This window comes from Melospiza georgiana, chromosome 1 (assembly GCF_028018845.1).
Source record: "Melospiza georgiana isolate bMelGeo1 chromosome 1, bMelGeo1.pri, whole genome shotgun sequence".
NCBI classification, from domain to species: domain Eukaryota; kingdom Metazoa; phylum Chordata; class Aves; order Passeriformes; family Passerellidae; genus Melospiza; species Melospiza georgiana.
In genome coordinates this window covers 115,184,920-115,257,008 of record NC_080430.1, presented here as the reverse complement: position 1 = coordinate 115,257,008, position 72,089 = coordinate 115,184,920, and the positions used below count along the sequence as shown (strand labels likewise).

At 39.3% G+C, this 72,089-nt stretch overlaps 1 protein-coding gene across 1 annotated transcript; it reads left to right on the top strand.

The window, feature by feature from the left end:
- The first annotated feature begins 47,951 nt into the window (after positions 1 to 47,951).
- Positions 47,952 to 68,613, top strand: OPRK1 (opioid receptor kappa 1). Its single transcript, XM_058037706.1, has 4 exons — positions 47,952 to 48,160; positions 48,647 to 48,957; positions 62,000 to 62,352; positions 66,790 to 68,613. Exons 2-4 carry the CDS (start codon positions 48,698 to 48,700, stop codon positions 67,320 to 67,322), a joined length of 1,146 nt encoding a protein of 381 aa, XP_057893689.1. The 5' UTR covers positions 47,952 to 48,160; positions 48,647 to 48,697; the 3' UTR covers positions 67,323 to 68,613.
- Positions 68,614 to 72,089: the final 3,476 nt, after the last annotated feature.

Sequence of the window (72,089 nt, the reverse complement as noted above, 5' to 3'; positions counted from 1 at the left end):
GATTGCTTAAGGCACTTTTCCTGCCTGAGGGGTTTGTCTTCCCCTGTGACCATGGCTTTCCTGGGTAGGCAAGCCCTCATTCCCTGCCACAGATATGGCTGGGCTGAGCATCTTTAGGAGGTCTGGGCTCATCTCACTGATGAGACCTGGGAATGGAAATAAAAAGGAGCTGCTTCTGCATGGGTGTTAAATTTTTAAAGTATTTCAGCTGTTTCTGAAAAATGTTTTCTGTACTGGGTACCTCAGTCTGTGCCTGCAAACTGTACTCCTTCCCACTCTTCTCTTCTTCCCAAGACTCTAACATAACACTGAAAATACCCAGAAATTCCTCTCTCCTGGGCCTGCTGTGGGAACTCTTCTATCCTTTCATCTTATTGGATTTTTAAATTATCTTTTGAGGGTGAGAAATGCCCATGTTTAACTCCAAGTAGGTGAGACTTTGAACTTTCTGTCTGTTGGTTGTCAGAAGTAGGACTGCCTTACCTTGTGACTGCTGTATCTTATCCAAATGGATATCGTGGTGCTGTGTATTGCCTGAAGCTCTTCTATCTTGGCCATCATTAGCATCCTTACAGTCCCTTTCTTTTGCAGCTGTTTTATTGCTGCTGAAAAACAGAGATGTGGGACAGTGCCTGAAAAGCCAGTTGCACTCAGATCTCCTGATGAGCGTCTGACTTCAATTTTGTGTCTTCAAAAGAAAGTCATTGCAATCTTGTAGCAAACTGAGCTTCCCTGAACTGCACTGTGATCATCTTAACATAAAAGCATAGTCCAGGTTTTTGGTACAGCCACAAACTCCTTTACAAGAGCCAAAAAGCAGAAGGCAGCTTCTTTTTAAAGTCTGAGCCATGCAGGACAACAAGGCGACTGATTGATGAAGTTCTGTTTTTTCCCTCTCACATCCTCTGTCCTTATGACAGCAACAAAACCCCCAACTCATTCCTCTAAAATGAATCTGGAATAAAAGATGGAAATGATCTTTCATCTCAAAATTGTGAAGGGGCTTTGAAAGCTTGCATTAAAATCCCTGTTGTGTCTCTGCCTTGACAGGCTGTAAAGGCAGCTCTCCAGTCTTCTATAACAAAGTCTAAAAAAGTAATTCATAAAGCATTTCTTCCTTGCTCCAAAAAAGTGTTCAAGCACACTGAGACAGTCAGTCCTAAAGTTTCATCAGTACACCATTGATCCTGACATGACTGGCTGTTTAATGTTAACAAAGGGTTACTAAGGTTTTAATTTTTAGAGGAAACAACTTCTCAAGGTCTTTTGAACTTTTTTTTTTTCAGTTTTGTCAGAAAATGTATTTCAAAGGGCTTGTGTCCATATCTCTGTAGAACAGAAAAGAATTTATTACACTTACCTCTAAATACCTCTCAAGTTCAACCTCGAGATCACAGTCAGATTCAGAAGAAAATTTACTTACCCCAGAATAACAAAACAGTGAGTTGGAGCATTTGCTGTATTGTCAGCCAGTGTCTTGGGCTTTTGGGGCAGAAGAGAGGGCTGGGTGTGGATACTATTCTGACCTGGATATTTTGTTCTCAACTCACTGTGCTGATGGAGGCCATGCTGATTAGATCCTGCTTCAGAGCTGTCCACTTGGGCTGATGATGCCTGTTTGCTCTCAAAGGCAGTACATGGACCCAACCTGCTCTGGTCTGGGGTGATGTTTTTAGCACTTCCTAATACAGGTAAGTGACTCTGAGTCACTTTTGATTTCCTACCTGGATGTCTGCTGTGGGTCTGTTCTCATACAGCAGTGTGGTGTTTCCCCTTCTCACCTGTTCCTTTAGTCACACTCTAAACAAAATCTCATTTTAACAATATTCTCCTAAGTCATACTGAGTTTCAGTTGAGAGTTTCTGTAGACTTTAGCTATATTAATATCCTGGTTTCAGCTGGGATAGAATTAATTTTCTTCCTAGCAGCTGATACAGTGCTGTGTTTTGGATTTTGTAAGAGAATATGCTGATAACACTGATGGTTTAATTGTTGCTAAGCAGGGCTTACCCCAAGTCAAGAACTTTCCAGTTTCCCACACTCTGCTGGTGAGCAGGTGCACAGGAATCCAGGAGAGAGAAAGGTTTGGACAGATAACCGGAACTGGCCAGATGGATATTCCATACCAGAGGTCATGCTCAGTGTATAAACTGGGGGGAGTTGACCAGGAGAGGACAATCCCTGGTCAGGGTGCTGAGTGATTGTATTTTGGATCACTTGTCTGTCTTAGGTTTTAACCTTCTCTCTCTCTTTATAGCCCTCCTTTTCATTATCCTCTTCCTTCTCCTCTTCCTTCTCCATCTACATCTCTGTCCTCTCCTTCACTAAACCGCTCCTATATTGGCCCATGGTTTCTGTCTCTTTCCAGTTCTCCTCCCCATCCTACCAGGGCTGGGGTGGAGAGTGAACGAGCGGCTGCACGGTATTTAGCTGCCAGCTGGGGATAAATCATGATAATTACATTTAGAGAGATAATTCTGGCTCCATGACAACACCAGCTTTCACAGCCTCAGAGGAACTGAGTGCATCAACCTGAGAAGGCAGCTGTGGCACTGCAGGAGCAGAATAGCCCCCGGCAGGTGGCCTGTCCATCCCTGCAGTCTCAAAGTGACACGTGCCAGCAGCCTGCGCACTTTGCAGAGCTCAGGGCTTGCTGCAGGTGCATTTATGCTGGTTTTGTGCCAGTTGCAAGCTCAGAAATAAGACTCCTAGATCCCACAGAGCTGCCCCAAATCATTCAGTTACTTGGAATGAAGCTGTCTCCATTTTGGCAAAATTCTCTTTACTTATTTCCTCAGCCAACAGTTTCACATTCAAGTGTCTCAGATGTTTTTTGCCTAATCTATTTTCTTCTCTCCCCAGTGGTAAACAATTGTCAGGCTGGTGCTGGGGAGATGCTGGTTACTTGCACACACTGAGGGGCAGTGGCAGGGGAGAAGCTTTTCCCACTGGGGACAAATCATGCCTGTGACTGCACTCACATGGAAGAAAGGCTGGAGAGTAGTGCAGCAGGAATGCGGCTCAGATAGGAAGCACTGAAGCCTCCCCTAATACTGAGCAGTCACTGTGTACTGTGGGGCTTTTCTCTGAACTGAGAGCAGCCAGTGTATGCCTCAAAGTGTTGAAACATCTTTCTGGATGGTGCAAAAGTCATCTTTTATTTCTGCTTCCTTTTTCCTTTCAGTTTGTCTTGAATGCCATGGCTGTAAAGCCTGCTAGTTAGGACTTTCATGTGCAATTTTTTAAAACTGGTTTATTATTTTTCTTTATTTGAAGGAAGGTGACAGAAAACCCATGTAAAGAATGAGATTTTCATGAAGCCAGAATTGAACACCATTACACTTTTGGAAGCTTGGGATAGACAGAATGGCATACTTGAAATAAAAGGGAGAATGGCTGCTTACAGAAAGAGGGTGGGTTTGGATAAGATATGAAACACTATGAGTGTGGTAAGACACTGAAACAGATTGCCCAGTGAAAGTGGGCATTTCCCCATTCCTGCAAATGTTCAAGGCCAGGTTGGATGGGGCTTTGAGCAATTGGGTCTAGTGGAAGATGTCCCAGCCCATGGCAAGTGGGGTGGAACTAGAGGATTATTAAGTCTCCTTCCAACACAGACAATTCTGTGGTTCTTTGAAAAGCTGCAAGCTTTTTTAGTGCTGAGACTCTACCTCTCTCTTATGACATACAGGCAAAACTTCATAGAACACATATCACTAAAACTGTGTCCTTAGAAAACTTTGCTGTTTACATAAGCACATTTTAAAAGATATGCCTCAGACAGTAATGAGAGGTTGCAGTGTGTCTCAGAACACAGAATAATTGTTTTAATTATCCAAGGCAGTTCTTAATTACTGAGTGCTCAAAGAGAAGGGTAAAAGAAATATCATGCAATTATAATTAAAGGGAATATAAAATACACCTACATAATCAGAAGTTTGATTTAATAGCAAGGGAAATATATTGTTTATTAAAAAATTGAAGAACTGAAGTATCAAAAATGAGACAATGGCATTCTGTAAAGAACCTTCGTGCAAGGAGGCAATATGAATGGATATCCCTGTGTTTTTGGTGTTCCTGTTAATCACGCTTTTCCCTTTCCTTTTGCTTTTCATTTCACTATATTACCTGCACTTTGTGGTCAAAAGGGTCTTGGGTTGAATTAATGCAACAGCCAAGTCATAAGTTACACTTAAGCTCCTGTGCAGCAGGGGACAACTCACAGAAATTCTGTCAAGTTTCTGTTCATTGCCTTTAGAATGTGACAGGAGCAGTTTATGCAAATAGTGCTTTTAGCTAGTTGAAAAATTGCTTTTACTAATGTGTTTTCCTGTTTCTGCAGATAAAGCATTGGCTGTTGATGTGCAAAGTGCACCACTCTGTCTGAATGTCCAACTTTTTTATAAAAGAATACCAGTCCTTCAGATTTCAAAATACAAATTGCTCTTAAAATATTTCTTAAACTGGATTGTTTTTTACTGTTTTGATTAGGTCTTATTCTTCATATTCTAGTAAAAGTTTTCCTATCACTTTTAAGAATAACAGTGACCTAGATATTGTTCTGAACTTTGATTGGTATCATTGCATGCAGGTGTACAGGGATATTGAAGGACCAATTTTCTTTAAACTTAAATCAAGTGAGCAGAACTTCTGGCAAGAAAAATGATAGTGCTGTCTTCCAAGTTGTTATTGCTATTCCTTTTTCTAGAAACATTTATAGGAACTTACAAACAACTGCAGAGTTGTGGGTTTGGTTTGTCTGGTCTTCAATAGATTGTTTCAGAAGAAATTTATCTCTCTGTCTGAAAGTTAAATTAGACTGTTTAGTTAGAGCACTTGTGTCTGAATTTGTTTATTTTAAAGATGAATAAAATCTTTCCTACACAAACTTTGCACAACAGGCATTGCGGTAAAAATATTACCTGTGTGAAAATACATCTGCAGCTCAGTTTCAGTCAGCCAAACTCCTGTAGCACATTTCCTGCACTCAAAATGATTTTGTCATCCTGTTCACCAAATAAAGCAGGCATCCTCAGGAGAACTCTATCATTTTACTCAAACATATAATTATGGTACCCAGAAGACCTGTCTGGAGACTATGTAGATCATCTCAGTTTTGGCATTTTTGATGTCGAATTATTAGATCTGGAAACCAGAATATTTTTGTCTGAATTACTTTGTGTGGAGTTATTCTTACTGTTGCTTTTATTATCTTTAATTTTCATTCAAACTCCCCCAAGGTTAGCTTGGGGAGTTTGAATGAAAATTAAAGATATCTCCCCCTCTGTTCTATCAAATAATTCTGGCCCTCAGGTAAGTGTCAAAATGTGATGGGGATGACACAGGGACTACTCTGACATTTTCCAGGGCTTTCAAGTAGGGGCAGGCTGACAAAATTTCTTCTTCATCTGATATCCTCAGCTGAGAAAAACTGGATACTGAAGTGTATCCACTGAAGGATTTGGTTTCCATTCCTCTTCTCCATCAGGATGAGAATCACATGCACAGAAAATGATTCCTGGCTTGGGTATCCCACAGCTGTAGCTGTGCAGGTGCTTGGCATTCTGGAAAACCTTGTTTATATTTCAAGTTGTCTGAAAACAAGAAAGATGTGCATTTTCTCCTACTGTTCCTTACATGACAATGGAAATAAAATGGACAAAAATCCTCTTTTCCTAGCACTTATTTTGTGGGGAAAAGCTTTTTTTCAAAACTCCAGGGAAACCTGGGGCACTTTAACTAAAGACAAATCAACCCAAAGCAAAAGAAAATGTTAATTTAATTTTGTGTTCTCCATACAACTGATGGAGAACACACATCCCTGTTGAGGAATTCAGACTGGCTCAATTATACTTTCTTTCTGAATTGGCCTTTTCTTGCTGGTAGAAAAAAAACAAGGAACGTGAATGAATCCAGGCCAAAATCAGTGTTTAAATTCCTCCAGGATAACTGTTTTAATTCAAAAGGTTGAAACAAGTTTTGAAAAAAGGTATCAGACTTGATGTGTTTGTGTGACAAATGTAGCCTAGTTGACCAAGATTCCATATTAGAATCACAGAATAATTTGAGTTGGCAGGGACCTTAATGATAATTTGTTCCCAAACACCCTGACATGGGCAAGAGCACCTCTCACCACACCAGTCCTGTTGCTCAGAGGTCCATCCAGCCTGGCCTTGAACACCTCCAGGGATGGGAGGCAGAATAATCTTTGACCTTCTTCCAGAAAGATTTTGGAAGTTAGGATGACATGAGAGTTTTCCCCTTCCTCCAATTACGAGTAGCAGAGAAAATCAATCTGTTGGCAACACACTGTCAAGTTCATCTGTTTTGTTGCATTAACCTAAAAGGCTACCTTAAATGAGCTGCCTGATGTTGCAGGCAGGTATCCAAAAACACCTAGGTACTTTTTGGGTACCAAAGGAGGAGACCTGCAGGCTGTGAAGGACTGCAGGCTCTGTCCCTGGCCCCTGTGCTGAGTGGATGTTGTTGCTTTCAGTAGCTCTAGAGCATCCAAGGTAAAGCTTGCCTGAGAGCAGGGCTGTTTGCACCAGGGAACCATCAATGTGGTCCAGGGGTAAGTAGTTTGTCATTGGTAAGTGGTTTTATAATGGAATAAATCTCTGCTCTTTGGGTGATACGAAGCTTATTCCAAGAAAATGTCCTTGAATTTAGACAAACAGCAAAGGATTTACCTGTGTATGCCTTCCCTCCCTCTTACACTGCTATAGTGTGGTACAGGGCCACATTCTCTGGTGGCTTGGGCCCTCTTCAAACAAAATGTGTGTAAAATCATCAGGCTGGATTAGAGCATCTTGAATTTTGTGAATTTGTTCTATCAGCTGAACTTAGCTTGATTTTTAGATCAAAAAAATCTGAAATTAAAGATGGGTTATTGATTTCCTCTTGTTTTATCAGCCAGGTTAATTCTGTTATGCACCAGAATTCTTTCCCAGTGCTAATTTTAAATTGGGTCAAAATACCTACAACTGCAGGATAACATTGTGGTGTCTGTGCAATAGACAGGGATAATGTCTCAGTACACCCCAAGCTGCTGGCTTGGTACAGAAGCGGGGTACAAAATTAGATTTGTACCACACAGGGAATTTTTCTAGGACTTAGTTTTCCTGTATTATAATGTCATTTTAATGTAAAAAAACCAATATAAACTAATTTAGCACGGAGCTGGATCTGACAAACCCTGTCTTGCACAATGCAACAAGCAATGAAGAATCAGAGCAGGGTTTTCATCTCCACTCTTTAATGTCCCTATCCCATCTTTTATATCTGGTTTTCCATAAATAATGGCATTGATATATGTTAATCTGTGTTTTAGGTACTGAACTCCCTTTGAATACCCTGAAGGTGGTTGATAGGATTTGATCTAGACTTGTTTTTTGGATCCTAAACTTTGGCATGGCCTTGAATCTCAACAGTAGAATCTGTCTTCCTTTACATATATTTCTATAGCAAGAGATTTCATGCATTGCACTGGTTTTTATTTTTTTCTTGATAATTTTACTGGCTTATGAGTTACTGGAATTTGGCAATGATTTGCAATGATGAGATGGACAGCAGTCAGAAGATGGCTCTGACATGTGCAATAATTTTGGCTAGTAGGCAGGGTAGGGCTCTGATTAAAGGCTTAAGATAAACGGATGTGATTTACCAAGAATCTAATGAACCTTATTCTAAATATGGTGTTATTAACATTTTTCATTTTTATTTCAAAGACATAAAAATAATTGAATCTTGATGAAGAGTTAACTTATTCATGCTTTCTGCTATCTTTCTGTCAAATTTTCTGTATTGTCTTTGTACAAACACAGGGTGATTTTTCCTGTACAAATAATACCCTTGTAAATTTTAATAAGGATCAAATGAATAAAGAAGTTACTTTACTGTTAGCTTGAAGAAAAAATGATGAGGCCTTCATCTTAAGATTACAAGAGAGTTAAGTGAAGTTAATGAAGGAAAATTACATTATACCACACTAATAAAGGAAGTTCTTAAAAGCCCAGAATTGTCTGGTACTGAGCAGGAATCCAGTTGAGAGAAGGAATTGTACATGGACAGGAACTGCAAAGCTTGTAACCAGCAACTAACTAGTGGCTTTTGGGTGGAGACAGGTATTTCAAATCCTGCTTCTCTCTACAACCTCAATCTGGAAGACATCCTGCTTTATGTTTTCCAGTGGAAAGGTTACCACCAGCAGACCATTCCCACCATTTCTCTGCTGAGCATTCAAGCAGGAGGAACTCAGCCTGGGAATTGTTGGCAGCCTGTCATAGTGCTTTGAAGGCTGTATTAGAGCATGTCTCACATTTTGGTGCTGTCCTGCTCAAAATCCTGACTGCTGGCAAAGAAGAATGATATCTATGTAAAAGTAACCCAAGAACTAATTTATTTTACACACACAGAGTTTTGGTTTTTATCCCTTTTCTTGGGGTTATGTTCAACCTTCATGGACAAAAGATTGGTGGCTTCACCTAGGGGTTTGGTGTGTGAAGGGCTCCTACAGCAGATTGTATTTTTCTGAAGGAATTTGGAGTTTGTCGTCCTGGATACTTCTCCTACAACCAAACTCCACCCTGGGGAACAGCCTCCTTGTCCTCCTGGAAGCAATCAAAGCAAGCAGAAATTTCACTAAGGTACTCAAAATTATTGCTTATTTTGCATCTTTGTTTCAAACTTCTAATCTCCCAGCAAGGTTGCTACCCCAGTTTGTCGGCTCTGTGAGAGATTATTGTGCCTCCCAGACCCATAAATAGGTGTGGGAGAGGGGTGGGTCTTGTACCACTCAGGTTTTGCCATGTTCCACACCTGGGTTATTAACACCAGCTTGAATTTGACAGACAGGGAACCATCCTGCAGCTGTCACTCTGCTCCCTGTGCTGCAGCTCCACAGGATTGAAGAGGATCTAATTAAGGAGCTGAGCTCACAGATTGCTGGGGTTTATCTGGCCATATCTCCATTCCCAATCCCTCTCATCTTAAACAAAGGAGGGCTGAGAGAACTTTCTTGGAGTTTCAGTTTTTTATTTAGATGTTATTTTCCTTATTGCCAGAGTGACTCCCAATTATAGATATATAAATTTGAGTGTACACATACACACACATATGTATCTCTAAAATCTCTCTTATTAGATGTTATTTTCCTTATTGCCAGAGTGACTCCCAATTATAGATATATAAATTTGAGTGTACACATATGCACATATGTATCTCTAAAATCTCTCTTATTTTCTTTATGTTAAACAGCCATCAAGCTTGAAAAGAGACTTTCCCCAAAAATTATACTGGAGATGAGTAAATTCTCAAAGACATTCAAAGTGCCTAAGACTAATACTGGAAAGTATCCAAACATGGTTATTGCTTTCATCCTACAGACATTGGTAGGGGTTGAATATCTTTTCTATGAACGTACCTGTTATGGAATATGACCAATAAATGTGAGTTGCTGAATCTGCATTGTAATTGGATCATTCCCACTGGCCACTATGGGTTATGCAACATTTGACTTTGCTTTCCTGCTTTTTGTCTTTATGGACAGTGGTTGCATCCTGAGGGATTTTATCATTGACGCGATTCAAATTAATTTTCTCTTGTATATGATAAGGATAACAGCTGCATTGGGAGATCTTGGTGTGATCTAAAATCCCAAGCAAGTTATTTCTAAGGGTTGCAGCACACGCTATGAGCAAACTGCTTGGTAGTGGCTCTAAAAGTGCTATTAGAAACAGTTAAAATGCAAAATTCTTCATACAGTTTTTATTGAGTGATATTTCAAAGGGTTTATAATTGCAGTTCTGACAGCTGTTTCTAAGATTAGCAGTAATCTTTTCTCCCTCTTTTGTGCATGACATACCAGTACAATCCTCATAAAGTCTATAATGCATCTGTTAAATTTCTGGGTGAGGTGGCACAGTATAAATAATTAATCCAGGGAGAAACAAATGTTTAACAATATTTCCTCCCCTATTTAGAAAACCACATTTTCTCTGTATAATAGAGATTCATTGGCAAGAGGCACACCAGATACTGAATCCACTTGTGAATACACTTCCTGTCCTCCAGATTCAGCTGAGGTGATGTTGAAGCAGGAGTAATTAATTTTGACCAGCTACTGAAGTCTTTGTATTCAGAATCTTTAGCTTGCTCCTATCATCTATGTATCAAGAATTGTTCTAAAAATTCTTTTGCCATCAATATGTCTTTGTTGTCATATATTTAAAAACATTTCTGCGAGGCCTTAAATTTCAGGATACATTTCTCAAATGTGTCTTCAGTCCTAGGTAAAAAATAATTGAAGTATATTTTTAAAATCTATGATGATACCCCTCCATCAGTGTTATGTCAAGGCAGAAACTCTTCACAACCAGGCATGTTTTTTTCTCACAGCTCTTGTTTACTGGAGAAAGATATTTTGCAGTTAGCAAGGGTGCAATAATTTATAGTGAGTTGGTTGCTCTGATCTAATTTCTCTGATAATCACTAATGATGCACAAGGCAGTTTTCCCCATTTTCAAAAGAGACCAAAGTCCCTCAAACTGTGAATTCTCTCAGAGTTCAGGTGCACACTCACATAATTTGTTGTATAATTTGTTGTAACACACTTTTTCATCATTGAAATTGAGGCCTAATGAAAGCTACATGCTCAGCCTCTCTTGGTCTCTAAGTGGAAATTCTGTTGTTTTAGGGGGGCATAATTATTGAACGCTTGAAACTTAGATACTATTTTGACATTGTAAGGTACTCAATACACCTCTGTCTGTTATTTTAGGAGGTCATAATTGCTGAATCACTAAAGCTTAAGGAAATAATGTGATATTTTTGGGGAAAAGTTATAGTTGTCCTCTTGAAAAAATGCAAAGACATGAAATACGTCCATACATGTGTGACTATGAAAGCAATATCTAATTTAATTTCAGATACCCACAGCAAAAACATCTTGCTTCTTATAACAGCTTTTCTGTGTTAAGACCTTAGGGTAGCATTTGCTACTTAAACACTTTTTAAATACAGAGTAGTCTGTTGGGAAAGCCTCTATCTTTGGGATTTGTAATGTGTTCCAGCCATACAAGAACACACAGTCCTTGGAATGACCAGATGAAATTGTTATTATTATAATAATCATTATTATAATAATTATAATTTTCATAATCAGCACTATCACACAGTGATTGTACGAGGACTCCTGTTCCAAACAAGCGTAAGAGAAGTGAATTCTGGAAGGCCACTAGGATGGTAATTAAAATGAGAATTCCTACCAGCAATTGCTGCATCATGTGGCTGCCTTGAGTCCTGTTCTGATGCCCAGAGCTGTTCAGGGTGGTGCTGAATGGCTGTGAAGAGGAGCTGCCAGCCTGGATCTGGGTAGTGCTGTGCCACACCCTATTGTCTCTTCTGCCAAGGACCTCATCTAACTGGCAGGTGTGGAATTGCAGAAATAGGTTTGAAAAGACATATTTTCTGATGTTTATCAGAAAATTAGAAAGGACCATCCTGAGAGATGTTTTGCTGGTTGCTCTTCCTCTGGTCTGTCTTTACTGATCTGCCTGCTCAGGCTCTCCTTAAACAGATAGGACCCTATTAGTTCAAGAGTTACTCACCACAGAAACAATGAATGAGGTCTATGAGAGCATAACAATGAATTTTCCTTTCATCATAAAAAAAACCCCAAATCTTTCTAATGGGATTCAAGGTTCTGCAGGATGGAGTCTGTCTTTCCATTTTTTCTTTGTTTTGTTGTCATTGTTTTTACAAAATATATAAGTTTATGTTTTCTTATGGGACAGAAAAGGAATAGATGATCAATTTCTTCAAATTAAAATGTAAAATTCCTACCGTAATGTAGGATTTGTAGCAGGCTTCCATGAACATTCATGCTTACACGGATCTAGACTGTTACCCCAGTAAAGGTGATACAGCTTGGTGGAAATAGATGATATTCAGCACTGGAGGGGATGGTTTCTCCTTCAGTTCCTCCTTTCACACCAGTAACCTGGTCATTTAAATGGTACCAAAGAGTCCATACTTTTTAATTGATGAAATGTGTGACATAGGGGGTGTAGCTGTGAAATTGTTGGACTAAAACAGTCAGTTTATCTGTTCATAGCATCAGAGAAGCAGCTGTAAAGAATAGTGTTGGGAACCCTGGATGCTGAGAATTTTAAACTTTCTATGTTTAAAGGTACAGACCCACAAGAAAACACTGCATTTGACTTCAGGCTGTCAAGAAGGCTTCCAAAATTGATTGATAGTACTGGGATTATGGGTGTGTAGTTGGTTAGAAGTGTGTAATATCACAGGGTAGAAAACTTAGAGTTTGGGATTCTAGAATATAGAAATAAATAAGATGCAAGATGGAGGTTTTAGGGTAGAGGCAGGTTGTTCTTCTTTACCTTTTTCTTCTTTCTTCTTCATGGGTTTGTGTGATGTTTTATAATTGGGCAGAAAAGTCTGCATTGGGCAGAAAAGATCCAGAGGCTTCCAGGGATCAGTTATTGGATTAAAAGGGAAAACAATCTAGGTGTCAGATCTTAATTGGATAGTTTAGTCTTAAAAGACCTTGTAACAAAGATTGTGAGCCATTTTGTGCCTTCTAATGAAAAGCTGCCAGACTCACAGTAGTGAGACTGTTTTACTGCTAAGAAATAATAAGCATCTGAGTCTAAACATGAACTACTGTCTCAAGTGCCTTCAATCCAGACCCAGAGAGACCAATAACTGGTTTTACATTCTGTCTTTTTATCTATTTATTGGAAAGAAATATTCCATATACTGGAAAAATAAATAAGATGCATTTAAAAAGTATTTGATTGATTATGTTTAATATGTCATTAATATGCTTTCTGGGCCAAGGGTTTAGCTAAGTCTTCTGTATGTCTCTATTTCAGTCATTAAAAGCTGCATCCATCAATAATTACTTCTCCCAGCATTTGCATTCGAAGCACAGTCTGGAAAAAACTGATGCATGCAACCAGAAGAGTTCACAGGAGGTCACTTGTCTGCCATTAGTATTCAAATATTAGCATTTTCAAGATGAGAAACTTTGACTGCACAGTGGTAACAGACACATAATGTAGTCTTCATACTTCATCTTGTATATTTATGACTGTTTTTATTATTGACCCAAGTTTACAAGCAAAAGCTGTACAAAGGGAAAATGTCTTAATGCCCAGTGCAGTGCTTTTTCTACAAAAAGCAGTGACCAGGTGACAGGAAGGGAACATGCTATTTTTGAAACAAAGAAGCAGCAGAATTGTCCATTATCTTTTTTTGATATTGAATAGGTAGGTCATCAAATCCCTCTTAATAAGCATAGAATCCTTCCTGGTAAGAGGAGGCTTCAGGAAGATCTAAGTGCAAACAGTCTCACTGAGGCTTAATCTTTCAACAGGTCAAAGGAGAGTAAAGCAGATGCTGAATATAAAAAGGAAAATAATCTCCCTTCCTCAGTGCAACATCTGCTCCTCTTTATTTGCCAGAGGCTGCCACACTGCTGCTTCCCACAGTTAATAAAATGAACTAAACAGATTGAAAAAGTTCACTGTTATTTTTTCAAATATATGTATTTCATAGCATTAAAACTGTATGTGAGTGACGTGCTGAGAATAAATTTCAGAGGGCCTATTTACAGAGAGGCTGAAATTAAAAAATTCCTGTGTAAAAAACCCTGTTTGCAAAGATGAATGTGAGTGGTCAGCAAAGAGCAGGTGGATAAGGGGGAGAAGAACAGATAACACGCAACAGTTTAAAAGAAAACTACCTGATGAAATAAACTCTTTGAATTAACTGTTTGTAGTGAGGAGTCCCTAAAATGGCAGTTTCTAAGGAATTTGTTCTTTCTCTGGCCAGGAGATCTTCACCAGTTCCATGTAACAAAACCTAGAGGGGACGTGTATACTCATAATATTAAAGAATGAGCACTTGAACTGTGTTACTATACTGGAGACCTCTGGAAAAAATTTACATGGGAAGTTGCTGTAGTTTTACTTACTCATAGTACTGGAAGTGAAGGGAGATGAAAGAGTGAGGTGAACTGGGAAAACAGGGAATTCAGTAAAAAGTCACTGGATTACAGTGAAACTGTGAGATATGCAACAACTTTAAATGCTGATTCCATGCATCTTTCTACAGAAAAAAAAGTTCGTAGTAGTACATATATATTTATCTCTAAACCTCCTAAATATATAATAAACTATTAACTATTAATATATTTTTTACACATATTACTTATATCAAAATTATCTCACACTCTGTGTCTCTGTATACCTATGTTTTTCTATTTAAATGCATGAAAATGTAATTGAGGAATAACTTCCCCAGTTCCTACAGCTTTAATTAATTTGGAAGGTAAAGCAGGAAAACTAATGATATTTTTTCTGGCAAGGAAACACGAGACTCAATAAAAGCAAGAACACAACCTAGTAACAAACATAATTTTGTTTACTGCTCACTAGCCTCCTGGGTTTATTGTACACACAGATACAATATTTCTAGGGAAGAAGCAGCATTTTCCAGCCCCACATGGTCTGTGCTGTAATGTGTCAGGACAGAAAACATTTCTTTCCCCTTCCTCTTCTCCTTCTTCTTCCCCTTCCCCACCTCCCAAACCAAATGGTAACAAAATTAAAATTAAATTAAACAGAGCTATAGTTCTCTTTAGCTATAGTATCTAGAACTATCAGTTGTATTTATAGGAAATGTGAACCTTCCTCCAGAAAGGTTTCTCTGGAAACCATGAACCCCATCTGGGCTGAAGTATTGATTCACTATATTTGATCCTATTAGAGAAAAACTCTGTTTGGGGAAAATGACAGTCCCTGTTCACAAAATCATGCTACACAATTCCTTCTTTTATGAATTGCAATTTCTCTCTCAGAAGTTTCCAGTTCTTACTGAGATAGAATAATAGAACGACCAGACCCTGGGCACTGATTCTTTACACATTTTTTTCTCCCAGTTGCATCTGATCATGGAATGTCTTATTGTTTTCTGTTATTATTCTGAAGTCAGAAAGGTGCATGGGCAGCTGGTCAGACTGGGAATTAATCCATGGTTGTGATGCTGGTTTGGGTTTTGCTATTTTTTTTCATTTATAAGTTCTCTGTATTTTTCGGACGTGTATTTGTACCTTTGTAGCCTATTGTATTAGTGACTCCATTTCCTAGTACTTTTCCATGGCCTTTCCCTAGGCAGAAAGGCAAACCAAATTCCAGAGCTCCAAGCCCTGGGGGGTACAAGGCTCTGTGCTATCTTGGTTCTTCCTGGGAACCAAGGCTGGGAACAGCTCTTGGGGATACATTCTCGTGGACAAAGCACAGCTAGTGCTGAATGGGGGGCTCCAGAGAAGGGGCTGACCTGGGGGGAAATTGCAGCACCACTTGTCCTCCTAATTGGTGCCTTTTAGCAATTATATTAATTTTCTAAAATCTATAAATTGCTCATCCCTGGGTGGGGGGGGGGGGGGGGTGGCGAGCAGGGGAAGGCCTTCAAATAAAGATTCTCTTCAATCTCTCTCAGTGCCACTTTCAGTTTTTTGTGGCTTTTGTGTAGTCTTGTCCAAGGAACAGATGGGAAGGAAGGAAGGAGGTGGGAAGGAACAGATTTATGCTAAAATATGGAAGAAAATGCAAATATTGAGCTTCTTCCACAAGAGGATTGCTGTTTAAGAAGCTGGTCTGTGTGGAGAAGACCACTCAGCCTTCCCTTGAAACCCAGGGCCTGCCAGACAGCTACAAGGCACCTGGGGAGCTGTAAGGAACCAGTACAACTAAAAAGGGAGCTGTTGACCTTAAATTACCCTTTTTCAAACTAACACTAGATGGATATGAGGTCTGCTGGAGACCAGTGATAACTAGATAAAATCATGACAAGAGGGTTGAGGAAATAGCCAACCAAGTGCCAGATCAGTGATCATCCAGAGAAGCCCAAGTCATGGTGGATCAAGGCTGGGAAGGTTCCTTCATGCGCAAGGGAGAGAAGAAGCAGACACTGACCCTGGAAAGTGAAGTTGTCCTGAGTAAGTCATCCACCATCACTGGCATGGATACATTCTGCAGCCACCACCCAAGCAGGATTTCCCAGGTGCTGCCCCATGGAGCTGATGGTGGCAGGAAAGGTGGTGGCTGTGCTCCTACAGGCAGGTTGGTGACTGCACTTGATGTTTGGATGGCTGCATGTGCCATTTTCACATCAGGTCACAGAACTTTTGTGTGGAAAAAGACCTCCCCATTGTCACCTCTGAACTCTTCTGTGCAGTCTGTCCCTTCATAAGCAGAAGACTGAAAATCATGCATGTGGGATGAATAATGCAATTACAAAAGGAAATTTGGGTGGCATTTTGTGCTTTCCCACAGCTTAAAAGGGAGTGTTCTTTATTAACAGTAAAAGAGGACAAGTTCACTGGTATCTCTAGTGGCACACCAGACTTTTGTGTTTGACCAGGGCAGCTGATGCCCAGCAGGGCCAAGAGCTGGGCCCCACCACGCGGCAAATGTGATCCTTGTACTTCTTCAGTGCTGCCCCAGTGCTCCTTAGAGAAAGCCACTGCAATGCAGAATGGCTTGGAGCTGGGCAAGGACAGGAGGACACTTCCACTCCAAGTGGAGGCTGAGCAACAAGTCCATTGTATGGGGAGAAGACTGCAGTAAACTCTGTGGATCATCTGATATTGAGAATTTGATGCTTTTCTCAGTGCAGAAGAGGTATTTCTTATTTATGTAAAAAGCACTTGGAAAACTGTTTGTCCTAAAGCAAAGGCATTTTATTTATTGAGCAGGTTCTATACAAACTGATGTTTTTACAGTAACATTGATTTGCCCAGATTTCAGCTTAGATTCTCAGAAAGAATAAATCACTGTCATTTCTAAGGAGCTACCTATGCTAAAGCTTCAATTTCCTTCAAATTAGGAACTTCAATTCACACTGGCTCTCAAACTGTCCTAAAAAGTTACAAGTTAATATCTCAGTGATATTAATATAAATTTGGTTGAATGGTGTGCATGGTCTTACGAGTGAGGAGAATGATCTTAATTACATTATTTCCTCCCTTTCAGCGCTCTTCTTACTAGAGAGAAGCAGAAATAGTTCTGCAGAAATGATAGACCTATGTCTCAAATTGAATGTGGTGTTCGCTAATAAATAAAGGTGAAAGCAATGGATTATAATTAAATCTGTTCTGTGTGAGTGGATGTGGAATTTTAGAAGGAAACCCTTAAAAACAGATAAAATCCATTTTAGCAAGAGGAACCTTTCTCCTGGGAATTTGCAGACCAATATATTTTATGTTTGGAAGACTATCCATTTTAACTTCTGCTTTATTCACTCAAGTGCTGGGTTAAAAAAGAAAAGTCCTTCAGCTGAAACTGCTGTGTGATAAGGGAAACTTCATCTTGGTATTTATGTTTGTAGCCCTACTCCAGTTTATGGATATTGAGTTCTCTCAAGGACTATTAAAGTCAGAACATAGTTTTTGGCTTTTCAGACAGAATCTTTTTTTGTTGAACCTTTCCACTGCACTTTTGGCTTAGAGGCTCTTCACCTATTAGTTAAAGGCACCTCTGAACTTCTCCAGAAATGCGGGTTTTACAAAAAAGGTGGGTGAAAAATTTTGAAACATTTTGTTTTCAAGAACCCCGTCTGTGTGTCCTCCTTATTACTCAAGGAACTTTACTGTTACTTAAATTTGGCTCTGTGGCCTAAGAACATGGGCTGAACATAACTGTGTATTTATACACAGATATGTGTGAGTATATCTTGGTTACATAACTGCTTGAAGTTGTATCTGTGGGTGAGAAATACACAATCAACTTGCCATAAATAAACTGCACGTTATCAAATATTCATAATGAATTCTAAGTGACACACTGTGCCTATCAGAATGGGAACGTTTAATTTACATTGACAGAGCTACAATAATGGAGACATGTATGAATGAATTAACCCAACTTTCTTTCTCTTCCAGAAGCCCATTTGAATAGTCCCAGCCCAAAAAGGTACCCCAATACCCTGTGATCAGCCTGTTCAGGGGGGTGTTGTTTGAGAACTAGAGCTCCTGAAGGTGTCGAGGGCTGATGCTGCACAAAGCTCTGCTTGGCCCAGAGCAGATGGACTCACTGTGGATTCAGGAGCCTGGATTGGCACTGTCATTGCCTGCAGCCTGTCTTACCGCCTGTGAACGTGTTGGACCCTGCTACAAGCCCCTGTGCAGGACATGGGGAAAATCTGGTTTTGTGGTCAATTAAAAGCATTAACTTTATCTAGTTTCTGAGGAGAAGGCAGAAAGACGCAGCAGAAAGCAAAAATAAACTCACATTGACACAAGGTCTTAGCACCTGCTTTATGTAACTGAGCTGAGGTGACACAGCTGCAGTGGCACCTGTAGTTTATTTGACAGTTCCATAGGCTCTAAACACAGCTGGTTAATTTAAAACCCCTTTGCTATCTGAACTGATGCATTAGATGTGTTATGGGGTGTACTTTACATTCAAGGTTTGTGGAAGATGACAGAATGACAGTCCTAGACTGTGGAGTCTGCTAACTTTAAAAAGGTGCAGGAACAAGCCAGCCAAGCTTCCTTTTTAATTTTTATTTTTTATTTTTATCTATATTTATATATCTATATGAACTTAAGTCAGAGCTGGAACATACAGATCTTTGGGAAATATTTTGCTACTCTGGTAGCAAAATAATGTCCACAGGAATGACAATATGCAAAAAACATTTAAATTGGAAGAATAATTCAGTGCTACCTAGACAGATTAGAACTGGAGACAAAACACTCTAAATGGCATTTAAATTGAAAAAATGCAAATGGGAGTGGAAGGGAGGTTGGAAAGTTCCACATGAAACACAAATCTTGAAAAACATAATGTCAAAAAATCTCAGTGTGACATTGGGCAGCAGTTTAACTATGGATGGTGATATTATTAACCCTTTGTAATCCTGTGATATTTGATTATGACAAATCATACAAATGCAGAGAAAAACTAGACAGATTTCTGCTGGTCTAAAGGAACAGTAAAACACTCTCAGGTGTTTTTTCTACTTAACAGATCTGCAAATGTGGTACATTTGACAGTTTAAAAAGAATGCTTTTAGGAAACAGGAAGGAAGAAAGGACTAACTTGCAAGTACAAACCATCTGCATTATTACATGTTCAGCTAGACCAGAAGGTGGGCTCCATGATCCTGAGGGGTCCCTTCCAACTCTGCAAATTCTATAATTTCATTATTCTAAAACTTTATGATATTAGGTTTATTTCAGTTAAAATTGGATTGATTCTTCTGAAGGTAAAAATGCAAATGCCATCTGTAGTTTGGCTGCTTATGCACTGCATTATCTGGAACAGTGTTTGATGATTATTTTAATTTAAGCTACAGCATGTTTTTAGCTTTTCCTGAGTCTCAGATGCTTGTAATGGCAGCACAGATGTACAACTGGAGATATGAAATGCCTGCTTCAGAAAGAATGTTTCCTCTCTTTACAGACATTTTCTCCTGAGTCTTAGCAGCATGGGGTGCCTGGGCAAACAGCAGTTAATTGATATTTTGGCTCCAGGGAAGCAACATTTCCAGTGAACAGGAATTAGGCCAGAGATGCTGTGCTCATAAATTTGGCCCTTGGGATGTCTCGAGTCTGTGGAAGGAAATTTCTCTAAGCACCAAGGAAAGCCACAGACCAGCTCCAGACTCAAACCCCTTGGTTTCACTATTATATGTGGGTGTAAAGAATCGTGGTAGACTGTTTACCACTAAAAGAAAAATAAGTATGTTTAATTTCAAAAGATCTGCATATGGTGGAAATTGCGTTGTTGAGGCTTCTTAAATCAGAGTGGTGAAATATTACAGAGAATTAACCTGCCTGAGGAACTTTGTTGGGTGCATGGAGTACTGCTTGATCAATTTTGCAACTAAAAGGGCATTTGTTCAGATTAAATCCAATTTCTACACTAAAAAGGATAAAACTTGAGGGGTACTGGAATAAACCAAATCTGGTCCAAATCAGGAACTGCAGAGTTTTATTATAAGAGAAGGTCATTTGAGATGTTTGGATATATAAATTACATAGAGTTATGCTGAGTGAGAGATGCCACTCTATACCAAGGAAGTCAGCATGCTTATAGCACCATCATACCAATTTGCTCTTTCAGCTGAGAGAAGAAAAGCAAATGAGCATTTGGAATGAGAACTCTGCTTGACATGAAATTTTGACATGTACAGCCAGAGCTACTGATTTATGAAGCCCTGGATGTGGCACACATATTTTAAGAGGAATTGAAGCTATGTGTGGGCATAGATGTCCCTTTCTCTGCTTTAGTCCAGGATTGATATTCAGGTACCAGTTTTGTCAGGTTTCTTCTCCCCAGGCTGACAGGGACCTTTAAAGGGGCTGTTGGTGCGGTCCATTCTCTTCTGAAGCTTGGGGACTGATAAGGTCGTGGAGCTAAGGGGTTTTTTTTTGAAGGAAAGGTCTGGACATGAGCAGCACTATTCTCTAGAGCTGTGCTAGGTGTGTTAGCTTGGAGGGCTGCAACACCTAATGATGCCTAATCACCAGTGATACAGAGAAACATTAGCCAAGTTTACAAAATTTGCACAGATTACAGAATATATAAACTACATGTATGCGCTGTTGTGGGAGCAGGCCTATCATCACTGTATAGCCCTTTCAAAACTTATTTAAAAGCAGAAGGTAGGTACTGCTCTGCTGTGAAATCAGGAGGTAGCCATGTGTTTCAACAGCAATTGACTGTCATTGACCTCTTTAACCAGTGATCTGATGTTTCCTGTGATGAATTCTTTTTGGCCAAACATTTCTGATACTCTTGTAGTGCTGTTGTTTATTCGGCTGTCGTTCTTCACAGACAGCTGCAGATGCAACCAAAACTATTTTCTTTTTCCTTTAATTTGCTGTAGAAAAACGGTAATTTAAAGACTAAAACTCCAGCAGTAGAAACAGCCCAACTACTCCATAGGGTTCAGACTGATATTTCTTTCTATTCTGTTTCTCAGTAGTCTTTCATGATTGCTGATTCGTAATACTGGTCCTCCATGGATTATTGGTCACTTGTCTCTCTTTTTTCTCTGAATGTGTATTTTATCGTTTTAGAGCCATGAGGACTTATGTGGCCTGGCACAATTTAAATAGTCTCATGTGAAAAACAAGCCTGTTTAGTTTGATTTTTCTCTTTTTGTGACATCTGGAAAGTGCAGCTACTCAGACAAGCAAACTCGGTTAGGAAAAATCTCTCCACCAGGAAAAGCCTAGCATGGACAACAGCCCTGCGCTGATTTCCTGTTTATCAGACAGTTTCTCTGGCACTGCCAAACCCTAGAGACTGGTGGGATGGTTGGGTTCAGAGGTTGGTGGTTAATGGGATGCATTCCACCTGGAGGCTGGTGAGAAGCAGAGCATCTGAGGGGCCTGTCCTGGGACCTTTACATCTTTATCAATCACCTGGAAGATGTAATATTGCACTCATCAGATGAGCAGATGGCACCTCTTATCTGAAAGATGTCAGTGAGAATAACAAGTCACACTTACTTTCTTGGGAGTTTGCTGCTTTCAGAGACCAAGAGAAAAACCCAGCACAGAATATTTGTATATATTTCAGTTCACCTTTTCCTTATTTTATTTTATTTTATTTTATTTTATTTTATTTTATTTTATTTTATTTTATTTTATTGTATTGTATTTTATTGTATTTTATTGTATTTTATTGTATTTTACTTTATTTTCTTGAAGATCAAACTATATTCCTTAGCATAATTATTAGAAATTTGCATTACTCTCTACATCTGAATATTTTTTCCAATGTCTGGGTTTTTTGGTCTAATGGACTCTGATTTGTGCGCTATGTTCAGAATTATGCTTCCTAGATTAGCAAAGACTGCATGCAACCTACAAAGTGAATCTGACTCTTGCAAACTGTTTAAAGGATGGTTTAAAAATAATAAAAAATTTTGTATTTATGGTATTCACATACATAAAAGTTTGACCATCTCTTTAGTCAGAAATTATTTTTCTTTTATTTAGGAGGATTAACATTTATGCTCTTTTTATTACAACTCTCAGTCAACGTTTCCTTTTAAAATGGGAAAAATTTTGCATTCTTATTGCCTCATTCCTTGTCATCTGCCTCTTTCCAAACATATTTTGCACTTCCTCAAGCAGCAAGTGCAAAAAATGTGCCCAAATTTGTTAACAGGAAATGTGAGTCTCTTTTGCCTTTGTGAAATGCATTTGATGTCATAAAGATCAACTGATATGTTTAATTCATACTGCAAGGTTTTAATCTGCTCATTTGACCTTTTTGATATACTCTTAATAGCACTGGTGTTGAATAATGAATTTCATGTGTTCTAAGCACTAAACTGATTTACAGACTTCACAGTGGGTTTAAAAAAAGCGTCTTGTCATTCAAGTGGTGCTGAAAGGGAACGACGAAGTGTTATGGAGGAAAATGATAAATATTGCCTTTAGTAAATGTCAAAGATACTGAGGCAAATACTTTTCAAGAAGATTGATGAAACATTTCCCTCTTTTCTATAAAATATAAAAAGAATTCTTCAGTACGTTTTTATGAATCTTCATCTTATTTTCTTGTATTTCTCGTGTGCGTGCTGGAGACTGATGTGTCCCAAAGTTTGGGCCTAATGTGAACTGATATTCAGAGCAGGAAAGATGCAATAAAGCCTGTGGGACTGTGTCTATGTGGCAGGATTTTAGTGTTGGGGGAAGCAGCAGGGATAGCCTCTCTGAGAAGAGCTTAGGAGCTGCTCCTGAGTCAGTAAAAGCCAGTTCCAGTGAGATCCATTGCTGCCTAGAGCTGCACCCATCAGCTGCTGCTGTTTCTGAAAAAGATATTGACACAAGGGTAAAAAATGATGTGCAGCAGCTCTGAGTGAGAAGTGAAAATATGTGAGAGATACAGCTCTGCATGCAGACACTGAAGTCAGTGTAGGGGGGAATAGGAGCTGCTGCAGGTGCTGGAGCAGAGATTCCCCTGCAGCCTGTGGTGAAGATCACGGTGAGGCAGGATGTCCCCCTGCAGCCCGTGGAGGAGCACAGCAGAGCAGATGTCCTCGCTGCAGTCTGTGGAGGATCCTGAACTGCAGCAGGTGGATGTGTCCCCTGCACACCATGGAGAGCCATGCAGGAGCAGGCTCCTTATAGAAACTGCAGTCCATGGAGAGGAGCCCACAGAGGAGCAGGTTTTCTGGCAGTAACTGCAGTTGGGACCACTTCACAAATGATCTCCTTGTTCTTACCTCAAGCCACAAGATTTTCCATGCTATTTTCTCCCCCTGTGCTCTTGAGGCTGGGGAGTGAGAGAGCAGTTGGGCGAGGACCTGGCATTCAGCAAAGATCAACCCGCCACAGAGATACATGACCTAAAGGTGCTGTTTAAGAATCAGCTGGGGTAAAGAATAGGCAAAACCTTTAGAAAATAAACCTAATTTCAACAGGGTTCTGAAATGAGGAATTCCTGATCTGAGCAAGGTTAGAAGTGAGTGGATGTTGAATAGATGATGATCCTAATTATGATTTGTACACCTTTCTTCCTAACTGTGGAGATAGGTAGTTGTGATAGTTGGTGAATTAAAGAGCCTGCAATGAGAGGCCACAGGCTTTGTAGATTTATAAGTACCTCAAGATCAGAGTAAAAAGAGGTGTTGAAACACAGCCCATGCAACTTCTTTTCACTCAGCATTGAATCAAAACCTGAATTTATTTTACAGTTGTCCAGTTGTGAGCAAATGCATGTTTGCAGCAACATGCTATTTAATTCAACCTTACCCTGTCATTGTGAGGTTGAAGAATATTGCTGCCTTTCCCTTAGCAAATGTGATGCCCAGCAGGACTTGATTAACATTACAAAGAAATTTGTCTCCAAGATTAAACTGGAGCAGGATTAAACTCCTGCAGGATCCCACAGGTGCAATGATGATGCTGGGCTGCTCTTTGCACCAGCTCACATCAGTCATAATGAATAAAGCTATACTGATATTTTCACTACATCTCTCTACTCAATGTGTTCCCTGCACGAAGCAGAAATCCTGAAGGTAGTAACAAAACAGTTAATCTCATTCAAAATCTCCTTGGTAATGCATATGCACAGGAGGGAGACCTGCACAGATAAAGCCAAGTCAAAACCAAGCAATCTTTCTCTTTTTTGGCTCTTCTGTGCCCAGTCTGGGGATCTTCCCAAATGGAAAATGTTGCATTTAAATAAGTAAATTTCAACCATGATAATTAAAGATAAATAATAGCTCCGCGGTAATTTGAAAAACGCTGCTGGAATTAAACACAGAACAAAATAGCTTTTCAGAATTGTTTAAAAAATGTTAATCAACATTGTTGATGTTTTTCAACATCAACATAGGTTTACATTTGCCTATTTCTGTTTATGTTTACATATACATAGTCACAGATGTGCACGTGTATATATATATGTACAATATTATGTGTTTTTAGAAGTTATGTGAGAATATTTCAGATCAAAAATACTTTATCAAATGTTTGGTTTTCAATAAATATGTTCTAAAAGTAGTGTCTGTTTACTGATAACATTTAAAATAGCATTTTGATACCAGAATCAAAATTAAAAATGCTATAAGAATTTCATAGTAATTCAATGAGAATTAAGGATCTCTGAAATGAAACCCTTTTTTTCTTTGGTTTTCACTACAAATATGGATGGACTTTACAAGATGTATGATGTCCTTCATGATCTGTGATTTTTTTTCTGCTGTTTGGATTAAATGAGTCCTGTGGCAAGGTTCTGTGACAAATGGGACATCAGGCATTTGTTCAAACTGAAATTGATTTGTATAATATACAAACACTATACAAACTGGAAAAATTTACATTTTAAAGTGAAAGTTCATCTTCAATCTGGGCTTGATTTTTGAAATTTCAAGAATAAACAAAATATTTGAAAACACTTGGCTAGCTTTGGAAACATCTATATAATGTTAATAACACTGACATAAATTGGACTAGCACTGGACCAGTGTCTTACTTGTTTTATGTGGAGAAGTTGTGGTTGATGGAGTTCTGGTTTTTAATGTAAACCAGAAGATCATAACTGGCATCATTGATGGTAAGGTGTAAAAGCATTGAAAAAGTATCTAACCCTCTTAAAAGCCTTGTTCTCATTCTATGGATTTTCTTTTTTGATATCTGTCAAGCTTTGAAACACTGTTGGTTTCTGTAGCTTGGTCTTTTTGACATATGAATGTAAAAGTCACACTTGTGTTCCCTGAACTAGCACAGGGCTGAGGCAGTGCCTAATCCTGGCCTGTGCTTCCAGGGGTCTTGCTGACCACAGCAAGGGAAAACATGCTCCAGCACATGAATATTTCAGCGCACTAACTGCAGGGGAATGAAAGGTCCTGCTGGCATTGCACAGTAAAGTGCTCAAGATTTTACAGCCCTTATGGGTCTGAATGCATCTATCCATAATTTTTTCAATGCAAGGAAAAGAAAAAAAAAAGAAAAAAAGAAGAGAAATAACATGACCTTCACTGCAACACACTCACCACTCTGGTGGGTCAGAAAAAACCTCCTATGGTGAGTTCTGCTCATGCAACTGGTCCTCAACATCCTGGATGATCCAGAGGGTTGTTGGTCACTGCCCTCAGGTGTTTCCCCGTAAAACTGGGGTTTTCTCACCAAACTGGGGTTTCCCCTCAGGTAATGGAACACCTGAATGTGACAAATCCACTGGCCAGTGGAGATGCTTTCAAAGGAGGCGACAAAGGGCCTCAACATTCAGGTGCCATTTGTAGCAGCGTGGCAGGGCGGTAGAAATGCTGCAACCTTCTTTGACACATCTCCTTCAGAAGCTGCTCAGAGTAAGGCCACAAGAGCAGCCATTTCAAGTCCATGCACAGGCCACAGATAGCTCAGCAGAGGAAAGACAGGAAGGATCTTTGCATGATATATTCCAGGAAGGATTTGTTGCAGTCACCACACCAAAGGGACCAGGGACAAAAGACGGAACCATGTGGTCAGCACGACTTCAGTGTGGGGTCAGTGACCAATGACCTGAGGGCACAGGGCAAAGGGCAGGGCAAAGGGCAGCAAACTGCAGGGGGGATGAGGGATGAATAATTGGGGTGGGCAGTGTCAGCTGGCCAATGGGGGAGGCAGTCTAATGTAGATTGGCAGTAGTGCTGCAGAGCATCTGGGGTTAAGTCTTCTTTATCAGCCTACGTGAAGAAAACTTTGGTGTAGTCTTTCCTGAGCGGGAGGAGTCAGAGGATTCTGCAACAGCAAACTAAGAGTGTCTCCATTCATGCACTTCAGCTTGAGGATGGCCTTCAGAGATTAATTCAGTCCAAGCTCTAGACTCCAAGTCCAAGCTCCAAGTCCAGTCTCTGAAGAAAAGCACCAATCACACTCATGGCTATAATCAGGGTAAGTGACCTTAACTTATCTAAAAGAACATATTATTGATAAATCCAAATGTCCAGTAAAGTGCTCTCTGAAGAATGTTTGAATTACCCACACTTCAATGGCTAGGAAGTCAATAAAACTCTTCATAACTTTTGGGATTGCTATTAGGGTTTGATAAATATATTAGTCTATAGTCATTTAAGCAGGCTTTATTCCTTGCTTCCTTTAAAATGTTAATAGCCAATTTTAATAACCACATGGTTCGAGTTCGAGTGGTTTGGGCCAATAAATTAGACAAGTACCTCATACCTGCAGACTCTCCTAATGCCATTCTTTAGAATGATATTCAAGTTATTCTTAAATGCAAAGGAAAAATTATTGTAACCTGGAATCCTCCCCCCTGAGAGATCCGTCATTGATTCTGTATACGTTAGACTCCAGTATTACCTAGAAAAGGTTCAGAAGATTTTCACTGCTCTAAGAAGATTAAAGTCCTACAGGGATATAAAAAATTATTGGAGTTTCACATACAGCTATTTTTAATCCTGTTCTGGTTGGGTTATATTCTGTCTGGAGAGAATTAAGAAAGGTCTCCTGACCTTCTAAAGATGACTGGGATTACTGGGTTAAATTCTACTCTTATGCTTATTCAACAGCATCGAGTTTTCCTTCTTGTTTCTGTTTATTTTCTCTAAAATTTCATCTTTATATCTAAAATTTACTTTGAAATTGTGGTAACACTTAACTTGTCCATCGTGTCGGTACATAGCTACACTTCAGTGTAAAAAAATTGAATTTTAAATGAAAATTATTTTTGCCCCTAGGAGATAAAAAATATAAAATGTCTCCATAGTTGTTTATTTTCACTGTGTTTGGAATATTCCTGTAATTCACAGGGTACTGCAAGGATGGCATAATTGATTTTCATGTTTACTGTGTCTCAATACAGTATACATCAATTTCAAAATAAAAAGGCAGTTTTCTAACCACCTGCACCTTTAACACTCATCACCACCTATAAGAATAAGAGGATTTTATGCTTTTTAAAAACTTTTATTCCATTCTGATCAGAAATAAACATGTTTTAGGCCAAATCTTAGCCCTAAGCATTTTTAAGGCCAAATCTTAGCCTGTATTTCAGTAATTCCTAAGTCTTTACCACCTGATTTTGGAGACAGCTGTAAAATCATCACACTTTGTACGGTGAGATTCATCAGCCTGTAATTTCCTCCAGCAGTGAGTACATATAATTTCTTCAGTTTAGCCAGTATTTCTTTGATGTGACACTAACTGTGGCTTTGTTGAATCAGAACAGTCATGCTTTCAAGCATCATCAAAAGGTTGTTTCATCAATCAAGGTTTACCCTATGAGCTGCTGGGTTTTCTAGCACAGTGAATTTCTGAGGAAAATAAAAGGGATAATTATAAACAGTTAATTTGTTTCCACACCACTGTCATTATCTTGGGCAAAGGCAAGGCACCTTTTGATATGCTTTAATGAAATGTTTTATCTAACTGACTTTTTTTTTCTTTGTAAGAAGGTCTCAGGTTGAGATCCTGGCCTCACTAAATCCAGTCTGATTGTGTCCAAAATTGTCAGTTATAGCCTGCCACTTCTGCCTCTCCCTCAGCATATTAAGAATGAAAGGATGTGAAGAAACCTGGTTGTGGTTTCTCAAACAGGCACAAGAGCTTCAGGGAAGTGTTCTTTGGAGAGACTTCATAAATGTTTTCCCTTTGATATTCCCCATCTATGCTTTTTAACCTTGTAAACAACATGTCTGCAGCACCAAAAAGCCTCATGTTGTTCTTCAGCACTGAGCTGGTTGTACCCCCAGTCTGGAAATATAAAGGTTTTGCACTTGCATTGAAAAAATGATGGATAGATGCATTCAGACACACAAGGGCTGTAAAATCTTGAGCACTTTACTGTGTAATGCCAGCAGGAGCTCTCATTCCCCTGCAGTTAGTGTGCTGACACATTAATGTGCTGGAGCGTGTTTTCCCTTGCTGTGGTCAGCAAGACCCCAGCCAGCAGAGACCAGGATTAGGCCCTGCCTCAGCCCTGTGGTCAGGCACTCTGTGCAGTGGCTGTGGGCTCTGAAAATGGGAATGACCATGAGCTGCTCCATCTCCTGAGAATCCTATGGCACTCCTGCCTTTTAGGGAACAGGCATCAGCATTTATAACTCATTTGGAGCTAAAATTTAGGAATTATTTAATTCCCCCATGTCGAGGAAGCACCGTCTCAGTGACTTTGTGATTCAATTCTGTACAAAAACAGAATATGCTAAGACAACATAATGAGTTTCCTTTCTGCTTGTGTAAGGACAGAAATATGGACTGTGAATATTAAATGCTTCTCATTGCATTTCTCTTTTAATTGAAAATTTACAATATGGAGGACAGGTTGGCAAAAAGTAATTTTGGGTGCTTCTGTCACATAAATGTTAGAGAAAAGATCTCAAACATCTGAGAGGCCTCGACTCAAAAATATAAAAAAGCAGTAGATGAATTCACACTAGCTGGACATGATACAGTGGAAAGGTGGGTTAGGCAGAATGAATGCTCCTGCCATTTATATGGTTGGCTTTAATGTGTCTCTTACCACTAAGTGCAGCAAAAAGAGCTTGTGGGTAGAGATGGGTATTCTTCACCTTCCTGTTTCCAACCCAGTAATTAGGGCCATGATGTATCACATGCCAAAAGGTCACATCTGCACGTCTCACTGTCAGTTTTGTTCTATACACTTTAATAAGCATTATTCCCCACACCAGAGCTATCTTTAGGCTGCTAGACTGGGCTGGACTTTCCTGCTGCCCAGCTCATGGGCATCTCATGGGAATCCCTGTTTGGAATCTCCTGACCTGTACTCCTGCTCCACGTGTGGGCAAGTGGGCAGGATCCTGACCTGTGCTGGTCACAGCAAAGGGTTCTGTCTGGAGTCCCCAGCATCCTGGGAGCCTCAGGTGACCACATATAGAACAGCTGTGAGAAATTTATAGGCTCTCCAATCCAGCCACTTGGATATTTCAATCCTCCTGCTTGGAATCAAACAGATTTTTTGCCTTAGGATTTGATATGTCTGATAATTTACTTTTCAGAATATTGTATAAGTTTTATTTACTGTTTTCTTTTGCATGCATTACCCTTTATAAAGAAAAATTTCAGTGCAAGTCAGTCATCCCTCTTGAGGATTATTCCCTTTCCCCTGTGATTCAAGAATGCCCCAAGATTTCTGCCGGCTTTTGAAATGAGTTCTATAAAAACCCTCCAATCTATGCTCATTTCCATAACTAGGAAAATTCTCTAGCTAATCTATTTTGTTACTTATTACATTTTTATCAGTGCTGGACAAAGAAAAAACAGTAATCTACTTTTGCCAAAATTATTTCTCTGTCTCAAATCCTCACTTCTAGTTTCCTACTCATCTTGAAACACACATTAATTTTGCAAACAAAGTAAGTATTTATTACTTTTTATAAAGAATCTTTTGGAAGACTTCCAGAGATCTAGTAAATATAATGTATGATAAATATACCTAAAGCAAAAAGTAATATGTAAGCTTAGTCCAAGTACTGCCAATCCTATCAATTGTAGAAATACAAAGACGCAAAACTAATTTAGTAGGAAGGAAAGAACTTCAACTAACATTTTAGAAAACAAACCCATGGTGTTGATTACTTAAGAGTTTAAAAGAGGAGGCAAATATAAAATAATTTTTTATTTGAAAGCCGTCAGCTTCATGTTGGTTTATGAAAATATGACAAAGACATGACCTCTCCTTAGGGTAGGTAATGTTTCCAATAGTTTGCACCCCTTTTTAAATTTTAGCTTCAAATCCAGGTGAAGCCAATGGTCTGATAATTTCATGGTTTTTAACATAGTCAGAATTGGCATTTTAAATGGGCTGTGACTGGATAAGATGGATGCCAATGCAAATGGTTGCTGCACGCTAAGTGGGTGCCAAAGACACGTCTTACTCTGCTTTTGATGTTGAGCTGCTTTCATGACAGCAGAATGGCCACCAGCTTCAGCCCTTCCTTAGGATGAAACAGCTTTGCACCCTCTGGGGCTCCAGTGCAACAGCACAGTTCTCCAATAATGGTGGCAAAAAGCTCCATGAAAAAATGAATTCACATTTCCCTCAGTCATGTCTTCTCATCCCAAGACCTCATCATACCAGCAGATTCAGAGGGGGAGCAAGCAATAAGGTAAGGAAGGTGCAGGAGCCTCTTGCTTTTATTTGGTCTGGGTATATGTATGACCAAAATGCAGAAAATTTGCTCTTCCCAAAGCAGTAAGTCCAGGTGAAGAGCAGGACATAGATACCTCCTGACTCTCCCCAAAATTTGGCCTTGTTAGCTTGTTAGTCAAAAACCACATTTTCTGCTCCATCAATAAATGGAAGAGCATTTCATGTCATTTGGTTCCCTGTGTAAGGGGATAGAACATAAGTAAATAAAGGTAGCATAGAAAGTAATCTTACCCCCTAAAGAGTTGCAGCTGAGCCAATTACTAAAGATTAGGAGCAGGCCTGATGTTAACAGGCCACATCTGTAGCCAATAAGAAGAGTGTTATAAAAGAGTGGATTGGTGGGAACTGGGGTCAGTTGGTTACTGTGAGGACAAAGCAGAGTCAGTGCCTAGAGGAGCTGCCTACAAGAAACATCAAGGAGGTATGAAACTCTAGCAATATGGAACCCTTGCAATGCAATGATAGCATCTCTGTGAACTGTTGAGTGTCACAAATGGACAATTTATCCTTGTGTCTGTGCAGTGACACCTTTGACTCATTTCCCCAGCCTTTGTCCGTGTGAGTAATTTTAATCTGTAGCCCAAATAAATATTTTGTACCTACCTCCTTGGTTTCCACATGCAGCATTTAAGCAAACCACCAACTTTGTAAGTGTTAATCCAGCTAGTAGATAACTAGCGATGCGACACACTTTTCAATGTACGGCAGGCTCTGCAAGTTCAATTTCTTTCTTTGGTAACCTAAGCATTAGTCCAAATAAGAAAATGACAGGGAAATGAGTTGATAGATGTCCTAGCAGGTATATACCCCGGTAGCTTGCTTTTACTTAAATGAAAGTTTTATCCCTAGAAATGTCTGCGTGGTAATCTTCCGTCTTTAAAACGGAGGAAAGGCTCCTGATTCTGCTTTCTCATCAATTTAAAATATTCAGCTATGTGTCATAAGCCATCATTTATTCCTGTACTGCAGAGACCAAAAGTATTCTCATCGCTGTATTTCCTGCTGCTGTTAAACAATCTTCTTCCGGAAGAAAATAACGCATTTCTTTCTAAACCCCTGGTGTTTAATGTACTTAATGCTTATTTCCTGCCTAATTTTGACCTTTTCAACCTGAGTCAAAACCTCTGTTTCTTCATGAAATCTGCATTGGTTGTTCTTCAATGCCCTTGCCTTATTTCAATGTAGCTGCAATAGCTGAGGAGTTCTTTCTTTAGTAACCACAAATGAGGCTTCGGTACAGAAACTCCTCTCTTCCTGATAAATACTTCAATTTTTATGAATAATACTTGTGGTTTTCTTCCTTTCTTCTGGAAACTGAATTTTCTAAACAAGTTGTTGTTTACACTGATCTTTCCCGATTACAAATTTTAATCCCATAAACTTTGGATAATATATTCTATTTTTATTTAACAAGTAAGTTTCATAATTAAACTAGACTTACAAAGGATAAAAATTGTAGGATTGTAAAATTATAGAATGGTTTGATTTGGAAGGCATTTCTAAAGATCACCTAGTCCAAACCTCTTACTGTGTGTGGCAGGGACACCTTTTGCTCGGTTAGGTTGCTCAATGCCCTGTCCAACTTGGCCTTGAACACTTCCAGCAATGAGGCAACCACGGCTTCTCTGGGCAACTTGTTCCAGTGTCTTACCACTCCCACCACAAGAAATTCCTTCCAGTTTAAACCTACTCTCAGTTTAAAACTGTTTGCCTTTATATTGTCTTCAGAGACTCTGCTGTAAAGTCTTTCTCTGTCTTTCTTATAAACCCTCTTCAACGATGGAAATGTCACAGTGAAATCCCCTTGGAGCTATTTCTTCTCCAGATTGAAAAACCCCAATCCTCTCAGACTTTCTTCATAAGATCAATGTTCCAGTCCTCTGATAATTTTCTTGATCCTCCTTTGAACCTGCCCTAACAGGTACATGTCTTGTGAAATAATTCTTTATGGACTTGTTGTCACATAGTTATTTTTTGTTAACGTTTTTCTTTATAATGAGTTAATCTTCAAAGTTTTTATTCTGTTTGTTGGGTTTTTTTCCTTATATATGTAGAATAGATTAGGCAGTAACTCATGGAAGATCGTTCCTTCCTTGTGCTGTTTTTACAACCCAGATCTCCAACACATTCCTCTATAGGGACTCATTTTTATGGGCAAAATTTATCCTCAAAGAAGAGAAATTTCTGTGCATCTTTAACTTCTCTGAGGCTGGTTTCTACTTATAAAAACCTCAGCTTCATGGGACTAGAGAGTGAGATACCAGGGTTTTCAGAATCCTCTCTTCTTTCAATCTCCAGCCCAGGAACGTGGTCAGTTTTGGATGGATGCCATGGTGATCTTGTGTTGCATACAGGATGCCTACAGTTCAGTAGGTATCAAATTGCACCACTTGTTTTTAGGCAAAATTAATAAAACTGAATACCACTTGTATTTTCTTTCTGTTTCTTTGAATGGCTTTTAAAGTTATTGGCCAATTTTAACACGGTTTGTTGAAGGATTCATCAAAAGTACTTAATTAATGAGGTGCGTTTAGTGAAGTTGAGTGGTTGGATGGCAAAGAGAGGGCACAGGTGGAGCCCCATATGAGGCAGAGACTAAAGAAGAACTTTTAAAAAAGCACAGGAATTATTCTAGCATTTCTAGGACAGCTGATTTTATTTTTTAAGCATTTATGAGTTCTTAAAGGTCTCCATGGTGATCACTGACCTGGCCTGCTTCAGGTTGGCTGTCTGGGGCACAGTACACTATTTTATTATTTATATCAGGAAAGTAGAAACCAACAGAATTGATGTATACATAATTCCATCCAAACCAAGTACATTTAAAAATGTACTATATGATTAAGTGTTTCATAAATTTGTGTTTTCCAAATGCCAGTTTGAGCACCACTTGTGCATTAGGAACAGTGCATTTTTGACAATCTCTTAGTGTCTCTAAGTCTGGATTGAGGGGTTCTCTGGGAATAGTGTGCTGATTAACTTCAGAAACAACATGTTCTTCTACATTTTTCTCTAGACTGGAAGGATGTAATCTCTGCAAAACATATATAAACTAGATAGAATATATATATATACTTGATAGACTGTATATAAACTAGGTAGACAATTATATTGTAATATAATACAGTCCAACAATTATGTTGGATTATATTATATTATATTTTTGCATTCTAGAGTAGCCATTAAGATTGTGTTGGTGTCATAGCAAAACCAGTATTTGTTATTTGTATATTTTTCTAAAATTAAAAATGCCACTTGATATCCATGTTGGTCCCCCTTTCAAATAATAAATACTTTATTTAATTATGTTCATAATCAAAACAAACTTAAAAACTGCTTTCATACTTAAATTATGGTTATTTTTCTTAGACACTTATTCATAGTAGTTTTATGTAGGTTTAATTAGAGGCACTCAAATGACAATATAATTGTCCTTTTAAGTAGCTTTTTATTTTATTATTTAACAGCAAAGAGGCAGTTCAACAAATTCTTCTTACAAAAGCATGTGCAGAGTTTTCCACATAAGAACTAGATAGAAATCAATTTAAAGATTTTTAAAGAAATCAGGATATGAAATTAGGAAGAATTCAGTGTAGAAAAATTCTATCTTTCATGCACCCAAAATTTTCTTTACTATGTTTTTACAACCCATAAACACTGTAAATGTCAGATACAGTCATAATGGTGAAGAAATCAATGGTTTTAATGCTGTAATTATTCTGAAAAATGCTCAGGATTTCCCCTCTATTTTTAGTTTTGCTTTTATTACCTCAGATTTACAGCTAGTCATATTGGAAGTACCAAATTGGTTTGTGAAATGGTATCTTTTTTTTTTTTTTCCCTGTAAATGCATTCTTGGATCAAAGACTTCAGGCTTTTGAAAGGAGAAGGCTAGAAGGCAAAGGCAGAGAAATGGCAAATAAGCCTTCAACCCAGGGTGGATTTTCTGCTGTTTTCAACACATCTTTTGTTTTTCTCATTCCAAAAAAGAAGTTAATTTCACAGTGGTGGAGGTGAAGGCAACAAATGTTTATCAACTGATGGGCCTGCCTGAGTCTGCTCTTGTGGCTCTAGAAGATTCCCATATCAGAGTACAGAACAGCAGATAATAAAAGAGTCTAACAAAAGGGGCAAAAGAATGACCTCACCACCTGCAGTGCTGAGTACCTGCAGACATCAAGCAGTGAAATCCACAGAACTCCAGAGGATCTGTTTTTTTCCCGAGTCTAAATTCAATTTATTTGGGTGATTTACTTCAAAGCATTTTTTAAAAATAAATGTAATGAATATGATTTTAAAGGAGGTTAATTTTCACATCCACCTTGCAATGATGTGGAAAATAAGTAATTTTATGGTATTTCCTAGGGACTTCTGAAGTAAAAAGGCAACATGGAGGAACACATGAACATAGTGATTGAATGTTGAAAGCTTGGAAGATGCCCTGCTGAATGTGGCTTGTGGAAAAGAAGGATGAGTAGTAAAATAAACTGTAAAATGGTAGTGGTAGTAATTTCCTGTACTAGTAATTCCCCTTGGTCTGGTTTGGAGAGCCTTGAGTCTTGTGCTTGCTGCAGGCCAGAAAAATCAAAGCTTCTGGATGTTACTGTTCTGTGGCTCTATCTTGGAAAAATATGCAGAGATATCACTTTAATCCTTGTATTTTCAGCTGCTTTTATTATTTGTCATTCAAAGATTTGTGCGCTGATGGGAAATGTTATGGAAGAAAATGTTAATGTGGAAGAGGCAGAAAAAAACTATTCAAGTGCTCAGAATTATGTTTACTGTCTCTGTTCAGGAACTAAAAAATAATCACAGACTATTTTCTTAGGCTAGACTCTCTCTACAGACCTTATAATTTTTTTTTCCATGTAGTTTCTACAGCTATTATGTTTTAGTCTAAAGGCAGAAGGCAAACAGGCCTCTGCTTTTGTTTGTCTCTACCTCTTTCTTTGTCCTGTCTCCCCAGCCTTACAATATTCCTCTTTGTCCTTTCCCTCTGTGTATTCTTTTCTTTTCTTCTTTACAAATTTGTCTCAAAATCAATAAAGTAAAGGCTGAAAATTAGCATGAAGAAAAAAAATTCAAGCAGATCCAGTATTAGAAGTTTGCCTAAACACTGAAAAGCAGTGTCTCAGAGAGGACAACTTGAGAATACTCCTGCTGCAGCAGTAACTTAAAGGCTGATTTTCAATCCTCTGGGAATAGCCCTCCACTGAGGAATATGAGAAGGGGCAGGGGGGAGTCTTTCTTTGCTTATTGTAGATGGAGATCACTCATTTTTCTCCAGGGATTGCTGATGGTGCTTTTCTGTTGGCTGCTGTGGGGCCACAATTTTGTGCTGGTGTTGCTGAACTTGGTGATTTGACAAAGTGACTTAATCCCAACTACTTGTAGCCATCTAAGCCATTCGGAACATTTTTCAAAGGAAGCATATTTTCTTAATGTTTTTTCTGGTTTTCCAGTTTTCAGTAGAAATGTATTTAGGACAGGGTAGGTAAAGCAAGCTTTTCAAATATTATCCATTCTGGAAGAGTTTTCCTTGTTAGTCAGGCATAACCTGTGTTTTTAGAGTTTGATGATTTTTGACTACTGGCAATTTGACTTTACATGAAAAGGGGAATGATAGTATTGGCAAAACTATAGAACTCTCAGAAGACGTTCAATACCATCTGCCATTTTCTTTCTTTCCTTTGACTGTTTTTATGCTGTTTAAATGAAATTCTTGATGAGTGTAGAACAATTTTTTTTTTTATTGAGGAAGAGTCACTAAGCTCATCAGGATAGAACAAATTTGGTACTTCAGAAGATAAAAAAGCCTAGATATGAACCAGAGAGGCTGTCCTATTTTATCTCACATAGCATCTTCTAAATGTGTATCTGTCTGTATCTCAAAATGCAAATATGTATGTAGTAGAAATTAAGTTTGGATCTCACAGTGAAGAGATGAGTAGTTATGTATTCAGAATGTAATTGCAGCAGATTTGTTTGTAAAGGAAATATGTCTTTCCTGTTGAGGGAAAAATTCTGAAAGACAAAAGAAGAAATATTGTTAAAAATAGTAATGGGAAAGGTTTAATACCTTAATTATTTTTCTAGCGCAATATCCATGTATAGTATTTTAGAAGTGAAAATACATGCATCTTCTATAGTAGAGGAATAGTGTGGAATAAAGTATTTAGTGGAATAAGTTACTTTGGAGCCATTTCTGAAATCTGTTTTAATATTTAGTAGAATTTTAAAGCCTCCAAAATTGAATCCTCCCCAGGAGATGAAAATTGTAACTTGGCAAATATATTTCATATCTATGGTGGTTGCACCTATAGATAAATTTGTGTCAGAATTAAATGAATCATTGGAACAGGCTGCCAAGGAAGTGGTAGAATCACCAGCCTGGGAAGTGTTTTAAAAATGAGTACATGTGGTTCTTAGGGATGTGGTTTAATGATTGATCTGGAAGTGTTAGGTTAATAGTTGGATTTAAAGTTCTCAGAAGTCTTTTCCAGACTTAATGATGCTATGTTCTATGCCTTTCCATCCTTTCTTATTTTTTTTCTTTTTATTATTTCTTGGTTGTGTTGAAAAGATCACAATGCTATACCACTTTGAAGATCCATGTATCAATTCTTACTTAAGAGATCTTTTTCAAATCTCAGAGATTCACAAAGCTTACCAAAATGATAAGATCATGTGCAATTCATTTACCCTCTGGATACATAATTGTAATTCAAACTTAAGTGGAGTGTACCCCAAAAATCCATTTGTACATTACTCTAAAGCAACACGGGGCAATCACAGAGATAACAAGCAGTAGCTGTGAATATATATGGTACATAGGTTCAAAAATGTTGAACCTGGATCCTTTCTCAGAAGTATCTTCTCTCCAGGAGGAATTATTAATCTGGAAATAGTGGAGTCTAACGTAGCCTTTCAAGTGACAGAATCTGCAAAAGAACGATATTCATGAACATAGTCTGCAAAATAATAAACAAAACTGGTGTTCAATTTGTTGAAATAAGCTGCTGCAGAAATGATATCTGTAGAAAGCTCATATGGTTTAGACAAGATTACTATTTCACATGATTAACACCATCCTAATAATAATTGGGTTGCAAAAGTTATTAAATTAAATATTTTCTCTATTTCTTTATGATTTTTTCCCTAATATTTAGTTGGTAAAATATACTAATTCATGGAGTAACTGAGCAGCTATGGAGTAGGAATTGCAGGGAGAACGGGTGACCAGGAAATCCAGCAGTTTGAATGGAGAGCTAACAAGGCAGGGCAAGCCCCAGGTGCACAATTCCAGTGTCAGCTCAAACACACCACGGGTCTCAGATTAATCACAGTGCCAAGGGACTGCAGGCCCTCTGAGCCAAACCACCAGCTGGTAATTGCACAGCAAAGGCTTATCAGAGCTGAGTTACTAAGAAGGTTCCATGGCAACACCCCTGATAGAGGACCTTCGCATAAAAACCCGGTGTGCCTGCATGAAGCACTTCCAGGAGCACTGGGACTGATTTTTTTCCATGGGGTTTGGCTCGGCAGCAGGGATGCCCGTGAACTCTGAAGAGACCTCATTACTTTGTTGCCACGGACATTCAAAGTAAGAGAAAATCTAATTATAGGGAGAGATTATCTGCTTTCCCCACCACGACACCTATAGAAAGCCAGGAATGTAACTCTTTGCAGGAGCCTTAGGATCATTCATTTTTTCTTTTCAGAGGCAACAAAGGTACAAGAGCAGGAGACTCAAATGGTTCATTCTTCTGTTGTCCAGGCTACACATAAAATTCAGTGTCGCTTCTCCTGTAGAATAGCTCTTGTCTCTTTTATTCACTTCACTACCTAGAAGCTGGTCTTATTTTTCAGTATTCCTGATAATGGAGGGAAATTTAATTGCCAGAGGTATCCTTGATTGTTATGAAAAAAGAGGAACACTTCATCATGATCCTTTGCACTCAGTGGACCTGTCTATATGACCCAGAGCCTCATTTTCTTGGAATGAGGATTCATCCCTGAAAATGTCTAAAGTGATCTCTGAAACTCTCCTCTGAGATGACACGTGCTCTGTGGTTTGTGAAACAGTGCTGTGTGGGTCACAGATAGACAGCATGAGAAGGATTCAGCATGTGTTTGCATTTATTGCTGACTAGCTGAAAAAATAAATCTTGTCTGAATAGTTTTTGACACTTTCCTAACTCTTCATTAATTTAAGAGGTGTATCAAGCATTCTACAGGTACCATGTGACTTTAAAGTATAAAATGTCCTATAAATACTTGGTAAAATCAAGGTAAAAATAAATCAAAATCAACAGTCGAAAGTTCAGATTTGAATTGCCTCAGTAAGAAACTCAGATTCACACCTAAAATATAGTGAGATTATTTTATCATTTATGTTGAAATATGTAAGTTTTTTTACTATATTTTAAAGGTTAAATTGCTATTGGGAATTGAAATATTAATATTCTGGATGAAATGAAATCCATTACTGCTGGAGCACGCCCATTTGGTCAGCATATGGGAGATCAAGGCAGTTACAATATCTGGTTTGGTGCAAGGAGGTGAGTCTGCACTTTCCACTTGTCTAGCAAGAGTTTTGGTTGATAGACAAGAACAGCAATCTCTCTTTCTCTGAACACTTGTTTATCTACCATGGGCTGGCTCCAAGAGAAAAGGCTCAAGCCTAAAAATGCCATTTGCCAGCCTCAGCAGCTGGAGCTCCCTCTCTGTCAAACTCCCTGTAAATGTGAATGCATCCATTTTCCATCTTTGGTAGCAAAAATGTGCCGTTGAAATAAATGGCTATTTTGTTCAGGAATGAGTTATTTGCAGATCTTAGAACCACAGAATACTTTGATTTCAAGAGACTTTTAAAGGCCATCTAGTCCAACCCCCTGCAATGAGCAAGGACATTCTGAACTAGATCAAAGTACTCAGAGCCTTCTCCAGCCTGACCTTGAATGTTTGCAGGGATGGGGAATTCATCATCTCTCTGGGCAACCTGTTTTTTCTGGCTTGATGAAAACCTGCTGTACAAGACAGTTTTGCCAGCTGATCACAGAACAGTCTCAGAGAATTTGTCTGTTTTTTGTGCAAAATTGTGTAGTGGTGCACCTTATAAGAAGTGTTTAGATTTTGATAAACTTTAGATGTAACACTGGTTTTAATTATGAAGCAGATTTTCTTAGAAAGCCTATCTGCATAAGAAGCTGGCAGCCTGATTCAGTTCTGCTAAGGTGAGTATTTTCTAGGAGCATTTCTGTCTCTAGCATGAAAATAAAACCATGGGTTACATGCCAGGAGCATGACAAGCTATATGCATGTCTTGTGTTTTCTAAAGCTCATCAGTGACTTTTAAATTTTTTTTGTCATAACAATTAAGCATTTTTATTAAGCATGTTTAATGCATTGTCCTTCATGGACGAGCCCCAGATTATTTCACTTTCCTTAACAGCCATCTGTGTAAGACGCCTGACTGCCCAACTCTCCCTACTGGTGGAAAGCAGCAGTTTCAGTCAGTGTGTGGCAGAGCAAGTATGAACTCCCAGGCAGCAAAGACACACTTGTGTCTTCACTAAAGTCATACTGTTAAATAAAGGAAAGTGAAGCCATTGGGCAATAAAATAGTTTCTATTTTTGAGATTTCAAAGGATCTTTGCATTTACCAAAAATATCCTTTGGCACGTAGAGCAATTACCAACCTAAAGCATTTAGTAATCCTCTTTCACCACAATTGAAAATGCTTTGGAAAATTAGCTGGTATGAGATTCTAGTTTATTAAAATAAAAAGGGACTGCCTCGGTCCCATTTACTTTATGGATATGCTGAAAATTTGTAATAATGGGCTCTTGTAGTAACAGCAAAAGAGATGAAATCAGAAAAAAAGGTCAAGACAACACAGCCACAGGGCATACTTCAGTGTAATGATTAAGTCTTTGATGGTTTTCTTTGTTCTTCTTCCAATTTGTAATTTCTCACTTGATATTTCTTCTTGATGTCACTTGGTTGCACTAGTCAACACTTTCTCCTTCTGTAGGTTTTGTTCAGCTTGTGTTGCTTTTCTAATTTTCTCTTATACTTCTATTGATTTTCTTTTCCTTCTCCTCCTCCTTGTCTCTTAGAAATATAATTTTTAGCCTAGTATTTTTATTCCATGAGCAGTATCACTGAATTTAATCATGCTACACACAGCAAGTAATGACAGTAAAATTTGACTCAATATTTTATGCATCCCACTAAGTACCTTTCTAATTGGAGCCTGACTTTTCCAGCTTTACACACAGTTCGGCTCTAAGCAGTTGACAAATTGATCCCAGGCTGATTTTCTGCTTGCATCACATATTGAAACAAATGTCTCAAAAAGAGCGCTTCCATATGCTGCCAATATTGACAAGAGTTTTCAGATTCATTTTCACACTTTGTAATCTGCAGTTTATTAACAACATCAAACAAGACAGAGTAAAATGGCCATTTATAGTCTTTGTGACATGCATACATGAGCTTAAATGTTGTTTTTTACTTTATCAAATATGTTAAGTATTGACTGCAAAAGGCTTAAAATTACCTTGCTTGACACTGCTAAGTAGTTGTGAGCATGGCTGCTCACAGCTTGGATGAATCTACTCTTTGCTGAGTAAAATCTGGCCAGGCCCAGAGGGTGGTGGTGAATGGAGTTACATCCACCTGTGCCCAGTCACAAGTGGTGTTCCCCGGGGCTTTGTTTGGGGAACATTCCTGTTCAATACCTTTATCAGTGATCTGGAAGAGGGGATTGTGTCCACCCTCTGTCAGTTTTCAGCTCACACCAAAGTGGACAGGAGTGTTGATCTACTGGAGGGCAGGAAGGCTCTGCAGAGGGATCCGGACAGGCTGGATCCATGAGCTGAAGCCCATTGCCTGAGGTTCAAAAAAGTGAAATGCTGGATTCTGCACTTGGGTCACAACAACCTCAGGCAGTGTGAAGGCCAATGGCATCCTTGGCTTGGCTCTACAATGGTGTGGCCAACAGGACCAGGGCAGGGATTCTCCCTCGGTACCTGGCACTGGTAAAGCCACACTTTGAATCCTACATACAGTTTTGGGCCCCTCACTACAAGAAAGACTCCAAGTGGCTGGAGAATGTCCAGAGAAGGGCAGTGGGGGTGATAGAATGGCTGAGGGAGATGGAGTTGTTAAGCCTGGAGCAAAGAAGGCTCACAGGAGACCTTATCACTCCCTACCACTCAGAGAAGGCTCACAGGAGACCTTATCACTCCCTACCACTACCCAAAACAAGGCTGTAGCCAGGTGGGAGTCAGTATCTTCTCCCAGTAACAAATGCGGAATCCAAGGGAATGTCCTCAAGCTGCACAAGGGGAGGTTTAGATTGGATATTGGGAAAAATTTCTAAAGGGTTATCAAACACCAGAGCAGACTGCACAGAGAAGTGGTGGGGTCACTATCCCTGGAAGTATTTATAAAACCATGTGGATGTGGCACCTGGGGACATGGCTTAATGGCAGGCTTGGCAAAGCTGGGTTGGAATGCATGATCTTACAGGTCTTTCCCATCCTTAATGAGGCCCTTTGTGATTCTATGAAATAGAACCAGGCAGAGTAGGGGGGAAGATGGCCACCTTCACCTCAGGTGAAGGGCCACCTCAGCCCCACTGCTGGAAGCCTCACTGGGGCTCTTCCCCCTCACGTACAGGCCACATGGGTTCTTTCTGGGTGTGCTCTGGCTAAATGGGCTTTCTGGGCAGTTTGGCAACTTCTGGGCTTCACCCCAATCCATGACTTAGAGTTTGAGCTGGCCAGGTTTTAGCCCTTTGTTCAGTGTGACTTAAATAAACCCGAATAACTTCAAGGAACTGAGGGTTTGTTTTGTGAGCTTTACTGGTGCATGTGTAAGTAAGGTCACTCCTCCTGCACTGAGGAAAACTGTGACATCCACACCTCGTTTTACCTGATACTCCCCACTTTTAGCATCACTGTTCTGCAGCTCCAGGTTCTCTGTAGTGTTCAGTGAGTGACCAATAGGACTTGATTAGCTGCCAAAAGGGAAGGGGGAACAGCTAACTGGGATTTAGCCTTCTCCACTCCATCTTGGAGTCAGCAGTCACTCTGTCCCAGAGTCAGCAGGGAATGGTTTAGTCAGCTGGTGCAGTCACAGCCCTTATTCAGAGAGCTAAATTCACCCATCTTTCATCACACTTGTCATTAAGCCATTAATTTGTGTATGAATGAAGGTACCAAAAACAGGAGGTAGAGGAGGAGGTGAGAGGGGCAAGGTTTAGGGGCTGTATGAAAAATTCCCTTTTCTCTACTTTCAGCTACATCATTTTTCACTCTTCCTTCTGCCAGGCACTAGAACAAGTCAACAAACAGTTCTAAGTACAAAGCAAAGAAGATTAAGATTTAGGTATCATTGGCATATAATTAAGAGAGTTCTTACCCTTCCTGGAAATGAATCATCTGTCTTTTCTTGTTAAAAACATGAAGAGAAGACGCTGCAGGATCTTGAGCTCTTTGGGGAAAAGTCAGTACTTACCCCACACAATCCACTGGGATCATCCTAAAAAGAAACGACCAGGCTAATCTTAAAGTGACTTTTATGGATTCCCACAAAATTTTGAATGTCATTATCATCTCCTGTCTCAGAGCCAAAGTTGGGGGGAAGTTCAAGTTGTGTTAGCTGATTCCCATTCTGGGGAACAAATGGGGTTACTCTGGAACAGTGGCACCACTTACCAGCAGAGCTGTGCTTCCACATCCTGGGAAACCAACTTGCTGTGAAAGATGGTTAACTGTTAATGCCCAAAGGAGAAGTAGTTGTAAATGATAATTAGAGAGACATAATTGTTTTGCTTTGCCATTGTTTCTTTTTGTTTGATTGGTTTGTGTGATTTTTTTTTGTTTGTTTAGTTAAGTGTTTTTTTTTGTTAAAAAAATCTGTATCAGATGAGCTGGTCTGTAGATCAGGTATCTGTATCCTTATATAGATACCTGAAGAATACCACAATTTTCTCTTTTTAAGAGAAGTCTTGAAAGTTGTTCTGTAGCTCACATTTTACCTGGTTTAAGCATAATTTTGTTTCTCTGGACTCACAGCTCTAGTCTGCTCCAGAAAAATGAGAAGTTGTAAAACTTCCAGCTGAGGATGCTGATGAAATGAAATGCAGGGCAGATGGCAAAGTGGTGACCTGTTTTGACAATTCTGCCTCTGCTCCAGGGACCTGGCATGCATGCCATGGCCAGCTGTGGACGGAAATGCTGCTGGGGAGGCAGGGTGACAGCACAGCAAGGCAGATGGTTTCCTGCTGGGGTCTTCTGAACTCCTTAATCCCAGCCACTGACCTACTCACTGCCAGTTAGCTCTTCTCTGTGCAACTCCCCTCATTTTTAAGGCCCCAGAGTCAGAAACCTTCCAATGCCTGCCCCAGTCCCTCCCTGCAGCTGGCAGTTTGGGAGTGGCTGGTCTCCTCATCACCACCCAGGGACTTTTCTGTGGAAGGAGGATGTGCCTTGGGACAGAAGCTCTCCCAGCGCTCAGCACTTTATTGGGCTGGTTCCTGAAGGTCATAATGAAGGTCTGCACCAATATGTAACATAAACTTCTGTTATTGACAAGTAAAAGCCAAGCACAAATCTTATGATGAATGTTTAGTCTGCTGTGAGTAAAATATGTGTGCAAAAGCTGTTTGAGTAGCATTGCATGTACTTTCTCACATCTTTTTTGCCCCTTCCTCTCCCTTGCAGGTCTTTTGAAGAGCGCAGAACACACCATTTCCTGAGAGCTGTGTTCACACAGAGAGCTAACATTTCTGGATGCAGAGAGACAAGAGAACTTTGTTTCCTTGGCAACTGGAGCTGCCAGAAAGTGTTTCCAGCATTGCCTACCTTTACACAGGCTCGCTATCATTGTAGCCTTTGGTTAATCATGTAGTAAAAATAAATATTAGCTGAAGAAGCATCTTGATAGTGTGCTCCACTTAACTCATGTGATCTCTTCCCCAGCCTCTAGAATAGGAGGTGATCTCTGGAAATGATTCTGTTGCAAAATGTCCAGTGTTACAGTTCATGGCTGAACATCAAGGTCTGTCCTATCCTGCACATTTGACTGAAACCCATAAGGTGTCATAGTTTTCTAGAAAACAGTGTCTGGAGCTAAACAGCTTTCACCCAGAGCCTGAGTGTGCTGAGGTGGTGGAGCTGGGTCTGTGCTGCAGCACAGTGAGCAGATGGCACGGTGCTGCACAGAGTCATGCCTGTGATTCAAAGTGGTTCATTCCTGCCTCTGAGTCAGGGCTGAATTGATGTCCCACCACATCTTTAAGGTTTTAAAACACTGTGCTGATGGGGGCACAGCAAGTCTTTAGCTTTTGGTAAGAAAAAAGACAGTGCTGAAGCCCTTCCTACCTGCTATTAAATATCATTATTTCCCTCCCCCCAGGTTTCTTCTTCATTCAAAGAATTTCACTAGGGTTGCAAAAGAGAATGCTTCACAGGTACAAAATTCCCAGTTTATGTTTTCTCTTCCACTTATATTTGACAATATTGTATAGCTGACTTTCAATTGAGGCAGAGAGCCTGGAGAAAGTAAAAATTTGTGTAAAAGCACATGTAGTTCCTAGGTTTCAGGCAGCTGAATGTGATTTTTTTTCAGTTTTGAAAGCTGGAATTTATAATTTAAACAATTTTCTATACTTATGGAATTTGATATACAGCTTTGTATTCTTAATTTGAAAACTCCAACTGGTTCCTGTTGTGTTTCCCAAAGTCCAGTGAGGTGAACACTAGCAGGTCTAAAGTATTACAGCAAAAACCTGGGGGGCATGCAAGCCACGTGTTTGTAAGAACATTACTTGAGGAAAATGGCAGCTGAGAGGTGAGACAATGTTGTTTTTTGTGCTGTCTTTCTTCTCTAGGTATTTCCTTGCTTTCCTTTAAAAGGTGTGCCTTCTGTCTGATGTAAGCCCTTAGAGGGAGCAGGGGTTTCTGGCATTGGTGTGTGGACAGTCTGGGTTAGGTCACCTTGCCTTTCTCTGCCCTGTGACTCCAGGAGACCCTGCCCTTTTCCACAGGACTGTTGGGAAGGGCAGAGGAGCTGGGCAGTCAGGGGCTGAAGGAGAGGAACATGGCGATGCACGCTGGTTCTCACTCTGCCTTTAGTTTTCCTTTCAATATCATAGTGGTAGTTTCTGGTACCTGCAGCAAGACCAGTTCCTGCTGAAAATCCTGAAATTCAGGTTTTCATTTGCAAAGCCAATGCAAGAAAGGAAAAGATTATTTTTAACAGTGCATATGATTTTGATTTGACTTTCAGAAGGCAACCCATTTCCCTTAGCCTTGCTTGCTTTCTACTGTATCACAAGGTCCCACAGCACCCAAGGGCCAGAGCTGGGTCTCCAATATGGAACACACATAAACAAAAAGCATCTGGCAACTTAAACATCACCTCTGGCTCAGCCTGTAATTTGCAGAGTTGTGGTCAAACCCCGCCTCATTCCTGTCCCATATAGTTACATTGCAAACTCCATGAAGGGCCACTGACTACACATATTTTTTTGTGCTAACTCTAAGATTTGTGGAGAATTTCAGCACAGAATTTAGCTAGAGAATTAGCAGCTTATTGTCCACCATTAAACATCCAAAAAGCTATGAGCCTGTTATTTATCTTACTTTTTTGCTATTTATCTTACTTTTTTGTATCATCTGTGCTGTAGATTTACTCAGTGCAATAATAGGTTTCCTTCCCCATATAGAAGTTTTGGATGCACCTGTAGCAATTGCAAAGTGACAAAATGACTGCTCATAAGAGCTAAATTATCAATGAGTGCTAAAACACTCATTTGCTATCTTAAATCTGTCTTGAATATTTTAGTTGCAGAATGTGGAAAATTCTGGGGAAGATATTAATAAGAAGTTGAAACTTGCCAGTATGATTATTTATGAGAAGATACAGCAACAGTAGTTCCCTTCAGTACATGAGCAGGAGACCATGGATTGCAGAGGATAAAACCAGAATTGGAGTACAATTTATGTTAGGATCTACTTCATCTTCAAAAAAAAGACTTCTTCTTAGGTTTGTGTCCCTGTCTCAGGGACATTTCTGTCACGCATTTTTTATTTTGGATTTTTATCCATCGTCATTAAAAGTGAAACTTTAGACAGCTCTATACACAGGATCATGAGCAGTTACTGAAGTTCTGGAGTAAACAGTGACCACAGTCAAAGCCATTATCATATTTGAACAAGCCTTTTCCTCTGAGAGAGGGGGTTCTGTACCTTTGAAGCCTCCTACAGGATTTCTCGCTCAGCTGACATAGTCTCTTGATTATAGGTTTAGAAAAAAGAAATGGTTTAGAATAGAAAACTCAGTCATATCACAGACACTCAACAAGTGGAGCATGAAGTAAAGTTTCAAGATCAGAAAATCTTGAAGGAAACCCACAGCCTCTCTCTTTCTCCAAAGACACTTTGAGATGCAGCCAGTCTGGCTGTTTCCAGCCTCTTCCAAAGGAGTAGGAATAACTCAGGCTCTGCCTCCTCTCTTCCAAGTTGCCATTTAGAGAGAGTTCTGGTGGTGATTTCAAGGTCTGTGTGCAAGTTAAAAGATACTTGAACACATACATTGGTGCTTTGTCAGCTCCTGCTTGAGGGAGTATATTAGGGATAAGCTCTGAGGGATTTCTGTGCACACCACCTCCCTGTTTCTGGCTGCAGCTGGGAGAATAAAGTGCTACAGGGAATTCTGGGCTTCTCACGTGGTGTGGTACAGCTTGAAAAAATCTGTACAGTAATTAGGGTGCCCCTCTTTTCTTTGCTAGCCAGCTTCTGACTTTGGAGTTGCAGGTGCAAAGGATCAGGGGCACAGCTACCCAGTGAGAAATGTTTTGGACACACAATTGTGGAGTTAAGGCATGAAGGAGCTGATGGACCAGGCAAGCCATCTAAACTTAGAATTCCCCTTTTATTCAGTGTCTACTAGTCTGAAATCCTGTGGGATTCAATAAGGCAAAGAGGATTACTTCCTGAGGCCTGGGAGTGCAGAGGAATTGAGGAAAGAAAACTTGGAAAAGTGTCTTAAAATAAGCATTCATTCGCAACAGAACTTATTTCTTGCTTTTCTTTTAATTTATCTGCATCTCAGTGTTTAGAAAGAAGTCATGTGAGCTTCTGAGCTGCGGGGACAGAGAGAGTAGAGAACGTGTGCATCAGTGCAGAGTGCTGCTGGAGCCCTGGCAGAGCGAGAGGGAGGCAGAGGGAGCCTGAGAGAGAAAAGGCGAAGTGGTGGGAGCTGGAACAGCAGCATCTGCTGCTGCTGCACGCTGCAGCTCCTGCCTGGGAGCCGGCTCTGCTGCCAGCACGCCTCTCTGAGGGCGCAGGTGCCTCACATCCAAACTCCTAGGTGGTCAGTGGCACGTCCAGGAGCCAAGCAAGGCGGCTCTATTCTTTTCTTTTCCTGCCAAGAGCACCTGTTTGAGGACTGCGCTTCTTTTCCTGGACTGAAAGGTATTTTTTGTCATTAATGTGGCTTTTCTATGAAAGCAGGTATGGGATCAGGAAAATATAACTCAGGGCAGGATGTTAAAGAAGATGTGCAGAGAGGTGGTGGGTTTCTCTGTCTCCTTCCCCTTTATAGCAGAGCTTAGGCAGTGAGGAGCCCTTGTTAGGGTAGAGTTTGACTTAAAATATGAAAGACAGGAAAGACAGGGTTAAAGTGTGGGGGTGGATCTGAGCTGTTCCCATCTGGCTTGCTTCACTATGCAACCTTTGAAAGTGGAGGAAAACTTTCCTTGTGCACTTGGAGAAGCAGCATTATGTACCAAGATGCAAAACTTGAAATCATTTAATATGAATGTGATTTGCTTAAATATCTGCTTGGCAAATTACAGTTTCCAGCACAGCAGAGCTCCCCTTAACACATACAAGTTTCAGAGGTCTTAATGTTCTGCGGCTGTAAAAATACTTCTCTTTCTCTCTCTTCCCTCTTTCCAGCATACTTGCCTCCTGCTGTGTGCCCTCCTCCTGGTGTCGGGCTGTGCCCTTATGGATGCCCCCATACAGATTTTCCGTGAGGAGCCAGACTCCACCTGCTCCCCAGGGCCCTGCCGGCCCCCCAGCACCAGCAGCAGCTGGCTCCTGGGCTGGCCAGACTATGACACCAACGCCACTGGGGCCTTTGGGGACGGCCAGCACAACCACACCAGCATCTCCCCCGCCATTCCCATCATCATCACTGCCGTCTACTCGGTGGTCTTCGTTGTGGGCTTGGTGGGAAACTCCTTGGTCATGTTTGTCATCATAAGGTAAGAGGTTTTGGGTACCGGTTGGAAGAGGCACAAAAGACCGTCCCTAACTTTGTCAGGGTGGGGGAGAGGGTGGATTACGGAAGCCCTACGGTGAGGAGCTGGAAAAAAGCAACTGAAATGACCCAAATCTTGTCAGTCTCAGTGGTTTGTCTGCACTTGTGTTAGAGGGAGAAAGGACGAGCTGGTGAAATGTGATAAATCCTGCAGCCTGAGGGAAAGCGCATTGTGCCTGGAGTTGTGTTCATTGGCTGCCCTCTAGGGATGAGATGCTGCTGCATCCGAGGGAAAAAAGCTCGAGTGAAAGAAGGAAACTTGTACAAGGCAGCTTTTATTTCCACTGTGAGGAGACCCCAAAGGACAACTTATGTGTCCAGTCATGTGGACAATGATCCATCATTGCCTTGCCACCTAATGTTTTCTTTAACAAGGAGGAAAAGCCAGGAAATTATAAAGATAGGAGGAAAGGCTTAATGTAAAGCAAGGGATGATTTTTCTCTGTTTAGCAGTGTTTAACTCCAGTTGATGTCGAATTGAAGAAAGTAGAGAAAGTGCTGAAATACCTTTTCCATGGTTTTCAGGAAAGAGGCAAAACCTTTGTGTCTGTATTAATGAAGATTTCAAACCAAACCACTTGGTGAAATGCACTGTTACCTATGCTTGCACTTACACTTGTGTATTGGTGAATATTTTAGTTTGCACTGGGCTTCCTCCTCTTTCTGTCCTTTTCATTTGCAATCTGTAGGCATGCTTGGATAGTGCTGTTTAGCAGGGTGATAATGAGCAATACAGGGCACTGAAATCATGCAACTTCTTGGACTCTTTCTCCACAGCCTGTTTGAATTCTGATAAAGTTTCTGGGGCAAAAATCCCAGAACTGTGAAGTATTCATTGCTCCAATGAAATCAGCTTGTACATGGAAAAAAATTGAGGTATTGGAAGGGATTCTGTTTTGTAAGGGATGTATGATAAGGGTCAAGAAATTGCAGAATGATAAGGTAATTGTCAGACTTGATAAAAGGGGAAGTTATGAGAACCACTGAACTTGTTGATAAGGTACTTAAAAATGATGGGTTATAATCAGGTGAATGCCCTTGAATAATGAAAATAAATTTACTAGTCAGTGCAATAAAAAGAGATGCCTGTGGTCAGCTCAGAAAAAGTGGTCGGCTCCAGTTTTGTGATGTGATTTTTTACCCCTGCATGCCCTTTTGACCTGCATTCAGGGTAGAGATTTAATTTATTTTTACATTTCTCCTTCAAGAAAAGAGACTCCATGCTTGACAATTACACAGCTGCAAAGGCAGAAATTTTCTAAGTCATCAATCAGTAACAAAGACAACTGATTAACTGGCCTGGGCACGGGAAATAACCCCAAACTTAGCCCTAGAAGTTAGCATGTATAGATCATACTGGTGCGCATATATTTACTTTTTTCTCTTCTTCTACTACCCTCCTAAGACTATTTTTGTAAGGCTCTAGATAGCTATTGCTCACTTTCCTTCTAGTTCCTACATTAGCCTTTCCTTGAATTTTTTATCTCTTAATTACAGGGTAAAAAAAAAAAAAACCAAACAAAAAACCAAATATGACAAAAACACCTGTTGTTTTTTTGGGGGGGGAGGTGGTTGTTTTTTTTCTTTGTTAGATTTCTCTCCTAGGTTTTTTGTGTGTGGCAAATGCAAATCATTAGCTGAAGTGCAGGCAAATACAAGCCAGCAGTTCTTGAAATATTTCAAACATTTGCGCGAGAGGTTTATATTCTTCATTTTTGTCCGAACCTCTCATGTCCCTCCATTTTTTCCTCACATATACTCTCTGCATGAGTATATGTGAAGTATCTCAGGGTGGATTTTAATGACCCATGAACAATGTACCCTGCAGTGATGTCTCTTGTGAGGAAAGACAAGGTCTGTGGGAAGTTTGGGAAATAGGATGGTAGGGAGAGGCAGATCCTGTCCCCCAGCCATCCCACAATAGCCCCCCTCCAGCTGCCACAAATCTAAAGTGGGGTGGTGATATACTGAGGCTCTTTTTTACCTTCCAGCTGAGTACAGGCTTTCTCTGAGGATCTTTGCTGCAATTTCTCAACTCTGAATTCCAGATCTGCTCTTCTCCTAATCCCCTTTAGACGGGCAGACAAGGCAGGCACGACTCCTCTCCCTTTGCTCACTTAAATGTATAATATTGTTACAATAGTTCAGTTGGGATTATTATAATAATCATCTAGCCCAACTGCCTGACACTCCAGGCCTGACACTGGTTCACTTTTTGGGTGACAAAAAAAAAAAGTTCCTCCCTCTGTTCTGAGATTTTCAGTCAAAGTGCTGAAGCGTCAATGCTGCGGTAGATTTAGGAGATTCCAGAATCTTGAGATGCCTCAGAAACAGGGTCAAATTCAGCCATAGCCTGTGGTATAGGCAAGCCTTGGCCAATTTCTTGCTTTAATACCACTACAGGAGTGGTTTTGCTACTTCTGCATAAGGGCTGCTAAAGCTCATGGACACCAGTGAGTCAGCATCTCAGCAGCTTGTGCAGGGGGTGCTGGGTGAATGAAATCTCTTACAGGTGGAGTGTTCTTCCACTGAGAGGGAAAACTCAGAGTTTCCTCAGAGGAAAAAATAACAGGAGAATGCCACTTCAATCACATGTAAAAACTCCTGACAGAAAAGTAGCTGAGTTTGATACAGCTCCTGTGAAAAGAGATTTGTGCTGAATCTGACTGGGAATGGTCCTTTAGTACAGCGTCGACCGCGTGGCCTCTTAAAGTATTTCTCAGGAGACCTGGATTCTTCTCTTGGTTTTACTATGAAGTTTCAACACCTTCTCCTGTCCTGATCAGTTCACTTCATGGTTTCCTCACATGTAAAATGGAAATGCTGGTATTCACTGTCTTTAACCACACAGCAAAAGTTAGATTTAAAAGCCAAAGTCTAATCACTAAAGCTTATAACAGGGCAAGACCAGGTCTATCGTAAGCACCCTGGGCTCCTCAGACACACATAGAGTGGTCATTTTGATGTACAGGAAAAGCTCTGTGTTGAGAAGATGGGGCACTGTCACTCTGTTCCTGCCCGTGGCTCTTGGCTCTCCCAGTGTGGGTGGGTTGCAGGATCTCTCCCCGTGTCTGGGTCAGCACGTGCACCATCCCAGAGGGCTCTGCTGTCAGCTGGTGCATGGACACTCTGTGCAAGCCATGGCATGAGGGGTGTAATGCTGTCCTGGGGCTGCTGCCTGTCCTGGGGAGAGAGTAAGAGAAAAAGAAGGCATCACATTGCTTCTTGTACTGGTGGGAAATGTAGGCACTATGTGGGAAGCACAGTCCTCCCCTAGGGAGAAGGAGGGGAAGCAGGAAATGGGCTTGCAGATACCTGGTAAAGCTGTCTGACCTCACCTGAGGAAAGTCCTACAGCCGTGTGGTTCTTGGCATTAGCAGAGCCTACCTCTGCCCCAAACCTTTTATTTTGAGATTAGCTTTTCCTCTGAGGTCTCAGAAGATATTTTTGGAAGTAAGTTGGCTGAAATGGATAAAAAACCTATTTGTCCTTGGAAGCAAAATGGCTTTTTTCTCAATTCTTCTTACCCCATTACTTTTTTTCTTTAAAATTTAGGACTGGCTGTAAGCAAAATCATAGTTTCTTGTGACAGCTGCAGGGAAGAAAATCTCCTGACTAAAGTTACAGCTTTAACTAGGATCTGCACTTACCAAAACCATAAACATACTCTGACAGAACTCTGGGAGGTGCTCTCTCTTACCCTCTCCAGATGCCCTTTTTCTATGTATTTATCTTACCCTCATTGTTCCTGAAGTAATTTACTGAGACCGACTGATATCAACAGGATCCCAAAGAGCCAATCCTGTATTCTTTTAAAATTATCTTTCAAGCTTCCAGTGAACTGAATAATTTTTACATTCAAGAATTTTTAAGAAGAGGTTGTGTTACAGATATGTAGATTGATTCCTAAGGGAAAAGAGAAACCTTCTAATTCTCTGCTTAGTTTAATGTTGAAGAAAGCATTTTACCACTAATACATTTTTGTTCTTATATTCATTGAACTGAACAGCATTCTACCTAACAGGAAGAGTGTATTAAGGAATGTCATATAAAATTGACTCCTTTCCAGATTGCTTTTAAAATTTCTTCATCATTCATTCCAAACAAGAATGAAAATATTCTTTTTAAAAAGTACACAGCAATGAAATTTATTCAATACATTGGTTTAAATTAATAATAGATTTTGATACCATCAAAAGATCACTTTTTAAATAGCTTTAAATTATTGTCCTAATTTTATTAAATTATATTTGGAAAGAATATTGTTCTGAAATGAAAATTTAAGCTCCAGAAGAATTGACCCAACTGAATTAGCTGTTCCCTATTGCTGGCAGTCTGCATGATTTCATTCTTTTATGAAATCAAATCAAGGCTTTGACTGCTAAAGCAGAGGGTGAACTGTACTATACTTTATGAAGTTTAGGACTTTTAACCTTTCCTTTGCTAATCAAAAATCTGACAGCTTACTACTACCAGCAGAGAGGCATCAAATGGATTGATAGCAATTCATCACGGATTTCAAAGAGCATTTAGCTGCACCTCACTGAATGGAGGTAATTTTGATCAGTTCTGCAGCGTTAGTTCAAACGTGACATAATTTCCATCACTGCTTTGAAGAGTGATCATTACCAAAAGCTTTTACAGATGGCACAAAGAGCAAGGCAACAGGAAACATGAAAGAGCACAGGCCTATAGAAGAGTACCAATAGTTTGAAAACAGAGGCCATTTAAACAAAATGTTACTATTTCTAATACATTTGAAACCCAGCTAGACAGTGACCAAGTGAGACCTGGGATTTATAAGCTGACAAGGAATCCAACTCATGGTCATGCTGTGATAACAAGAGCTGATACTGAAAATGGGCAGGGAGAGAGGAAAGGCTTGAAAGGAATATTTACCACAGACAGTATTAAAGAGAGGCTATAGCTTATACTGAATAATGTGTTTGGCTTCTGAAAAGTAATTTGGTATCCATCCAGACGTTTCCACTGGGCTAACAGCCAGGTAATCATTTAGTTCAGAGAAAGGCATAACTGGAATCAGTGTCTGGTAGCAAGATGAATTACAGAGAAGCTTTTTCAACTGAAAGAAAGTGAAAACTTAGCAGAACTTTCCAGTTTGGCTGCTGGCAAGGCAGAAAGCTTGAGATAACTTTCCTGTTGTCAGATGGGAGAGTGGTGGGTAGGTAGCCCATGATCCTGGAGGAAGCACAGGGAGGAAGCGCAGTAAGGAGATGGTGTTGGGGGTCACAGACTGGCTAAGAAATGAGGGAAGAGTGGGGACCTTTCAGTTAGTTTTTTTTCCTGAGAAAGTATTTTGAATTCGCTGAAAGGGTGTTGTAAAAGGAAATTCTTAACTGGGTGAATTGGATTCCTGGGACACATTAGGAGAAGGGAAAATAATCTTCCTGTCTTGCCTACTCTCACTGTTTAAACTGTGATTACTTTGTCCCTTTAAATTAAATTCTCTGAAACAGATGGGTTCCCAAGAAGAGTTTTGATTCCAGCTATATATTTCTTTCTGAAGAAAAAGCATCCAGCTACACTTAACTTCCAGAAAGTATACTGCAGGTCTCCATTTTGGTCTCCTCTTCTCTAAATATCAGATAATTCTCTCAAAGTGAGGAATCTGTGCTCTTCTTCTTAAGGAAGACATTGTGCTTTGCTTATTGCTATCTTCTTTTGTGAATTTAGAGAGATATGAGGAAAAGGCAATAGGAATATCATTCTGTCTACAGACAGGCATGAGTGCACAAACTAGATTAGTTGTGGGGAAAGGGTGTATGCAGATACAATGAGGATATTGGAAGAGGGATGTCTGACCATGATGGCATTCCACAAAATGTAAAAATGATATAAATAAAGAATATGTAAAGGTGCACAGCACTTAAAAAAAAAAGTACACAAAAATTAAATTGATTTAAGATATTGGTTGAAATTGACACTAGATTTTGAAAACACCAAAATATTACTTGTTTATTTGCTTTAAATTGGCATGGTTCTATTGGGAAGTTGTCATGCTAGGCTGTGAATTACCTTTGAAATATTTATTTCTCCCAAAGCCAGAGGGTTCAGCTCTCATTAGATTCACCTTCTAATTCTCATGAAAGTTAAAATTAATTTTAGGCAGTTTCCTGTTTTCAGTTTTGAGACATTATTTTAAATGAAATATCTATGTTCTTTTCATGAGTATGAGAAGCCAACTTTATTCAGTGTATAAATTTGCAAATTGTGATAAGAAAGTAAGAAGAACCTTTGTGTTTTCTCAATTTCTTATACCAGTCCACCTTGGTAACATGCAGCTGCTCATCTCTGCTCCAGAAGTCAGCAACACATTAAGAGTGAATGTCTAGAATTTCCAAATTTAGCTGTGCTGCACGTGAAGCACAGAGGATATTACATTTGCTAAATGCACTTCCCACTGCATTGTTGGTAGTCCAGCCACTGCGGCTACTGTTGGGCAACTGGCAAAAGCCTCCTCGGGTAGTGACAGATGAGAAACTGCATGGTAGGATTAGTCCATACAATCTAATCAATGCTCATTTAATGCTCACACTCAGAAAAGTTTTGTTTTACCATGCTGCTGGATGATGGACTGCATCAGGACTTACTGTTGGACTCACCTTTCGGAATGACTGGTTTGTCAAAGTGGGCGGGAGAAGAATATTTTCACCAGGAAGCTACAAGCTGTGCTCTTCTGTTGACTGTAATTTAAAGTTTTCTGCATTTCACTGGAATTGTCTCCTTTAGGAACGTGTGTGTTCAGCTGGTCTGTGCTGTGGGCTTCACTGAGGAAGGTGAGGAAAGCAGATACATGGGAGGAGTCCAGAAAAAGCCTCCCAAATGCCTCCTAAGAGGGACTGGTGACCTCTCCCTGAGCTGGCTCACTGATCTGTGCATTTGCTGTCTTACCACACAATTCTACACTTGTTATAGAGCAAAGTCCCTTGTCTCCCATTGAATCTTATTATGGGAGTGTTGACCTGAGATTTGGGTCTCCACACTTCTGAGTGTGTAGTTGTCCCATAAAACACTACAAGCTGTGTCAGTTGCTATTCATCCCTGTGCCAAAATGGAGACCATTGTTTTGGGAAGAAGAGTGATACCCATAGCCCAAGACCCCATAGTAAGTGGTTTCTGAGCTCTTTCCTTTTTTCTATCCTGCAGAAACATCTAGGGGAAGCAAACATTCAACAAACTGTTGTCTGCTTCCAACAAGGAAAGAAATACCCTGAGAAATCTTTTCCTGGGGCTATTATCCCTATTTCCTTGAGCAATGAGGTCTGTTCTCCTTACCAGGCAATCTCTGCTCTACTCAATTCCCTCTCCCATAAAACCATGGGAAGCACTTTGCCAAAGGAGTCCATGTACTTTATTTAAAAAAAAAATTCTTCCAAGAAAAAGGAATATCAGGAAAGGTCGATGTTACCAGAGAGAGAGATTCAATGTTCATTAGAGCAATGTACTTGTGACAAGTAAAAAGGATTAGAATGGTCTGTGTAACACCCTGGGAACCCCCCATGGCAGGACTGGTCACTGAGAAACATCTGCAGCAGCATCAAGTTTTTCAAGAGATAGAATAATTTGACTGACAAGGTCAGTATCCATCTCCACTTATAAATAGAGAGCAAAAAAATCTGCTACATATTCTAAGCTAATTGTCCAGGCTCTTTCATATTGTTATTAGACATAATGGTTTCAGATAAAGTACCAATTTAGCAATTCTGCATTCTCACTGATTCATTTTCAGCTGCAGTGATCCACAGCACCTTGACCTCTGACCTCTCCTATCAAAGTCATGGAAGCAGAAATTTCACAGTATTTTTTTTCTACCATTTTACAGTTTCTTGCAAGAGAGGCTTTTGAGCTCACATAAAAAATATTAAAAGCCTTCATCATAGAAGGAGAAAGATTAGTTCATTTTTGTTAAGTAGTGTGAATTTTCTTCCACATTGACCACTACATACATGGACTTGAACTAATTCAGAGTCTGGTTCTTCAGCTCAGGAAGAAAACCTTCCACATCCAATCTAAATCCACAAGATTAAATCTTGTTCAGGCTCTGTTTAGGGCTAGTGCAGGGAAGAAATTGTAGTGGAAAATTGTAAGGATTTTAACTATACCTTTTGGCATTCACATAGATTATGCTGTCTAGGGGAAGAATAAAAGACAAATTTATGCTTTTCTTTTTTGAGCTGCTTTAAAATTGGTATCTTTAGATCTTATTAGTAAAAAGAATTCCACTTTATGATGTAATTTTGTAGACAACAATTTTAGGTCCTAAAAGGTTTGATTAAGACAGGCAATCATTAAATATGTGCAGTAACAAGGTTTTCCTTTAAATAAAGTGTCATCTGAGATCCTCTACTGCTAAAATGTGGCAATTTAAAATATGATAATGTCATATAACCCAATACAAACATGACAATTACAGCATGTTAATTTTTATATTCTTTAAATGACCTTAGCCTTCATTTCATATTGGCATAAGATTTTATATTGGATTATGAATATCCAAGAGAGACCTGAGCCATCCTTTTGACATGGCATGAGTTTGGAATAGATCCTCCTGGATTTTTTTCTGTTTTTTTCTTCCTGTTCTGATGCAGTATTATACTGACTATACTCAGAATATAGCCTTGAGATTTAGAGCTTTCCTGACTAAGCTTTTCAGCTGCTTGATCTCCATATACTTCATTCAGAGGAACCTAGTGGAACAGAGCCTGCATCCTGCTGATAGGTGTTTTTGCAATTTGCTTTATATGTGCTTTAGCTCTAATTTTCATTCTCTTACCCAGGTATCTGTGAAAAACCTGTGTTTGCTATTCCTCATTATTTTATGCTTTTGTACTTACCCTCTGTAACTGGAGAAGTATATTTGTAGTATATTTGATGTAGTATGTTTCTTATATTCCCTTTGTAGTATATTTGTTAGTTATGCTCCCTTCCCCATCCCTTATTTTACACTGCAGGGAACATTTCATTACTCCATCCTATTACAATTACATGAAAAAAGTTTGACCAGAGCCTCTTTCTCCCCTTTTATCAGCTTTTCTAATGTTACTAAAATCACGATTCTCTCCTCTCTTTGAGATAATAACTTTAAGGGGCACTACTAGCAGATCTTTTTCTGAAAGCACACCAGATCCTTAGTAGCATGTTTCCCTCTTCTGTTACCACAATTTCATTGATAGCGTAGGCTGGAGGTGTGATTTCTTCTTATTTACTGTCTTAAAAGCATGTTCTACTCCAGGGAAAAGAACAGTAATGATGAGTTGACTGAGAAACACAGGGAAAATTTCTAGGGGTCAGTGTAAAGTCAGTCTCAAAGAACTTTCTGGTTTTGGAAAGTGAATGATTCCTAATAGCTTTGAGAATTTTACTTTTGATATGTAAGTAGACAGAATTTAAAACTTGCTCCTTAAAAATTTCATCACATACCCATCAAAAAAAAAAAAAAAAGCATCCATATGAAAGTGCTGTGTTTCATCTTGACTGTTTTTCTGCAGTTTTGATATATCTTCTAGTTTTTAGTTTACAGAGGCTTGAGCCCTGCTTATAGCTTTACAAGTAATCTTGAAATCCACCAGCTTAAGTGATCAGATTTTTTCTGCTGCTTGAAATTAAATTCTAGCACCTGGTTTAAAAGAGGGACTTTCCATTCCTATGCAGTGTTAGAAATGTTGCCATTCTCTTAAGAAGTCCCTGTATCTAACAAACCATTTTTTAGACATAGGATTTCCTATGAGCAGTTTACACAGCCATGGTTTATAAATATTGTAATAGTCTTTGAAACTTGTACCTCAGACACTAAGAAATGCCATTAATTGCTACTGAGGCACTTATGCTGTAATTATGTTCAGATTTACCCTATCTGTCCTGCTAAACTAATTAAAGCAGATAGAAATATTTTTGCTTAAATGAATTCAGATATTTGATCAAGAATTTTAACTTTGCAAAAGTAGACAAGATTCCCTTACACAATCACTGTTTTGACCTTGTTCAAGTGAGTGGAGAGTATGGTGAGATAACCCCAGACCACAAAATATTATTTCCTTCTATGTTTTGGTGCAATAGAATGAGTTGTGGGAAAGCAGGCAAATCCCTTATCTTATGAACTTTATCAGGGTCTGCTTGAAAGGGTCTGACAGCAACAGCAGCCACTCTGTTACTTAATCTGGACAGTTGATTAAACCTGCAAGCACATATCTTCAGAGGCATTTAATAATTTTCAGGTGTTTAATTAAAAACATTCAAAGGAGTTTAGATGATTGAGTCCAGATTCTCAAAGGCATTTCTGAATTTTCTTAACTTCTAAATGAATGTATGACTTTATCTATAGTGCCTAATAACTTTAAAGTCCAATACCACATTTATACACAGCCCAATGTTTCCAGGCAAAAGTAATCAAGCTCTTTACTAGCCCAGTTTTATAGCACTTGTTTGCTATTTTTCCACTTAATCTAGGGAGGAGAAAAGGGGTAAAGGGTACGGGGAAAATATAGCATATAAAGTTGTAATAGCACACACATAAAATAATTAAATTAAGGTTGCAAGGAATGGGAAATATGAGATATAAAGACTTTGAGATATTTGCTTTTCCAAGGCTAATAAAATCTTAGATATTTTCCCCCAGTTTTCTGATTTTCTTAAAGGAAACAAAGGTCAAGCTAATTCTTCTATACTTTTTGAAAGCAAACTTTCCCTATCCAAACCCTTGATGAAGTTTTTAAAGATCTACAGATATAATGATTCAGGAGAATGATTACTTGTGTCACCTCTGCTTATCAAAGGTCATTTCATTTCTTCTGAATGTTCCTGTGTTAAGTATAGTAACTTGTATTTGACTGATGCAAACTCTTTGTAAAGCAGCAGACCTTGATTTGCAGGCATCAGTGGATGAAAAAATTACTCCTTTCTTTTTCCCCATAATAATCACCTTAGCTGTTAAGAAGCAGCTGTCAGTGTTTCTAAGCTGAATTTTTCTCTCTTAGGAGTTTTATGTATTTGTTCTTGTTATGCTTTTCTGTGTAGTCTGAAAGAACTCTTCAGTACCTGCTATTTTCTCCCTGTGAAGGTCTTCAGACACTGTAATCAAGTCACCTCTTGGTGGTTTTTTTGATAAACTAAATGTGCTCAGCTCTTTATGTCAGTTAGAGAATTTTCTCCAGTCCCTCCAGTCCCATTATGCAACCATTCCAGCTTTCCACAGTCTCTTTATTGCAATAGGAGCAAGACAGCAATTCCAAATATCATCAGTGACGTCCGTAGAAGTAAAATTGTCCTTCTACTATTCTATTTAATTTAATGGAAATGAGTCCATTTTAGCAGAGAGTTTTGAGTGTTTAGTGAACTTTTGTTTTACAGCTGAGACACACTTGAAGATAGCATTTTTTCCTTTCTTTTTTTAACCAGGAGGGAAGTTATTTGTCTGATATGTCCTGTATTTGCTTTTTTTCTAATAGTAAGGACTCATACTTGTGTTTGAACAGTGCCTTAAGGGCTATAATGTGACCGACAGGACAAAATTCCTCCTCTCCTGGAGGGTCTGTTGAGGAGATTGATCTAGTGGGGGGCAGAAGCCCAACTCTGACTGACGGTTCAGTATGTGGGTCAGAAGGATGTGTTCTCTCGCCCCTTGCAGATTTTTTTCCCTTTGCTTCAGACCAACATTTGGCTTTATTTCCTCAATAAGTCTTGATTAGAATGTTTTAGAAAACCTAATGTTATTTTTAACATTTCATATTATTCATAAAATCAAATTCCTGCCCGCATTTTTTTAATAGCTAATTTACATATTGGGCACAATTTGACACCACTTCTTAATTTATTTTTAAAATATTTTTTATTCTACACATCAAAGTTTTGAAGGCAAATAACATTGTGTTATGTTATCATTGATTAAAGTGGTTAAATCTTATATTTCAACTGTAAATTATTAGTGGCGTATAGCAAAATGTAGCTATGTGTGTTTCTATGTGTGTTATGTGTGCACTTCTAGTTTGGACACACATCCAAAATATGGGACTGAAGCAGTTTTGAGAAAGAAAATCTCATTAAATCCAATGATGAATTAACAGCATGAGCAAACTATTGAGGAGAAGCATTTCAGCCAGGAGTGATAAGTAAATTCCCATGTCAGCAGGCTCTCCATCTTCCTTTGTGTCCATCACAGAGAGGGAAGCAGTCCTCCACAGGCTGTCTCCCAAAACTGTCATTGGGGTCAAACAAAGCAGGATGTCATCTCAAAAACCAGATCCTATTATTCTATGCAGGCTGAGATTCCTACCAAAGGCTTACTTTTGATGAAATTAAAGAATGCAAGAAAAAATACTGCTATGACAGTTTTTTTCCCCACTGTGGTATCCTACTTAAACAATAGTCATCTTTTACATTATCAGGCATAAAAGAGAGGACTGGGAAAAGCTGATGGTAAGAAAGGAGAAGAAATTGGCAAGGAAGGAACAAGGAAGGTTAATGACTAAAACTGTATCAGCTGGCATTGTAGTGAATTCAAGCAAGACAAACTGGCCCAGCAAACATATCAATTAACTTGTTTTCTTACTGGAGAATGGCATAACAGTTTCTTCCACAAACCAAACCCAGAAATCTCACAATCACTGACAGATAGCTATGAGAAAAGGAAACAAAAATAATTTTGATAATTTCCAAATTTAACAGTGATATTTTCTTGTAGTGGGATTTGAGGAAAATTGAATTGATATTTGTCTAATTAGATTAAATGTACTCATACACCTGTTTTGCCTATGGTAAATAGCTCTAACTGCTAATACAGGTGTTGTGAGATTGAATAAAGTGTGTTCACTTTTATCCCAAGGGTCTTGCATTTGTTCGTGTTTCTATCACAGATGAGAAAAGACATAAAAAACCCCAACCAGGGCAAAGCCTGACTGATGAACTGTTACTATCTGAATGGACATAATCATATCTTGTAGTGATAAAGCCTTACTTTTTTCATTCTGCAGGTACACGAAGATGAAGACAGCGACCAACATCTACATCTTCAACCTGGCTATGGCAGATGCACTTGTTACCACAACCATGCCTTTCCAAAGCACCGAGTACCTGATGAACTCCTGGCCCTTTGGTGATGTGCTGTGTAAAATAGTGATTTCTATTGACTATTACAACATGTTTACCAGCATTTTCACGCTCACCATGATGAGTGTGGATCGGTACATTGCTGTGTGTCACCCTGTGAAGGCTCTGGACTTTCGTACACCTCTCAAAGCGAAGATAATCAACATCTGTATCTGGCTGCTGTCCTCATCTGTTGGTATATCTGCAATAGTTCTTGGAGGCACCAAAGTCAGGGAAGGTGAGTGCGAGCATTCAAAATGCAGTTTTTTATTTATCAACCGACAATAAATTGTAGGTTCAAATATTGATCAAACCTTATTTATTCCTTCTTTAAAATTAAACCTAAATTCCTGAAATTTTGAAATATATAGTAAAACATCGCAGTACAACATATAAATAATTAAAGCTCAGATGCCCATACCAAATAAAAGAACAAAATACACTTTGAAGCACTGCCTCTGCTAGAATGAGACCATCAAAAACTACAAGCAGACAGCAGAGGAAAATTTTCCGGAGTTTAGTCACAATGGGCAAATCTAGAATCAGTTTAGGTTGAAACTTGAAATGTGGGCTTAAGGTTCTTTTTGTAGATGTTGTGAGAGTAGTTCTGATGAAATTCCAAGAGCAGAAACTAGAATTCTTGTCAGTTTGTTATCACTGGCCATTTCACAGAATTTGAAGGCAAAGAAAGAAAAAGAAAGTAGGAAAGGAAAAGTCAGTTGCATGAGAGAGAAAATTAAGGTAAATTATATATAACACAGTTACAAGAACACAAAGTCAATGAAAACTGTATGCAGACCATGTGTAGGCTTTGCTTGAAATGCCTGTTCCATGAAGGACTGTGGATTTAGCTCCTGCAGCTTCTGACTCATTACCCTGCTATGGGGTTAGTCTGATTTTGAGATCTTCCTTGAGAAAGAAGGGAGAGAAGCATTTTCTCACACATGTGCTTCATACCCACAGGTGTAGTGGAGTACAGGGGCATCTCAGGATTTTCAAAAGCTGTAGACTTCTACTGGTGTCCTTGGGTTGGGATCATCCCATTACTGGATTGCTGGATAAAATACAGGCATTTATTTGGTAGGAGTCTTGTTTGAGATGTAAACAGCCTTTTGAAAAACTATTCATAATTTCCTGCACTATCAACCTTTTCTATTTAGAAAGGTTTCATTCCTCTTGAGACCAATGTTTACCTAAGGGCACTCTTTCATCTGGCAGAAAATAAATGCAGGATGTTAAGCTGTTTGACATAGACCAACGTGAAAAATCATTTCAGTAACAGCTGCTCAAGGGCTGATAGATCTGGCTAAAGATATATAGATTTTCTTGCTGTTAGTCTTCTGTTATGTAGGTGACAGAGAAGTCTTCTGGAAGCTCCTCTTTCAGTGCTTTGGGGGATCACGTGTCTTGGTCTGCAGTGCTGTAGCTCTTCTCCCCAGTAAAGTTTTGACAGGCTCTATAAAACGAGGTCTGCCTGGGGAAACATTAACTTCAGGTATGTTTGGAAGAGTGTCTTGCTACATACGAGATCTTGAAGGCCATGGGACACTGGCTCAGGCAGGTGTTTTGTTGGAGCCTGCTCAACTAACAGAATATTCCTGTCATTCAGTGTCAGCAGCACATTTAGATCAAGGGGCTCCTCTGAGGCCAGCAATGATTTAATGCCTTTTCCATGCCATGTAGAAGGCAGCCCTTTTTATAACTTATGAAGCAGAGGCTGGTAATACAGAACACAGCTGGGCTAAATGAGGTTGGAAATATTGGCAACTGCTTGTCAGCTGCTACTGTTCCCCCCTGCTTGTCTGATCTAAGGTCTCTCTCGAGCATTTAGTGTCAATTACCTTGTCTGGTGTGCTCATGACTTGCTCTGATAAATGCTGAAGTGGAAAGGCGAGGATGCTCCCCTTGCCTGACAGCTGGAGCTCAGGCCTGAAATTTGATATCATGTTGCCTCAAACAGTTGTTGTATATACGCTTCAGGGCCTCTGTTGGGTTCACATTTAAGCAACAACTGAACAGCAAATGGAAAATGATTATACTTGAGGTTCCCTCACCGTGCTCAGTTAATCCATTTTGTTATCACAGCTCAGAATTGCTCCCAGGTGTGTCCTTTAGATACATTTTTCCTGCAGAATAAATTTTACATCTGTGTAAATTTTCCTACTCTGGCCATAATGGAAGTTTTCTTGCTGAAGAATTGTTCAGCTACCAAAAAAATAAAGGTATAATATTAACTCTTCATATTGCCAGTAAGGATATGAAGGGTATGAAAGTGACACAATCAATATTGTATATATAAAATGTATGTTTCCTAGACCAATATTAAGATTAATCTTAAATGGTAGTTTATCAAGCACATTATAGAATATATTTACACCAACTACCACATGGAATTCAGTGTTTTTCCTTAAATATATCAATACATTTGGAATATTTGTGCTTCCAAGTGGAAAATGTCAGTATGAAATCTGAAGATTATGACACTATTCATAAATTCTGCAACTTTTCAGGCAGTAAAAATAGAATATAAATTGGATTTTATTATGTTCCAACTTCCAAAGTTCCAGAAAATTAATGTAGTGCATTATGATCAGAGTTTCTATTGACTGTTTCCTACTTGTAAACTGGGAAAGTGCAAATGGATTCCACAAAGTACTATGCTATGACATTACATGTATCATATGCAATACATTAATAATAATGACTTTAGAATAAGATCTTTCATAGAAAGTATACTGCAATGAGATGCAAGATAATAATTAAGTTTGTATTCAATAATTTGGAATTCTAAAATAACATTGCCAACCAAAAATGATAGCAAAATATCATGAGGATGACCTAAAAATTTTGATAAATATGTGAAATTATGTCAATAGATCTGAAGAGGCCATTTCTTCTGGGAGTGGGTTTCAGTAAGTAGCTGGATGTGGTCTGGAGCAGCCATCCCTGACCACACTTCATTTTCATCCCACACATCTGGAGGCAGCTTTACTAATTTAGATAACCCAGCTGCATCCTGATTCTATGCCATGGCTGCTGAGCCGTGATCTACTACAAATAGCAGTAATAATTGACAGGAAAACTTCTTTCAAGACGATTGTTGGCATTTCTAGAATGAAATCAGGTGAAAGTAAGTATGCTTATGAAAACCTACATCACAAAGGATTTAGACAAGTTCACTGAGTGTCAAGTCACACTTGTGCTGTCATCTGAGTATCCTGCAGTATCAGCCTAGAAAAATATGTCCTTTCCACGTTCAGTTTTCAGAATCATACATTTATTTAAAATAAACCCCAAAAAAATTTAACATTTTTCGCTGTAAATGTTTTCTATTAAAATGTTTCTGTATTCAATATTGCCCAGTAACAGCTTTCTTATATCTAACCATGGAAATGTGTGTATGGCACTATAATGATAACTTCCTCTCCTAATTGTTTTTCCAAACAAATTCTCTGCAATATCTTTTTGATTTGGAAAGCATTTTTATAGCAGGGAAATATGGCCTGATTTTTTTTTTCTGATGTGTCCTGATGGAGACAGATATGAAAAAGTGATGTGCAGGAGTATACTGAATCATTCCACTCTTAGATCTGAATCAATGAAAAACAATACATAATAATTTGTAGAGGAATGTCAAACTCAGTAGGGAAAATGATAAAAAATCCAAAGAACTTTACAGGACAAAATCTAAGCTACAATTCAGAGTGAAAAATTTCTGTTAACCTGACATCTTCAGTAGAGTTAAACTACTGACAGTAGTTGTAAATTTACCCCTTCTCTTGCCTTTTCATTTGTCTTATTACTTATTTTTCCATATGTTTTATATGCTGGAAGGCTCTAATGAGTTCAGCAAATTTAGCTTCAAACATTTCATTCCTTAGCTTCCTCCTGTCAGATGAAATATTTCTGCTAAATACATTCAAGTTTCAGCCTGTGGCTCCAAATCCTGGCATGGGCAATGGGAAAGGGAGTGGACTGATCTCTGTGGCCCAGATCCTGCAGTCTCTGCACAAGCTGCATTTCCAATGGCATGATCTGCTAAAAGAGTAGCTGCCATTTTACTCCATGCGCACATGTATTTTATTTGCTTCTATTTGACAGAAAAGAAGATGTTTCCATGGGTTTTTCTGAATGTAAGCATTTGTGTGTATCATAGTTATGCTGTGAAAGGCACATGGGAAAAGGTTATTACAAAATTATCATATATTGGCAAAATTTTCTTACTATCAAAACCTCCTTCAGCTTCTACCATTCATGATACCAAAAATCTTTCTCCACCCACAGACAAAAACATATGTAATTTGATAATAATGATGAGATTTCTGCTCTGCTGAACATGGTACTCAGTCTGGTTTTAAATCTCAGTGAGATTCAAATAGAAACAACTTTACAGATTTTGTTTTTGTGCTCTGCTTTTTTTGATCCTCCCATGGGAAAGAAATTTCATACAATATTTTGCTTTTGAAAAAGCTCAAAACTCAGTAATTTCTAGACACAGTTGCATAAAACCAGTTTCAATGGTAACTGAAAGCTTCCTTGGAGTGATTTAATGATAACTCCATTTATTACTATCGCAGTAAATGCTAATCACTTTTCCTAGGTTACGCTATGATAATGACATTGTTTAGAATATCTAATAACAAAGCAATTTTCTTCTTGCTTCCTTCATTTTTAGATACTGCTAGCACTGAATGCTCCTTGCAGTTTCCAGACAGAGATTATGTGTGGTGGGACATCTTCATGAAAATCTGTGTCTTTGTCTTTGCGTTTGTTATTCCAGTTCTCATTATAATTGTTTGCTATACTCTGATGATTCTGCGCCTGAAAAGCGTGCGGCTTCTCTCCGGCTCTCGGGAGAAAGACCGAAACCTGCGCCGCATCACCAGGTTGGTGCTGGTGGTTGTGGCAGTCTTCATCATCTGCTGGACCCCAATTCACATTTTTGTGCTGGTGGAGGCCTTAGGGGACGTGTCCCACAGCACTGCTGCCATATCCAGCTATTACTTCTGCATTGCTCTGGGTTACACCAACAGCAGCCTCAACCCAATCCTTTATGCCTTTTTGGATGAAAACTTCAAGAGATGCTTCAAGGACTTCTGCTTCCCCTTCAAGATGAGGATGGACAGGCAGAGCACCAGCAGAGTCAGAAACACTGTGCAAGACCCAGCTTACATGAGGGAGGCAGGTGGGGCAAACAAACCTGTATGACTAGTCGTGGAAATGTCCTCTTACTGTCCTCAGGAGAGGGAGGAGTCCAACGACCTGGGACTGACACAAATTACCACTGCAGTTTGAAATCGACTCACCCAGACAGACATTTCTGGAATATTTCAGAAATCCCAGCAGTTTGAACTAAAGCAAGTTTATTATTGATAAACAAAAATCTCCTGAAAATCGGCTCAAATGAAAAGGACCTGGTTGATGGTCAGGTTTTGGCACCATATCTGCTGTACTTGAGCCAGCACTAAAACACACTTTTGCAGAGTGAAGAGATAGTGTTGCACCAGGTGATTCCGGATAAGAATAGTTCTCACTCTTCTCTTTACAATATGTAACATTATAAAAGGCAACATTTGGTCATAAAACTGAGCTATACCAGAAACTTCTGCCCCAACAGTGATTGCTTCTAAAGCACGGAGTTTGACTACTTGATCCTCTTTAACAGTGAAGAGTGTTAGGTTTCTGTGAACAATGCCACAGCTATAATCAATATTGTCCTCAATTAATATATCTGTAACCCTTGTTTGTGCTGTGAAAATCCAATTTGAGCATGATCTACCCACACACCAAAGTGATTTTATTGTGTCTGTGTATGGTAAAGCCTTTTGGCATTCAAAAATACTGGAATTTAATGGGAATTGTTATCACATGTTTAATCACCTCTGTGTAATGTTTTGTATGTGTGATTTTCCAAGATGATTGTTTCTTTATTGAGTCTGAATAATATAATATGTATTTTCAGAGTGTATATTGAACAAGAGGCTAGAAAACTTCAAATGCTTCACTTGTTACAAAATTAATGAAAAGTTGTGTTACATTCATTACATGGATGAAACACTCTCATGTGTAACTTGTTTTCCTGGATAATATGTAAGCAGACTGAAATAAATATTTGACAAATTAGAAATAAGGGAAGGAGCACATGAACTAGCTGGATTGATACAATGGAAATTAAATATTACTGGATGCTTTAATGGCATTTGATGGAAAAAGATCCTGGTTTATTGATGCTGATACATTTTCTTTGATACAGTCCTATGATTTCAGTAATTTTCTCTGTTTTCCTGTGAAGATGGAGGTGTCAAGGCACAGATAAATAAGTTACTAGGTTGCTGAAGGTAAGTTCATGGTAAAATGGAGCCTAACTTCCAGTCTATAGACTTTTGTCTTCCTGATGTTATATATCACAACTCCCACTACTGCTGTTGCTGAAATTTGGCTCTCATTATCTTCACCCTGAACACATACACCATACATCTTGTTAATTTTGTTCTTTATACAAAAGAAAGAATAATTTTTCTTTCTTTATACAAAAGAAAGAAAAATTTTCATTTCATGGAAAATTTTCTCAGAAACACAATCTGATTTGGTCCTATCAGACCAAAAATGCCTTTTGCACACCAGTAAAATAATGAGTTTTTTCTTGGACTAGCTGGCAGTCTAGTTCCTGTGGAAGTGCTGTAGAAATTCAGCCTTCTGCAGGACTTCCATGTTCCTTATTGTTAATACAGTCATGTATGTCAAAGTTTTTTATATTCGTTTGATAAATGCTGCTGTTGAAATATTCAAGACAACTCTTTCTGGACAAGCCTAGCTCTTTCTGATTGTTTCTACCTGAAGAATGATTAGCTGACCTCAGGATGCTTTCCTTACCTGGGGAAGTGAATGATGCTTACACAAGGTGCTGAGTCTCACCTCCTACTCTGTCATTCATTCATTTTCTTAACATGCATCTAGCTTTCTAAACTAAGTCCTGACCTTTAAATGGCCACAAAAAGAGAATGTTTAAGGTAAAAGTTGAAAATCCAAGGTATTTATCAAGTTAAGAGCAAGTGAAATGGGAAAGAACTAGAATCTAATGAACTATTTTCATTCAAAATAACCTATGTTCCTGTTCATGACTTACCATTTGCATATGTAAGTTTGTGCTTGAATAGGGTTTTTGTTCTACACATTATGTGCAATGCTTTGTATTGTAATGAAAAATCAAATGTTCTTAATTTGCAAAAAGAAGGCTTCTAATAATATTTTTGAGGTTTATGTTTTTAAGAAGATCATAATTTCCATCACAGTGGGAGGAAATTATAACTTCCTAACAATTAAGCTTGCAAAATGTTATAGGAATGTGTCCTTAAGGTTTATTTCTGTAACTGAACATTAACAGCCCAATTAGTCTGAATGCAGTAGAAAGGTGTCTTGGAAGTTTTCTTGTCAAATTGAGCAGCTTACTGCACTTCACTGAAAAACAGCAGGAAACTGGCCAAGACATCTTTAACACATGAGAAAGTACATTAGAAATGATACTGTGCTTTTGCTCACAGAATCTGCTTCTAGATGACTGAATTCCCATGGCGAAGCAGTTCACTTACTTTGTGACTCCAAGCCAAGGATTTTCTCTCTCTCTTGTGCTGGCTCTAGGATGCACTAAGACACTAAGGCAGGGTAGGACCCACTCCTGCCTGGCCCAGGAGCAGATCTGGGTGGGGAATGGGGCAGCAGGGACAGGCTGTGCTGTGCCATGGGCCCAGGAGGACGGCAGTGTGGGGCAGACACAGGCAGGCAGCCTGGAAATTGGTTGCACTTGCTACAGCCACTCTTACATCCCTTTCTTTTTGGAGGTTCCAAAAATTCGGTACTGCAAAAGCATGGTCATGGACCTGCTTGTGGGGCTAAATTCCAATCAGTCAACTAGTATGGATAGCTAATATGTCATTTTCTGTGTTTCTACTTCTTTTAACTGAGAAATCTTTTATTTGGAAGATATACTTGGTGTTCTGGTTCAGGACAGACCAACACATGGCAGAGAAATGATGCTTAGATGCTGAGAAACCCCAAGTGTTGTTAATGAGCAATATCTCAACATAATGAGAAATTCAGAGGAAAACTGAAAATGAAATTTTTGTCCTGTGAAAGGCAAAGGGAAAACACACCATTTTGAGCCAGATTTCATCTTGGTTTTGCTAAATTAATGTAATCTTTGCAAAGAAGGCAGGGAGATTGCGCTGGGATTTTATTTTCCTTAATTACTTATCAATTCTTAATCAAACTTAATAATTGGCTGTTGTCTTCCCAATGAAGTTTTTTCTTCCGAAGAAAATGTGGATTCAGCAAAATTGATTGAGTTTGTGGTAACTTATGTAATCTGTCAAATAAAAAAAAAAAGTAATTGTGGCTGGATATTTTTTAACTGGATCTTACAGGAGTGCAATACAATATAGTGAGCACATCTATTCAGTGCCAGAGTGAGAGATTGGAAGATATTTCAACTGACTGAATCAAAGTATTTTGGCTTGGGCTTTTCTTTTTGCTGGACTGCATGTGGCTTGGGAACGGTTGCTGCATAAAGCCCTGACATGCAAGGTGGAATGATCTCAGACTGCAGATTTTGATCACTTAGTTAGAAGTGTTTTGATGTCCAGGTGTGGATAATGCAAGAGAGTGAGCAAACACTGAGAGCTGCTTCCTGGAGGAAAGCAGCTGAGAGCAGGAGCTGCTTTTCCTGCTGTGTTGGGTAAAACCTGTCACACTGTGTGCAAGGGCTGCTCAGCTTTAGGTTACACCACTGTGATTTAACCCCAGCTGGCAACAAAGAGCAATGGAGTCACTTTCTCACTGCCCATTCCTGCCCCTCCAAAAAACTTGTGGGTTGGGATAAAAGCAGTTTAATAATGGAAACAAAATAAAATGTACTGATATTGATACTAATGCTAATATTAGTAATAAAAAGGTGACAGAAAAATAAAACCCAGGACAGACACTTGATGTCCAATACAATCACTCACCACCCAGTGGCCAATGCCCAGCCCATCCCATCCCACTCAGTGCCTGGCTCCTCCTGGCCAGCTCCTCCCAGTTTATACACTGAGCATGAAATCCTGTGGCATGGAATTATCTTTTGGCAAGATTGGGTCAGCTGTTCTGGCCGTGCTCCCTCCTGTCCTCTTGTGCACCTGCCTGCTGGCAGAGCATGGGAAACTGGGAAGTCCTTGACTCAGGGTAAGTAAGCCCTGCTTAGCCACAACTAAACCATCAGTGTGTTATCAGCATGTTCTCCTACTAAATCCAAAACACAGGACTGTACTTGCTGCTCAGAAGATAATTAACAATAACCCAGCTGGAATCAGGACAACCATTTCTGGAAAATAATAATGGAAATTACCAGCCTGTTCACTCTGCTCTCCCTCCAATGTTGATTCGATAGTTGGCAGCAAATACAAGTTCTCTTATTCAGTTTCCAATTCTGTTAATACCAGTGGCACATCTCAGGTGGGCTTAGGGATCTACAGAGGGAAATACCCATGTCCTTCATCAACAAACAGGTCCTGGGGCAGACTGATGGCTGTAGGAATCTAGGTTGCTACTTCCCTGCTGAAAGGAATACCAAAAGTACCTACAGCTTTGTACTCCACTGCAAATTTGTAGCAAACCCTGTTGGTAAGCCTCCTGGAGGTATTATTGTCTATTAGTGCTTTAAAGGTGTGAAGACTTGATAGTGGGTACATGGTATGAGAGAAAATTTTATTGACAGTGACAGCAGTTGCTTAGGAAAATTGTACAGAAGCTAGGAGACATGAAAAATGGAGGTTGTGAGCACTTGTGTACCTATGTATGGATGTACAAGATTTCTTTGTGCTTTTAATTTATAAACTCTGATTTTATATATTTTACTTCTATATATTATAAAGCAACCAATTTCTCTTCAAATTAGCTGAAATGTGTTTTAAAAGCTTTGAAAATCCAAACAATTTAGAGGGT

What these genes read in the sequence shown, in the direction of transcription:
- OPRK1 (XM_058037706.1), top strand. Translation starts at nt 48,698, where the DNA reads ATGGATGCCCCCATACAGATTTTCCGTGAGGAGCCAGACTCCACCTGC. An exon ending in GTCATGTTTGTCATCATAAG is followed by an intron (nt 48,958 to 61,999) that starts GTAAGAGGTTTT and finishes TTCATTCTGCAG; the next exon opens with GTACACGAAGATGAAGACAG. An exon ending in AGGCACCAAAGTCAGGGAAG is followed by an intron (nt 62,353 to 66,789) that starts GTGAGTGCGAGC and finishes CTTCATTTTTAG; the next exon opens with ATACTGCTAGCACTGAATGC.